This window comes from Glycine soja, chromosome 1 (assembly GCF_004193775.1).
Source record: "Glycine soja cultivar W05 chromosome 1, ASM419377v2, whole genome shotgun sequence".
Taxonomy (NCBI): Eukaryota; Viridiplantae; Streptophyta; class Magnoliopsida; order Fabales; family Fabaceae; genus Glycine; species Glycine soja.
Genome location: NC_041002.1, coordinates 10,178,958 through 10,251,046, shown reverse-complemented (window position 1 = coordinate 10,251,046; position 72,089 = coordinate 10,178,958). Strand labels below are relative to the sequence as shown.

The 72,089-nt window shown below is 35.5% G+C and overlaps 4 protein-coding genes, 1 long non-coding RNA gene and 1 pseudogene across 14 annotated transcripts in view; 2 read left to right on the top strand and 4 right to left on the bottom strand.

The window, feature by feature from the left end:
• Positions 1 to 7,803: 7,803 nt before the first annotated feature.
• On the bottom strand, positions 7,804 to 12,921 carry LOC114412449 (disease resistance protein RGA2-like). 9 transcript variants are annotated; one of them, XM_028376389.1, is made up of 6 exons: positions 10,113 to 12,921; positions 9,666 to 9,876; positions 9,237 to 9,550; positions 8,630 to 8,725; positions 8,369 to 8,497; positions 7,820 to 8,249 (listed from the first exon to the last, which is right to left on the bottom strand). In XM_028376389.1, exon 1 carries the CDS (start codon positions 12,797 to 12,799, stop codon positions 10,139 to 10,141), a length of 2,661 nt encoding a protein of 886 aa, XP_028232190.1. In that variant the 5' UTR covers positions 12,800 to 12,921; the 3' UTR covers positions 7,820 to 8,249; positions 8,369 to 8,497; positions 8,630 to 8,725; positions 9,237 to 9,550; positions 9,666 to 9,876; positions 10,113 to 10,138. The 9 variants fall into 9 exon arrangements, 8 of the variants coding, with proteins under 8 accessions (XP_028232190.1, XP_028232200.1, XP_028232160.1 ...); XM_028376399.1 differs by having other exon boundaries at positions 8,373 to 8,497; XM_028376359.1 differs by lacking the exon at positions 8,369 to 8,497 and having other exon boundaries at positions 9,237 to 9,333; positions 9,411 to 9,550.
• A 2,908-nt stretch (positions 12,922 to 15,829) lies between these two features.
• On the top strand, positions 15,830 to 16,144 carry LOC114406015. Its single transcript, XM_028368586.1, has one exon. It carries the CDS (start codon positions 15,830 to 15,832, stop codon positions 16,142 to 16,144), a length of 315 nt encoding a protein of 104 aa, XP_028224387.1.
• A 12,208-nt stretch (positions 16,145 to 28,352) lies between these two features.
• LOC114405921 lies at positions 28,353 to 28,970 on the bottom strand. Its single transcript, XM_028368480.1, has one exon. The coding sequence runs from the start codon at positions 28,968 to 28,970 to the stop codon at positions 28,353 to 28,355; it is 618 nt and encodes a 205-aa protein (XP_028224281.1).
• A 5,612-nt stretch (positions 28,971 to 34,582) lies between these two features.
• On the bottom strand, positions 34,583 to 36,823 carry LOC114412443. Its single transcript, XR_003666747.1, has 3 exons — positions 36,424 to 36,823; positions 34,961 to 36,341; positions 34,583 to 34,864 (listed from the first exon to the last, which is right to left on the bottom strand). It is a non-coding gene; the product is annotated as an uncharacterized LOC114412443 (long non-coding RNA).
• Positions 36,824 to 38,496: 1,673 nt separating this feature from the next.
• Positions 38,497 to 67,623, bottom strand: LOC114412434 (annotated as a pseudogene).
• Positions 67,624 to 71,928: 4,305 nt separating this feature from the next.
• The window catches only part of LOC114412415 (lysosomal Pro-X carboxypeptidase-like), a 5,601-nt gene continuing 5,440 nt past the window's right edge, over positions 71,929 to 72,089 (top strand). Inside the window, exon 1 of one of the 2 annotated variants that reach the window (XM_028376316.1) lies at positions 71,929 to 72,089. This exon is cut by the window's right edge and continues 330 nt beyond it. In XM_028376316.1, coding sequence (XP_028232117.1) covers positions 72,027 to 72,089 — 63 coding nt within the window. In that variant the 5' untranslated portion in view covers positions 71,929 to 72,026. The other variant, XM_028376311.1, reaches the window with a different exon arrangement.

Below are 72,089 nucleotides of genomic sequence, written 5' to 3'. Positions count from 1 at the left end.
ACTGAAATGACGTGCTTAGCATAGAGAACACATAAAATATCATTAAATAGATATACAAGTATTTACATCAAGTACCTACAAGGAAGAACCAACAGAGGATTTAGCTCTCCATAACTAGGAAGCTTCCTTTACAACAAAGAGAAGAGAAAAATGAAGGATTGAAGAAAGACAAGCGGTGAGGATGTCTCCTCCACCTCTAGAACCTCACAATCACTCACAAACTCATCTCCAGCTCTCAGGACGACTTCCTCTTCAAGCTCTATTCTCTGCAGGTCGTCGCACATCAAAATCTTTCAAAACTCTCTGGACTCGGACCCTTCTCTCTCTAGAATCTCTCACATACAGAAGCTCTTCGAGAAAATGGCCAAAATCCCTCTCCATTTTCTGATTTCAGGCTTAAATAGGTGGCCTTGTTGGTGCATGCGCACTTAGCGCAAAACTGGATCGCTTAGCGCGCATTAGTGAATTTCGGCTTAGCGTACGTCTTCTCGCTCAACGGATGGATTCAAGTGGTGCGCTTAGCAGGATGAGCCCTTGCTTAGCGAACATGCACAGCTCATCCTTCTTCCAGATTCTTCCTCACGCTCGGCCAAGGGAATGGTGTGCTCAGCAGGTGGCTCGCTAAGCTAGCAGATTGGCTTAGCGAGCGGATGAAAATCAGCACTTCACAAACTTGCTTAATTAACCTAAAATTGAGAGAAAATGATTATTAAATACACAAAATGGCAGTAGTAAATATTTATTACCTATCTTTAATCAAAAAGTAATTACAACACTACAAAATAATCATAAATTGGAGGAGTTTGATACACTTTACACAGGATTTATACACAAAAGTTAGTTGTATTCCTCGACTAACAATGACATCAGTCTTCGTAAAAACCGATGTCGTGTAATATATGTTAACATCGTTTTTTGAAAACCAATGTTAACATTGATAATGTTAACGTCGATGGTTTCAACATCAATTAAAAACTGATGTTGAAAGTAAAAAAATAACCAATGTTAAAAGTCTATTTTTAGTAGCGTACTCGACACATCCAAAAATTCATATTAGATACGTATATAATTTTAAAATTTAACATACGGAGGAATGCTTAATTACTCAGCAAATTGTTACAAGTCACTTTGTACTCAGTCAGCAGGACTTTAAAAGTGACTGAGTTAGGAACTTGGTGGTACATGGAGTTTCATTTAGGGTAAGCTTTTGGTTCAGAGCTGTTTTTGAAGATGGTGAGGAGGAAAACACTGTCCAAAGTGGGTCAAGGTCACCTAATGATTTGCAGTGAACCTATAAAACTCTCTGAGTTCTATCCATCCAGCTAGTAGAGCTAGGCTCACCAGATCTTGATTATATGTAACAGAAGGCATGTTGCCATTAGAGTGTAGCAAATGTCAAGTAGGCTCTAGTTCATCCTTCCATCTTACAACAAATGACCTACTAACTTCACCATAAGGCTACATTTAACAAGCAAAGTAATATAAGAAAATATGGTATATCATGACATGTTTATTTGAGAATAATGTTGAAATTTCTAACCTAATCCATAACATGAACAGTGTTAAACATTTCCTCGGCTTTTTGTTAATCTTCATCATTGTGTTAGTCATTTCCTTCCAACTCTGTTGATCTTCATCCATCATTTCTAAACTCCATTTACAATATAAACATGACATTAAGTAGATTTTTTCAAACCATCTGAATCCACTAACTGATCTATGCACAAACTAACTATGCACCATGCTTATCTAGGAGCTTATTCCATGCAACTAATATAATGAGGAGGAACCATAACCATGCAAAATACAACCTAAGTAAATTTGCAGCCAAAACATAACCTAAGTAAACCAGAACTTAAGTAAAATTTCATTGATTTCACTATCAAAAAAAGGCCTACATTGTCGAAAACAACCAGAAGTGAAACCAAAACCATGCAAAATAGAACCCAAGTAAATATGCAACCAAAACATAACCTAAGTAAACTAGAACTTAAGTAAAATTTCACTTATTTCACCAAAACAAGGCCACCATTATCGAAAACAACCAGAGCCATAAACAATCAAAACAATATCGAAAACACTGTCGAATCCAACCAAAACACTATCAAAAACAACTAAAAGAACCAAAATAACCAGAACCATGAACAACCAAAACAATATCAAAAATATTGTTGAAAACACTATCAAATCCAACCAAAACATTGTCGAAAACAATTAAAACAACCAAAATAACCAAAATCATGATTTTCACTATCGAAAAAAGCTTTGAGAGAAAAACATATCATGAGAGCGAGAGTGATAGTGACACCTACATCGTGAGTGAGAGTTAGACCGACAATGACAACATCGTGAGTGACACGACAGTGGTTTCACCATGAACGAAGGGTGGTTTTAGCACTGCGAGAGTGAGACTGAGACTGACAAAGGGTTCGTGAGGGAGACGAAACATGAGATAGACAAATGAACTTCTAGAAGCACAAAAAAATTATAAATAGGAAAATATATCGTCAATTTTTTTCCAAAAATCAATGTTAACCAACTCATGTTAACATCGGCTTCTGGAAAATCAATGTTAACCAACTCACGATAACATTGGTTTCTAGAAAACCAATTTAATACACTCACGTTAACATCAATTTTTTGGAGAACCAACGTTGACGAAGTCATGTTATTTACGATTATGTCACCGCATTTTGGTTTACAACGATTTTCTATCAAACCGATGTTATTCTAAAGATGTTAAAAGTAATTTTTGTAGTAATGACAACAAACAATCTTAGTGTTTAATCTTAGTTTTTATTCTCTCATCTCATTTATCAAAGTTAAAGTACATGGATTAACACCAACTTTTACCAAAAGTATAAGTACTAAAAAATATTTTATCCTTAGTATTAAATTTATAGATAATTTAATATTAATATTGAACTTTAAGTTATGATTTAACAAAGTTAAAAATTATGGCTGATTTAATAAAAAAAATTATATTAATCCTTTACTAATTAATTATATTTTTATAAAATAACAATGTCAACAGTTATCTTTATATATATGAATGAAAGTAGGTGAGGGTATTTTTGTAAATATCATTTTGTTGTTGCATAAATGGGGGTTAAATATGTAATTGAATGGAAAAATTAAACCTAATATTTTAATAACGTATTTGTAAATGTAATAAAAAATAATAATGTATGTGTAATTAATTTTTTCCTCTGAGATTAAACGTTTCGTTTTTTTACTCAAAACGGTTTTTTATTGATAGGTGCTCTTATTGATTTTTCCTCTATATATACTCTTTGTGGAAGATCAAATAGTAGTCTTCCATGTTCTCCATATTGATAGGTGCTGATAGTTTCTATTTTTCTCCCTCTTATTATTATATATATTAATTATTTTTTAATGCAATATATAATTTTTTTTAAAACTTCATTTTTTTTTATATGGTAGATATATTTGTTGAAGATCAATATATGATAGATAAAGCGTTGTTTGATGATGAACAAGAATCCACTACTGATATTAAAAGAACCTATTATTGCGAATAAGTTTCAGATAGGTGAGTGCTAAGTATTAAGTATGCTCTCACCGATATGCGAATTATTGGGTTGCCAAATTCTTTGATGTTTGTATTTTCAACAACTTTTACCTTCCGGTTTCTGTGATTTGGCTTTCTCAAAATCTTCCTTTGTTGTCGACTTGGTGGATGAATCTGAAAATGTATGACAGTGCAATTTAAACTGAGACTCTAAGTTACCTTCTGTTGCGAATTGTGTAATGGGTGGGAGAGTTGTTGCAAATTCAACAATTTGAATGAAAGAGCCTCTTCAAAGCTTGGTGTTTCCAAGGAGAATAATTTTTTTCTTTATTTAAAACTAAGTTGCATCATCAGTTTAATTCTAACAACATCAAAAATGTTCATGTGTGGTAAATGACATGATGTTTTGCCGTTTAATAGTTTATTGTAAACCACTCAAGAATTATGCTTAGTTTAGAAGAATATATTTTGAATAATAAGGACTTCTTATACATATCATTTTTTTTAAAAAAAAAATTATCATAATGAATTGTACATCATTTGACTCCCTTCATTGTTAACAAATATGTAAAATTAGGTTTACTAAAGTGGAATGAACAAATAAAATCAAGTCATTTGGAACATTTATCTTTTCAAGATTATTTTATAAATCAAAACAATGGAATTTTATAACAATTGTTTCAAAATTATTTTATTTTTAATTGAGATTTTTAAAATTCATAAATTTTTCAATTATTAACAAAGATCAAGGTTTAACTATCGTTTAAAATAAATGGTTTGCTGTTAATTAATCGTTAGTATTTTAAAATTTGAAAAAAAAAATGGTTAGTTATGAACAAAGATCAATATTACAACACTCCTCTTTTATATATAAAAAAATGGTTTATTGTCAACTGTTATATTTTTTAAAGTTGAAAATTTAAATTAATTATGCATCAACATTAATTGTTATTTTGTTAAAGCGATACCTAAAAGCATTCAGTAATTGTCAATAATTAACTGCACAATCAATTTTTTCATGTATTAATCTTTATCTTTATCTTTTTATATAAATAAGGAAGTAGGTGATTGTATTATTGGAAATAAATTTTGTAGCCTTTATGGGCATGTTTTGAAATATTTTGCAACCTTTGTGGGTATTTTTTAAAATATCTTGGCAGCCTTAAAAAAACAAATTGCATTAAATGAGTTTTAAAAAATTGACTATTAAAATTGAACTTTTTGAAAATATTTCGACAACATTTGATGAAATATTGAAGGGTGGAAATATTGAATGAAAAAAATGTGGACCGCATTAAATGAGTTTTAAAAAAATTAACTATTAATATTTAACCTCTATAATATAAGCAATTAACGTTTCAATAAAAATTTAAAAATCTACAATTAATAATCAATTATAATTTTTATTTCCAAATGTTAATGAATAAAAAATTAATGTTAATGAATATCTTTTTCATATACGATTATTTCTTAATATAAATATACCAACAATTCGTGATTTTTGTTGGCCAGTCGATTATAAAAGATAAAAAAAATATAATGATAGAACATCTGAAAACAAAAATTATACTAACTTTTACTTATATGTGTTTCTTGGATTAAACATTTAAGTGTTTAATCAATTTTTTTAAAACCTATTACTTTTTTACCGGGTTTATCCTAATCATTTAGTAAACATAAAATATAAAATAGTTTAATAATATATTTTCCACTTTAAAATGATACAGTAATATAATTAATATTAAGTAAAAGTTTACGATATTATTTGAATATGAATTAGATCAAAATATTGCCTTAAATTTTATTTAATCATATTGTAGAAGGTATGTCAAGGGGTGATTAAGCAGTGTGTGAGTATTATACATGTCTGATACTGTCTTCATCAATTCAATTCCTGCGTCTTAACAAAAATTTTGTACAAGGTATATTAATTTTTTATTCATTATAATTTTTTTTATAACTTTAACACTCGGTTTTTAATTTTGTGCATTATAATTTATGGTTATATATAATTAATACAATTAATTAATATCATTCATTAGTTAAAGACAATTTACAAATAAAATTTTAATTTAATAGCATTCTGAATAATCAATTTTAAAATAAATAATTTAACGGTTATGGAAACATGTTTAAGATGAATAAAATTATTAAATTTCCTTGATTATTTTTTAATCATACGTTAGTTTAAAATTTATGTTATTTATTCATTTACGTTAGATAACATTTATGAGTTAAATGAAATATTTATATGATTTATGTAGTTCTCTAAGTTATTAATAATAGAAACGTAACTATAACTTATCATTTTATTATCTTTCGTTAAAGTATTTATATAATGTTACCAAAGGACTTCTCTCCAAAAAAAAAATACTAAAGGACAAACATTTTATTAACTATTTAAATCATTAATTTTTAATAATTTTACTAACGTAACGGATTCATATATAAATTCAATAATTTTATTAATTACTAATTCATATATAAATCCAATAATTAATATGCAATAATTTATATCACATAAGTAACTAAAAACAAATTTATTTGTTTCTCTTACCTACTATTAAGTCTAATTTATTTTATGGTAAAAATTTCAGATAACTAACGTAGAAAATTATGTTATGAATAAATTCGGTTATGAAATTCATATTTCTTTTAAAATTTCGATAATATTTCATTTTATTTATTATTGTCTTTCAGCATAATAGCTCCAAATATTTCCTTCATTGGCACAATTGTTCCTGTAAACATTGAATGGAGACTGATAACAAACCAAACGATATTAAAAATATCAAAATGAATACTACTTGATGAAAATGTTATTAGTGTTTATTTGAATGAAAATGTTATTTTTCATGTTTTATTCAATAACGAACATACGATGACATACAAGCTAGTCATAAAAAAATTAAACCTATGGAGTTTTATCAATAACTTATAAATGTATTTTAAAAAGAAAGAAAATAGCTAGATGCTTAAAATCACTCATAAGAGACGATATTATCATAATAATTACATTTAATTTATATATTATAATTTTAATTATTTTGATCTTCCAATTTTTTTTCTCAAGCGCTGCCTTTGTCTCGGACAAAAATAATAATAATTTAATAGAAGAAATAAAGTATAATATAAGAAAAAATAGAAAAGGAAAAGAGAATATAAGTTTGGTAGAACTTATGGAACTAAAATGAAAGAGGCTATGAAAGAATGTTAATTTATTTGAGCTTAGCTTAATTTAAGTAGCTTATGCGGAATGTTTTAATTTATTCTAATAAGTTTGAACATAATCATTTTTTTAAACCACAATAATTAACATTTTTGACTTCTATAGAATCATGAAATATTCTTACAAGCTTTGACGATTTAGATAGATTATAAGATTAATTTTTAGTCCGATATTTAATCAAATTTAAAGCTTTCAAATTGGTTTCTTATTGTCTTTATTGTACACAAAAATATTATTAAGATATAAATTTATGATATAACCTCGCATGAAAACTTATTAAATAAGTATTTAATTAAATTTAGGGTTGGCCAACATTATTCCAATGCAAACTTTGGAGTGAGCTTTTACAAAAGTTTTATATTTTGATTTAGGCTTAAATGTAATTTTAATCATCTTATCTTATTTAATATGTAATCTTGATTCCTTTATTTTAAAATAGATATTTGGTCTCCTTATTTTAAAAAATAACTAATTTTAATCTCTCTATTCTAATATATAAACATTTGGTCCTCTTACTTTAAAATTTTTATAATTTTTGTCAAATCTTTAATTTTACATATATTTTATTTATTTTATTTTGATCCAATTAATTCTTAAACCTAACTTATTTACAATAAAGAAATGATTAAATTAATTACAATATAAGACATAAAACGGTAGGCAAAATAGAAGATTACACCAAAATTATAAATTTTTTAAAATAAAGAAACTAAAATTATAGATTTTTTAAAATACAGGAATCAAATGTCTCTTCATTAAAATAAAAGGATCAAATTTACATATTTTTTAAAATGAGAGGACCAAATATATCAATTTTAAAATAAAATAAAAAACTAAAATTACAAATTAATAAAATAAGAAACCAAAATTACATTTAAACATGATTAAAAAGGCAACACAAGCCATGATTAGACCAACCACTAAACACTAACCGATATTATGATAGGTTGGCATCATACCAGAGGATCACTTAATCATCCATTGCAAAGTGTTAATTGCCAAAAAGTACAAACACCCAAGAAAAATATTTCGTGTGCTTCACTTTTACCATGCTCATAGCTTCATGAAACTCTATTATTAACAATGAAACTCTTAAAATTAGTCTATAGGTACATACGATGTCATTTCACTTGAGACACAAGAATACTTGTTACCAAATACATAATAGAAGGTCGAAAAGTGCTAATTACTGGGTCACACTTGCTGGCAGTACCTTCACTTTCAGACTTCACTCTTAAAGTTTCAATTTCTGGCATCAAAATAAACCAGCTTCCATACACAATTATAGCGAACTACAAAGTCAACTTCCATTCCACAAGACCTCCTGCGTGCACGGGGAGGAAGATTCTGCAGAATGCATAACTAATAGGAAGCTTCTGCAGAAGAAATTTAAAATTTCAAATCATATTTTCATTTCCCAGTTGTTCAATTTCCTAATTCAACAGAGGATAAGCTTGCTAACTCGGCACGCATTGAATTGCCTTTTTTCTGTATATCAAGGAGAAGCCATGGAAAATATAACAAGAATCAATAAACAGTGAAGCAATTTAAAACATTGTGCAAATATTTACATTGAAAGAACGACACTGGAGAGCTCAGTCATATACCTACATATATAATAGATGCTCAAACAGGTATTGACTGTGAACTAGGAGGACATAATTTTTTTCCTTGAACCACATGAAAGTCTTCCACAGATATATAATTACCTTCCAACTTCTGACTTAATAAATTTACTAAATCATTTGAAATTCCAAAAGCTTTCATCAGACAACCATACTCATTATTTTAAAAAATGATCGTAGACAGGACAAGAAAAACAATACTGGACAAAAACACAAGTTACATGACAGTTCTTTTTATCGTACTTGTTTTCATGACGACAGTACGAGAACAACGAGTATGAGGGCAGGTACCATCTTGTACTTCTGCGACCCACTTAGCACCTTCCCAAACTCCAAGCCCTGAGTATCAATGTCAAATGCTAACATCAACATTTTTTAGAAGCAATTAAAACCAACCGCAGATACATTCTAGAGGTCAATTGCAAACTCCTAGCTGCAGGAAATGTCTAAGTAGTTCACAATCTATGCAAAAAGATCCATCCACCAAAGTTAATCTACCAGTTTGGAGTTGGAGTTGAACATTTACATAATGTTATGGTCTATTCTTGAAATGGGAAAATAAAAGGCACTGAAATCCACTATTGACATGTTCATGGTATAGTAGTGTATCTGTCATGACAACAGAATATTTTAATATCTAATGACTCGACTTGTAACACAAGTATAGACACACCAAAACACTAAAGAGCAATATAGATTCTGTTCTTAGGGCCATTTCAATTATAATCTTCTAAACGTATTTATATATTCATCAAATTACTAAATAAGATTAGTAACGGTATCACAACATGCACCCTGGAAGGAGTGTGTGTGTGCACGAAGGAATCATGAAAGGAAATGCAGCATTAACCTCTTTTGTGTTATCATACTGGAGTATCCTTTGTCTTTTATGTATTTCACCGGGCATATTCATCAGGATCAAATGGCTTAGATGCTGCAGAGGCAGACTAGAAGAAATATGGTGATGTAAACCTTTCAATTCAGTGGTAAACAACAAATGTTAATAAAATCGCAATTAATATACCTTGAAATAAATTTGCATAGGAAAGTTACGTTCAATGAGCATAGCAGAGGAAGACCTTTCTTATTGAAGAAAAGAACCAGATATCCATTAAAAATGTCCATATCACATAGGCTTGTATCTTTATCAGGAAGGATGATATTCTGAAGTGAGACATAAGCATAACAACGAGGGTTAGAGATGCAATAGCATTCACATACGCACACACAGATAATAGACAACTCAAAATCAAGGTGTATGACACTGATAAAAAAATACCTGCAATTTAGTTGACTACATTTTCAACTCAGCATCTAACCAGGTAATAACCTTGACCAGACCATTCAACTCACCATAAGAGGTGAAGTAGACAAAGGAGCAAACAATACAAAAACTGAAGATTGTACAGCTACTTGATGGTCAAAGCTTAAACTATACTTCATTGGAAACATATCTGAAAGGAAGAAGCACTGAAATCTTCAAACATGGCCTGCGGGAAGCATCAAATTTTACACCTCAGAGTCTAAATAGTTATGATCACAACGAAGATAATTTTCAGTCTCAATAAAACACATGGTGCAATATGGAAAAATAAGATGAAAATCTGAAATCTGCATAGAATGAAATATTCCCCACATCCCTCTCCATTCTTAATCACATTGGACACTTCAAACACCTCTAATATTATGCCATTATAGGAAGGAGGGAATAGGATCCATGTTATACCTGCACAGGCACACCAATCATTATATTCACTGCCAATTATAAAAGTCAATTTGGAGAATGTGAGCTATTTTTGGCCAGTCCTCTCCTATTTCCTTCTCACATCGCTTCTCTAACTCAGGGCAACCATAGATAGTCAAACTTTTCAGACTGCTAAGGCTTAGGCTCGTTGGAAGACACATCAACTTGGGACAATTTTTAATACTTAAATGACGAAGCAAGGTAAGGTTTCCAAAGCAATCAGGCAAGGATTCTAGTTTTGGAAGATTGTATAATTGTAACGAGTGCAGGGAAGTCATATGTTGTAAAACCTCCTGCAAACATTTCACTTCTCTGCATCTGCCAATCGCCAATTGCTTGAGAGAAGGACTAGACATCCATTGTGGGAAATGTGAACCTTTATATCGTACCACACCCAAACTTTGAAGTTGTTGGATATCAGGTTGAAGGACTTCAAGAATCTCCTCAACATTTTCTTGTAATTCACACACTTCATTTCTATCCCATGACAACCACAACTCGTTTAGTTTCTTACTTGACATATTGGCTTCTTTGGCATCGCTTACACTTTTTACTCTTTCTAGATGCTTGATGTGAAGATCTCCTTTAAGTTTTAGTGGTCCCAGCTCTTCTAAAAGGAATCCTCTTTCCTTGCCAACAATGCACATGCTTAGATTCCTTAGGGAAGTCAACTTCCCTATCTGAGGAGGCAAGCTTGATATTGAGAAGCAGTCATTCAAAGATAGCTGTTGTAGAGCTGTTAAGCTTGTCAAATTGTTGGGCAAATTTTGGAGATATACACAATAGTCTAACTTCAATATCTGTAAATTCCACAATTTACATAACGATTCTGGAAGAGTTTTGAAGCCACCCCTAGAAAGATTTAAGTATCTTAGATGTTTTAAATGACCAATTGATGACGACAATTTTCCTCTTCGTTCACAATGAAGCACACGCAAAGAATAACATTTCAATACATGAGGAGAAAGTTCATCAGTATAGGCCAGAGGCCAAGTTCGACGAATATCAAGCAAAGGTTGCAATATATAGGTCCTCAGAGATTTGACTTGATGCATCTGGATTGAATCGGCTCGCTCAGATGATAACCACCTATAATATGAGAGATGGTGACTTCTTTTGGACAAAGTTGTTACACCATTGTCATTTGTAATGCAACAAACCTCTTCCGCAACAAATTGAGCAAGATCATGAACAAGATCATGCATCTTGAAACTTGTAACTTTGTCAAATTCATCTTTCTCAATATCTTGAAAAAATGATCTCCAATATAATTCATTCCACACACCATCACCAACATCTTCAGCATCTAATATTTCATTAGATGAAATGAATCCATTAGCCATCCATAGTTCAATCAAATATTGCTTCTTTATTATTTCATCTTTGGGAAATATTGCACAATAAGCAAAACATTGTCTAAGTTTTATTGGCAAATTCAAGTAACTTAATCTCAACGCAGGCATTACAGAGTTCTCATTGTTTGGTAAACTCCATAGATTGCTTTCCTTAACATAGATCCACTCTTTTTCATCTCTTTTGAAGCGTAAAAGACCTCCTAGTGCTTTTGCTGCTAGAGGCACTCCCCTACACTTCTTTACTATCTCTTTCCCTATGATCACAAGCTCCACTTGTTCTACCTCATTTGGTCCAAAAGCTCGATGTTTAAACAATTCCCAGCAATCATTATCAGAGAGCATTGATAACTCATGAGGAGGCATTGTTCCCATGATTGCTGCAACCTTTGGAAGACGAGTGGTGACAAGAATAGAAGCACCCTTTGCCCCACAAGCCAATACAGATTTCAACCTCTGCCAATTCTCTTGCACTTCATCCCACACATCATCCAAAACAAGCAAATATCTTTTTCTTTGAAGCAGATCTTGAAGTCTTCTTTGCAGCGGCTCTAGATCCAAATCTTCAGAGGCATGCCCAGTTGTTGCTTCAATAATAGCTTTTGTCATTCTCTTCAAACTGAAGTCTTCCGAAACACATACCCAAATTCTTAGCTCAAAGTGGTTGACTACCCTCTCACAATTGAAGATGAGTTGGGCAAGTGTTGTCTTTCCAAGTCCGCTCAGACCTACAATTGGATAGACTGATAAATCCTCTAAATGAGAAGCATCACCAATCAAAAAGTCTACAATTTTATCCGTATCTTCTTCTCTTCCATAGACCTGTGGTTCAGTGATGAATGAGCTGGTTTGGCGCCACTCAATGATTCCACTTCTCTCTGAAACCATCTCAGTCAAATGAAACTTAATCCTTTCTTCAGCAATTCTTTCTAATCTCTCACTTATCCTTTTCATTTTCTTAGCAATTTTGTAACGGAAAACAACATGGTTGGGATGAAAAGCGGATAAGCAAGAACTTTGTACCTTGTTTGATAGACCACACTTGATTTCATGGTATTCCAACTTCAATGCTTCAGTGGCATACTCATCCAAGATTTCATCAAGGATGTGAGCTGCATCTTTCAGCTTTTGCAGCCAATCCTTTATGGCTCTGTCTGAGAATTGTTTCTCCTCGGCATCTTCAAGCGTAGCCTTAATGGTAGTGAGTAAGCTAGCAAGCCTTTCCAAGTCATGATCAAAACCCAGATAGAGTTCAAGCTCTTTTCCAATCAGAGAGCTCAAATTTCCAAGTGCAACTTCCAGTACAGCCTCAGCCATATTCCTCCAAATTGTAACTCAAAATGAAATGTATGGTTCAGAAATGGCAGTTCAATGAGAAAATTGGCTAGCAGACGAGATGGTTTGCATCGGCTTGGGAAGTCAACACCGAACCCGCCGCAAATAATTGAAATAAATATATTTTACAGTCAATGTCTTGTTTCCCACGGTTTGATTGTTGAAATTTCCAATGGAAGCAACGAGTAGATGGAATTCGAAGAACAATAAACAATAGCATACGTATGCTGTAATGACACGTTAAATTTTTTTTATATCGTTAGAAGTTACTTCCATCAATGATATTAAATCTAAATTTTTTGCCACTTAATTTTGTCTAAATTGCATTTAGAAGTAACGTAAAATTTCAATGATTCAGTGGTAAAAATAATGCTTAAATAATCTTTTCTCCCTATTTTTAAGGGAAGTGGGGTTCATCTTAAACTTTTAAAGATTTTTGTTTTAATTTTATTAGTTTCAAGTAAAAAAAAAATTGTTTTAATTCTGCTGTCAATAATAGATGTTGGAAGTAACATAGCTTAAAAAAAAATAAACGAGTCTATCCTATCAAATTTTTTATGATGTGAGATTGTTATACAACTAATATTGTTATTTGTTGATAAAAAAATTAAATTTTACAAAGACTAATTTTTTTTAAAAGATTAAAATAAAAAAATACCTTATTTTATAGGAATCAAAAGGTTATTTAAATCTAACCATAAACATGTTAATTTTTTTTGTAGTATTTAAGCATGTTAATTTAAACCAAAGAGATTTACCTCTCAATTAAATAGTGCATGTGAGTTGTTATAAATCTTATAATATTAAGTTGAATTTGAATGAAAAAAATGTTAATTTAAACCACTCCCTATGTTCACATTACTTTAATAAAGTCAACCATTTACATCTTAAAGAACTATATTAATTAAAGTGATCTTTTAATTTAAAATTATATTTTTAATCTCTTAAATAAATTCAACCCACCATTACTTCTTATATATATATAACAATAAAATATGATGATGTAGTGGCAAAGGTCCTTGCTATTTTATAACGGCTGAATTTTGATCTTTTAATTTTTTTTCACTCCATAATTTAGTTTTTATTAAAAAGAGATGTTTAGTTTATCAGTTTTTAAAAATCAAGTAACTTGGTCCTACCATTCTATTTACTTTTTTTATCGTTAAGTTTTTAACATTGACTTCCAACTGGCACAATTTTTGGTTATTAGTTTTTTTATGTTCACGATTTTATTAGTTTATTTTCGGTGATCATGAATTTTTTTAAATGTAAACAAGAAAAATAATAAAATTTTATATTTTTAAATGATTATTTTTTAAATTGAATTATCCATTCATCAATAAATAAATTCAAAAAAAAATAATTGTTATATTGAATTATCACAAATTATGAGTAGCGGAGTGTGAAATTAGAATTTCCTCATTTGAGTGTTAATGATGTGAAATCAACAGAAACGCACAACTTTCAAAGTAGTCCGCACAAGTGATAGACTTTCCATGTTTTTATACAATTTGAATGGGAACTATTTGGGCCAACTTTTTGTTGGTACATGCATTAGATTTCCTAAATACCGAAAATGTCCTTATGTATATTTTTTATTATAAATAGCAGATCAAGGTTTTTTTTTATTTCTGTAGCGTTTTTTTTCGTAAAATTACACTCCCTTAGTGTAACTTGCTTCCATGCGTTGATTTATGAGCGTTTGTTGTCTTCGATGATGTAAGTGTGTTGTTTACGAATATATGGTGAAGTTCGGTAATTTTTTCATTGCCGGAGAAGAAGAGGTGTGTGATTTTTTTTTCAAAACATACGGATTGGCAATCTGTATGTTTCATACAGATTAACAATATGGATTGGCAATCCATATGTTTTGAATTATTTTAAAATTATAATTTATTTAGAATTTTTTATACATTTAATTTATTTACAAAATTTGATAATTAAATAAATTTAATATTTAAATGAATGTTGCATTTAGATGTTTATTACAATAATTAATAGTTAAACAAATTTGGTATTTAAGTGAATGATGTATTTAGATGTTTATTACAACAATTGATAACTAAACAAATTTGGTATTTAATTGAATGATGTATTTAGATGTTTATTACAGCAATTGATAATTAGACAAATTTGATATTTAATTGAATGATGTATTTAGATGTTTATTACACTGATTGAAAATTAAACAAATTTGGTATTTAAGTGAATGATATATTTGATGTTTATTACAACAATTGATAATTAAAAAAATTTGATATTTAATTGAATAATTTATTTATTAGAATTTATATGATATTTATTAGTCATTTTTTTAATTATAATATTATTTTTTATTTTTTATAATTGAATATATTAATGAAGATATGTAGTGAAAACGTATTATGTGGATATATGATGTACAATACATTTTTTTTAATTTTATATAGAGCTATATTTGTGTCGATAACAAATGAAGTGATTTTATAATTTTTATAAGTCATTTTTTGTTTATCATTGAATTTGTTAAATGTTTTATTAAGATGGACGAAGAACAATGGAGGTATGATATCATCATGTCTGAAGAAGTTGATATGAATGTTGAAAATGAGGAAGATGCTAGCATGAAAGTAGAACATGTTGATTGCTCTGATGCCTTTAATACTTCTATGATGTTTGTCTAATTTGTTGTTGGTACAATAATTATATTACATAAATGTTCATTGATCTCAAACCTTCTTTGAATTGTGTTATAGTTGTTTGCTACCCATGATGAAGTTTTACATTGGGCTCGATCAGTGGCTCATGAAATTGAATTTGTTGTCATGATAATAAGGTTAGACACAAATACCGGTGTTAGAGGAAGGACCTCATTTCTGTTAATAGCTTGTGAAAGGAGTGGTGAGTATAGGCCAAGGAAGAAGGATTTGGTTAGAACATGCATTGGCAGTAGAAAATGTGGATGCCCGTTTAAGTTGCATGCAAAGCCAGTTTTGGGAGGTGAAGTTAATTTGTTGGACTCACAATCATGAAATGGCAAAATCATTTGTTGGGCATCCATATGCGGGTCGATTGAGTAAAGATGAGAAGATTCTTGTTGCTGATATGACGAAGTTCATGGTGAAGCCAAGAAATATTCTTTTGGAGTTGAAGGAGCGCAATGCCAACAGTTATACAACAATCAAACAAATTTACAATGCCAAAAATGCTTATTGTTCTTCCATAAGAAAGAGTAACACCAAAATGCAACAACTCACAATGCTGCTTGACCGAGATCAATATATTCACTGGCATATGATGAAGGATGAAAATGTTGTATGTGACTTGTGTGAATGTATGTATACATGATTTTGATGATGTCAAAAGAAGAATCAAACAAGGCTCATTTTGCTTCAAGATTAATACAAGATTGTTTCAACAAACAAAGCCTTGATTCAAGATTTCTTCAAGATCAAGCCTTGCCTCAAAATGTAGAGATTTCAAGTCATCCAAGGCACATGTAATCGATTACCAAGGCACATGAAAGTGTGTAATCGATTACACATCATATGTAATCGATTACCAGAGACTCTGAACATTGGGAATTCAAATTTTAAATGAAAAGTCACAACTGTTCAAGAAAAACAACTGTGTAATCGATTACACTAATTCTGTAATCGATTACCAGAGAGGATTTTCAAGGAATATCGCCAACATTCACATCTTATCATTTGGATTTTGAATGGCCATCAAAGGCCTATATATATGTGTGACTTGGGACGAAATTGAAGAGAGAGTTTTGCTTGGCAAAAATGTCTTATCCTCTCAAAAGACAATGAGAGAGATTCCAAAAGAACTTCATTGTCAAATGCTCTTTCAAAAGAAATCCTTGACCAAACACTTGCAAAATCCATAAGGATTCTTACATGATCTTCATTGTAATATTCTTCTCTTGAAGAGAGAATTCTTCTTCCATTCTTCTTACTCAATGAAATTAATTAAGGGACCGAGGGTCTCTTGAGTTGTAAGGATTCCTGAACACAAGGGATGGGTTGTCCCTGTGTGGTTCAGAAGTTATAAAGGATTTTACAAAGATAGTGGAAAACTCAAGTGGGTTGCTTGAGTACTGGACGTAGGCACGGGTTGTGGCTGAACCAGTATAAAACTGTGTTTGCATTCTCTCTTCCCTTATCTCATTTATGTTATTGCAATCAATTTTGCCTTGAATGTTTAAAGAACATTATTAAATTGATTGTTGCTGCTTCTTCTGCATTCTAAGCCTATCCCTCTTAAGATTATTGAGGCCACAAGGTCCAACAAGTGGTATCAGAGCGGGATTCTTGTATAAAGTTTAAAAACTTCAAGAATAGATATGGCCTCATCCAAATTTCCATTTTCTGAGGAAAATTCTATCAATAGGCTCTTATGTTCAATGGTGAGGGTTATCATTATTGGAAAACCCGAATGCAGATCTTTATAGAAGCCATAGATCTAAAGATATGGGAAGCCATTGAATTTGATTCATTTATTCCTACAATGGTAGAGAGAAATGCAACTACATAAAAAAAAAACTAGAGAAGAAAGAAGATGATGATGAAAGAAGAAAGAAGAAGGTTCCTCTTTAGCCCCAAAATGCTAAGTGCGATCAACTTGGGCACATGAGATTCAATTGTCCTGTGTTTAAAAGAAGAATGGAAAAATCCGACAAGATGAATTTTCAAATAGAAGAAAGAAAAGAAAGGATATATCACTTGGGAAGATAATGTCATAAATTATTCAAGTGAGTCAGAGAAGAAAATCATAAGTTTGGGTATCATGATGAAAGACTATGAAAATGGAGAAGAGCAAAGTCGATACATTGATAGCAATTTCTCCAAACACATGGCATGCATCAAAGTTTATTCATATTTCTCTCCAAGATAAATGAATATGTGATTTATGGAGACATCAAACGAAGGCCACATTACTCCCCAAGAAAAGTGAATATGTGATTTATGGAGACAACAAACAAAGGCCACTTGATCAACAACCCCAACAAGTAATATCAAATGATACCAACAGGTCACTTGTCTTTGATTGATTACTTTTGATGCTTGTTTTCTACTTGAGTTTAGACTGTTCTTGATGATTGTGATTGAATTTGATTGACTGTGTTTGATGATTGATTGATTGTATTTTTGATTGTGTGTTTGATTGTATTGTATTTGATGTTTGTTCCTGATTGAGTTTTTGATTGTTTTTAAAGAATCTATTAAACTTTTCAAATTAGTTTCATATTTTAAGAAAACTATTTCAAATTTAGAAAAGGAAATTTTGAAATTGAAATTTGAAATTTGAATTTGAAAATTGAAATTTGAAAAGTTAAATTTGAAAATTGAAAATTAAAATTTGAAATTAAAATTTGGATGTTGGAAGTTGGAAGTGGAAGTTACTGGAAGTTGGAAGTAGAAGTTATTGGAAGTTGAAAATTAAAAATGGAAGTTATTGGAAGTTGGAAGTTGGAAATGAAAGTTACTAAAAGTTGAAGTTGAAAGTTGGAATTTGAAATTTAAAATTTAAAAATTTAAAATTTGAAATTTGAAATTTGAAATTTGAATATTTTTTTAATAGAAATTATTGTGCATAGTTAGTTGATTGTAAATTTAATTAATTTGATTTGAAATGTTTGATTATTGATTGTATTTGATTGTGTTTGATTGATGTGCTATTGTACTTGTTTTTGCTTGATTAATATTGAATGATTGTTTTAATGCCTTTTGGTATCACTTGATTCTCATACATTGCAATCAACAAGATAAAAGATAAAATATATGTATGTAATCAACAAGTGGTAACATCTTTCTCCTCTCTATTCATGATTTGTTTTTGATGTTGACAAAGGGGAAGAGAAAGATAAAAGATAAAATAGTAAGAAAAAATATCTATTCTTTATGAGACAATTTGTTTACATATGAAAAATATGAAATCTTCAACTGTCTCATATAAGCAATCATTGCAAAACCAAGGGGGAGTAAACTATATGCAAATAGATATTTTTTCTTTGTTGTTGCTCCTAACCTACAGGTGTTTGTCATCATCAAAAAGGGGGGGAATGTAAATCATAAGATTTTGTTGATGTCAACAAGAATTAAGAATTTTCTTGAGAAAGGGGGAGAATGTAAATCATGTAAGCTTTGATAGTGTCAAGAAGAAATCACATGTTTGTCATCATCAATAAGGGGGAGAATGTGATTGTATGTATACATGATTTTGATGATGTCAAAAGAAGAATCAAACAAGGCTCATTTTGCTTCAAGATTAATACAAGATTGTTTCAACAAACAAAGCCTTGATTCAAGATTTCTTCAAGATCAAGCCTTGCCTCAAAATGTAGAGATTTCAAGTCATCCAAGGCACATGTAATCGATTACCAATACATGTAATCGATTACCAAGGCACATGAAAGTGTGTAATCGATTACACATCATATGTAATCGATTACTAGAGACTCTGAATGTTGGGAATTCAAATTTTAAATGAAGAGTCACAACTGTTCAAGAAAAACAACTGTGTAATCGATTACAATAATTCTGTAATCGATTACCAGAGAGGATTTTCAAGGAATATCGCCAACAGTCACATCTTATCATTTGGATTTTGAATGGCCATCAAAGTCCTATATATATGTGTGACTTGGGACGAAATTGAAGAGAGAGTTTTGCTTGGCAAAAATGTCTTATCCTCTCAAAAGACAATGAGAGAGATTTTCAAAAGAACTTCATTGTCAAATGCTCTTTCAAAAGAAATCCTTGACCAAACACTTGCAAAATCTATAAGGATTCTTACATGATCTTCATTGTAATATTCTTCTCTTGAAGAGAGAATTCTTCTTCTATTCTTCTTACTCAATGAAATTAATTAAGGGACCGAGAGTCTCTTGAGTTGTAAGGATTCCTGAACACAAGGGATGGGTTGTCCCTGTGTGGTTCAGAAGTTATAAAGGATTTTACAAAGATAGTGGAAAACTCAAGTGGGTTGCTTGAGTACTGGACGTAGGCACGGGTTATGGCCGAACCAGTATAAAACTGTGTTTGCATTCTCTCTTCCCTTATCTCATTTATGTTATTGCAATCAATTTTGCCTTGCATGTTTAAAGAACATTATTAAATTGATTGTTGCTGCTTCTTCTGCATTCTAAGCCTATCCCTCTTAAGATTATTGAGTCCACAAGGTCCAACAACTTGCTCTGGAGTCATCCTAATGCAGTCAAATTAACCAATTCTTGTAATTTGGTTTTATTGATTGATACTATCTACAAAACAAATAGGTACAAACTGTCGTTACTTGATATTGTTGGTGTTACACCAATAGGAATGAAATTTTCTGCTGCTTTTGCTTACTTGGAAAGAGAACGTCTTAATAATGTTGTTTGGGCTCTACAGCGGTTTCAGAGTCTTTCCATGAAAGTTGATGCACTCCCTGGGTTATTGTTACCGACAGAGATTTGTCTTTGATGAATGCAGTGAAAACTGTATTCTCGGATGCTACGAACTTGTTGTGTCGGTTTCACATTGACAAGAATGTTAGGCAAAGTGCAAAACCCTAGTGAGTCAAAAAAATGCATAGGATTGTGTGATGGAGGCTTGGAGGAGTTTGGTTGCCTATCTATGTGAGAGTTATTTTGATGAGTACCTTAAAAAATTTGAAATGGCTTGCTCTTTGTGGCCTATGTTTGTCGACTATGTGTGCCAAACATGGGTGATTTCGCACAAAGAAAAATTTGTTAAAGCATGGACTAACAAAGGGATGCTTCTAAAAAACACAACTAATAACAGGTATGAATATTTTTTTTTTGTTTGTGTTGATTTGTTTAAGTGTTTACTTAATTGAAAATGTTGTGGTTGTTTATACATTGTTGTATATTTCATTTGTATTGGTCATTAAAGAGACTTCTACAAAACACTTGGTGACATATGCAGTGTTTGGGAAGCAATGAACAACATGAGGACACTTCAACACACCCAAATTAAAGCATCTTTTGAGACAAGTACGCACGTGGTTGGGCATGTGTTTAAAGTTACCTTGTACAAAAAACTACTTGGCACGGTATCAGGGTACACTTTAAATAAAATTGTTGTTGAGTATGAGCATGTAGCTTATGCAGGCAAAAAACCTTCACGTTATGGATGTGTCATGAGGACTACCCACGGTCTTCCATGAACATGTGAGTTGTCTAAATATGTTGTTGGCTCCATACCACTAGACACAATCCACATTTTTTGGCGTAGACTTAGTTTTTCATATCAAGGATTATGCGAGGCTGAGGTGACCATAACTGAGGAGATGGAAACCATATCGAAACAATTTAAGCAACTCGATGTTTGTGGCAAAGTACATTTGAAAACAAAGCTTCAGGAAATTGCTTATCCTGATCTGAACTCTATGTGTCATCCTCCAGAAAAGGTGAATACCAAAGGTACTCCAAAAAAACTGTTGACCAAACAACAAAAGTCAACAAAATATGATCCGTCTTATTGAGAGTATGCTGATGTGTTACACTCTATGCAAAATAGTAATTTTTCAGTGAAATGTAATGCATCATTATTTGAGCAACCAATACAAAGATGGAATATTCCAATGTTGGATCAATTTCATCCATCCATCCAGTATTATATCAAAAACATTATTGATGTCAAAGTGTTTGGGAGTAATCCGTGATGCTAATCAGCAAGTGTACTGAGTCGCACAAGTAATATAAAACGGTAAGAACCGAGTATCAAATCATAGGGAACTTGTTTCATTCAGAAAATATATGTTCAATGAGAAAACATTTGTATAAAGCAAGTAAATATTGAATAGGATTTTTGTCTAAAAGTATAATTAACTACATATTAAAATATCTAAAAGTTGAGAAGTAAAACAGTCAAGTAACAAGCGTTGGGTCATTCTATTGAACTTACTTTGATGTTGTTAAACGTTTTTCTCTATTTAACGTTGTTTTAGTGTTCTTATGCTTAAAAACTACCCAAACCAAGATCCCTTGAGTGAATGAGCCTAACTCTATTTAAACCTCGTCCTTGATCCCTCAACAAACTTAATCTAAAAGAGTTGTATTACGATTACAGCATAATAAGGACTAGATTGTTGCACTCAGTCCCCAGACATAGAGTTTTCTAGCTTTCTCTATCAAGTTCTAAGGTTTTAAAGCCCTTCCCAGTACTAAAAATCCTAACTATGAATACAAATGGGTGATCAAGCCACAAGCATACAAAAATAAGCATAGATAGAAGCAATGAACACATAAAAACAACGTTAAATATATAGTAAGAGAATATTACATCAAAGGTTCAGCAGAACTCCCCAACAAGAGATTTAGCCTTCCATTACAAGTTAGCAACTTTCAGCATAAAGGATAGATTTTGAAGAACGACTAAGGCTACAAATGGTTGAGGATGCCTCCTCCAACCTCTAGAACCCTAAAGTCACTCCTATAACCTAAACTCTCTTGGAGGCTGAGGCTCTGTCGTTCTAGTTTCTTCTCTTGCTCCGTTTTTCGACTCTCTTCTTGCTCTACGCCCACTTCAATGTTTTAAAGGCTCCTTGACTTTTCAGATTCTAAAGGCCCGCTTAGCGAGCTTGGCTGCGAGTTAGTGAAATTTGGCTCAGTAGGCTGGGCGCGCTGAGCTCGAGAAGGGACAAACAACTCGTTGGGCGAGCTTGTGGCGTGATGGGTGCGGGCATCTGTGACTGATCCTCTTCTAGGGTTTCCCAATGCACTAAGCGAGCTGAGTGCCTCGCTTAGCGGATGTCACTCGCTAAGCACATATGCCTCGTTTTGCAAGACACCAGCTGCTACACCTTCTCTTCTTTTGGCCTGAAACTGTAGTGATATCAACATTAATTCACAAAATGGGAGTATCTACTAAGTAAAATCAAAATAAACATAAAAATATGTACGACTCCTACAAAAAGAACCATTAATCGGAGGAAAGATGCTAATTTAATGAAACTATTCACTACAAAAGTTAGTCGTAAATATCGACTAACAAACTCCCCCAAATTTACAGTTTTGCTTGTCCTCAAGCAAATAAATAACAGTTTACTTGTCCTCAAGTGATAGAATTCACAGTGGTTAATCAAAAGATGTGTTTGTTCCAAAGCATTCAATCACATGACATAAGTGGCACACAATGCTTCAACCAACAGCTTTTTACAAAGATATGCAGACTTTCAAAGATATGAACATGATCATTAAGCAGCACAAGTGAAATAAGCTAGCAAGCACGATAGATATCAAGGAAGTTTCATCAAGCTAAATCTTCACGATCATTGTTTCTCTCATAAGCACAAGTGTTTAAGGCAATTATCGAATTCAACAACCAACACAAGTCTCAACTTTTGCATTTCATCTCATGACATACAATCACAAACACACAAATTGAATCTGAAGGACTTTCTTGGCTTGTAATGAGGCTGGGATGCAAACAATTCATGGTTTTTCTAAGATGCAAAAACTTAGGTTCTAGGAGAGCATTCATCCTTAGATCAACTCTTTTCCTTTCATTCCCAGCTTCTATTGAAGTGCCACATACATTTAAGGCACTTAAGTTACGTAACAGCACACACATACTTTTATTCTTAAAATTTCTCTTCTTTTTATTATTTTTATTTTAGCAATTTTTACTTACTGCTTCTTGACACAATTTCTGTGTGGCTATCATTTGTCTTACCACAATTATCATCACCCAACACCTTCCCCCAAATTTGGGACAAATTTGCTTTGAACCATGATGCTCTCCTACAACCTAAGGAAAGGTAGATGGAGATTATAATTCAACAGGCTCAGGGTTCAATCAATAATAAATAAGCTCAACATGGGTGCAAGGGATTCATCATTCATGAACAAGGTAAGCTATTTGGCTAAGTGGCTAATTCAGTCAATCATGGCCTTCATCATTTCCAAAATCATGCATTCATTCAGTATTCAGAGATTCATGCAAAAATTGGTACTCAATGCTAGTTGTTCTCTCTCAATTAAGGTTCACACAACTCACTGGGTTATGGCTAATGATTGCCTTCACAATTTATCTGTCAAACAAACTAACAATTTCACTCTCGTCCCTAATTCATGTTCTTCCTCTTCTAATTACCACATATTTATTCAAAGCACATGATCTAACATCCCAATTCACTCAAATCATGCAATCAATCAATTTCAAAATCAATCACAAACACCAGAAATTTAAAACCAAACCAAACCACTGCATATATATAAATGTAAATTGTTCAAAGAGCTGTAAAATTTGCTGAAGATGTAAATAATCTAAGACTAAAACTGAAATTAAAAAGAAAACTATATCTAAAAAAACTGAAATATAAATAAAGTCTTGTCATCAATCCTGTGCTGGTGTAGGCTCATCATAAGGTGAGGAAGGAGCATCCTGGGCTGGCTGAGATGGCTCTAGTTCTGGAGTGGCATGAGTGGGAACTAGAGCTGTTGGAGCTGGTGTTGGAGGAGCGGAAGAAGAGGGAGCTGAAGTGGAAGCGTCTGATGGTCCTCGAGCCCTAGCTTTGCAGGTCCCCAGAAAGGTGATCATGGGATCATCAGGGTTCCAGCAGTTCTTCCTGAAGTATGCCAAATTAATGGCAGGGCTCAGGGACTCAAAGGTAAGGGAGTCAGATACTACTCCTCTGGCTACGCACAAGGCTGTAATAAGTGCAGGAAAGTCGAGCCGAGAGGAGTTGGACTGGGCCATCTGTGATATTTGGCCTAAAATGAGCGAGCCCATGTCCATATTCATCTTCATGACCAGTCCGTAGACTATCCTCGCTCTGTCCATATTAAGATCGGGCGTGTGAGAGGTGGAGGCGAGGTTAGAGTATGATAACATACTCCAGGTCAAGGTTAGGGTCATCATGTCCTTCCTAAGAAGCTTCCAAGGCGCGCCCTCAGCGTTCAGAACAAATCCTCGCCCAGAAATGCAAAGTCTGGAAGCCAGCTCCTGGGTATCTGGATGTGAATGACAGAATCTGGAGTAAGTGATGTAGTGCTCCCCAGTCTCCAAGACCACCTGGGTCTCTAGGAAGGTGTTGAGGGTCTCAGCATCAAACTTTATAAGCTTGCCTTGGACTCTGACTTGTCACGGGGACTTATCCTCTGGATCATAAAGATTAGCATAGAATTACTTGACCAGGGCCACATCAATGTGACCATCAGGCTGCCTGGTCAAGGCTCTATGCCATCTCTGCCTCTTGAGCTCCCGGTGGAACTCGTCGTACTCCGTGACGTATAAAATGATGTTCCTCTCTGGAAGGATGCTCCGAGAGTGAACATTCTGTGCATATCTCTCCCAGGCGCCCTCCAATATGAATTTAGTGTTGTCATAGGACTCCTGGGGTCTGGAGGAGGTAGATTTCCTCTTCCTAGAGGCCATCTGCATAAAAAAAAATCACAGTAATTGAAATTAGACAGGCTTTATTAAAAACTGAAAGCAGAAAAATAAAATAGAAAAACAGACTAGGCACTTAGCGAGACAGACTCGCTTAGCGCGCCTTCAGAAATTAATAGGATACGCTTAGCGCGACAACATAAAAACAAAGACTCTGGCTAAGCGAGACACGCTCACTTAGCTGACAAAGCACAATGGCTAAGCGAGCGTGGCTCGCTAAGCCTTATTCTCTAACAGAGAGCTAATTGCGCTTAGCGAGACAGGCTCGCTTAGCGCGACACACTACGCAGGCTTAGCACCAGCAGGCGCTTAGCCCAACTTAACCACTCGAACATAATTGGCTTAGTGAGCAGGCTCGCTAAGCCTTATTCTAAAATAGAGAAGAATTTGCGCTTAGCGAGCATAGCTGGCTTAGCGCATGAACAAAATTTCAGAAAATGAAATTGCATTGGGCTTACGAAGACTGACTCACTTAGCCTAGACTTATTCAATCATTAGAGGCATAGTGGCTTAGCGAGACTGACTTGCTTAGCCATCAATAGAATACCAACAGACTCATAGGCTCTGACTCAAGCAAACTAACTCGCTTAGTGCGGCATGCTGGCTTAGCGAGTTCATACGAACTCAGAATTAAAAACTGGAAATTTAAACACTCGCTAAGCCGAAGTGCAATGGCTTAGCGAGTTCATACAGAAAAGCGTAAATTTAAACAGAAATGATGAACACGCTTAATAGGACAGGGCCGGCTTAGCGAGTTCATTAGAAAACCCATAAAATCATCCAAAATTGATGAATTCGCTTAGCAAGCAGGCTCGCTTAGCAAGTACATCGAAATTTCCAAAAAATAATGGGGCTTCAAAGCCCCTAACTACAGGCCACTATTAGGCCTCACAAACCTAAGCAAAATGCATCAAATCAACCTACATTATACGCGGAATAAAATCCCTAAAATCATACATTCAAACAACTAACCAAACAACAGCAAAATCAACACTTTCAGCGAACATAACATGGCTTCTGTCCTAGGGTTCAAAAACATAAATTAAAAGGTAAAATCAAAAGTACTTATTTGGATTGCAGAGGTTGGTGAATACAAATGGAAGCACAAGAAGTAGAGAGTTCAAGATGAATGCAGTGTAGATGGTGAGTACGAAATGCCAATGATGGAAAAGAAGAGTAATGAGTTTTGCACAAAAAAGTAACTACCTAAGGCAGTAATGCTTATTTTTGGCAGTTTCGACTATCTTGCTTAGCGCGAGTGACTCGCTAAGCGAGCACTCTGTGACATTTGAATTTTTAGATTTTAAATTCACGCGCTAACCGGGATAGGCTAACTTAGCCCAATTCAAAAATTAGAAAACCCGAGAAGGATTTGGGCTTAGCGCAAAGATACACGCTTTGCGAGTTCTGCGGCTCTAATTGATCTACAACTTTCACTTAGCGGGATGCGGCCAGCTTAGCAAATTAAATGCCTTAAGATGCAGCAGTGGGGTCGCGCTTAGCAAGATGGGTTCGCTTAGCGCAATTCCATACCCGAGAAGGAATTGGGCTTAGTGATATGCCATTATTTTCTCCTATTTCTTAACCCTTTTTGCACCATTTTAAGTATTGATTAGTCTTAATTGTCAAATTAATTAGGCAGTTTTATTATTTGGGCCCATTCAACTAATTTGATGTTTTTAATCTAATTTCAGGAATTAATGAAGCATTGGGCTTGGGCTTGAATCCAGAATTGGGCTTGGACTTGAAGAGGGCATACTATTTTATTCTACAAAATTAGATCTTATCTTATCTTATCTTATCTAGATATTATTTAGATTTGATCTCATCTAGATATTATTTCATCTAGATCTTATCTTATCTTATCTTATCTTATCTAGATTTGATTTTATTTTATTTATGGGCTTGGATTTAAAACAGATTTGTAAGCTTTGGGGCTGGAAAACTATATAACAGCATCAAGGTTGTAGTTTAGGCCTTCTTCTCTCTCTCTCTCCTCTCCTCTCTTCTCTTTCTCCTTTATTTTTGTTTTTGCAATTCCAGTTCTGACTTTTCGTTTTAGCAATAAAATTTCGTTCTTCAATCTATAATTTCGTTCTCTATTGATTAATGGAAGGCTAAGTCCCCAGCATTGTTTTCTTTTGAGGATCAAGCACAGTTCTCTTTGAGGTTCTATTATTACTGTTAATTTCTGTTCAGTTTTTCCTCTTCACTAATTACTCTGAATTTTTTTGCTATTAATTCATGCATGCTTAGTGCTTGATTAATTGTCTCTGCGCTTAATTTACGTTCATGCTTAATGATCATTTATGAGTAATTGGTGTATGTGTTGCTTAATCACAGAATGAATGCATTATGTTAAATTTTGCTTAGTAATTTAATTTAGGGTTGAATTAAGTGGTTGAACTGAATAAGGATAAACTCTCGTAACCTAGGATAAAAGACTTGCTTGTAAATCAAGGGGAAACAACGTGTTTTAATTCTGATATTTTCTAATTCACATTTATTCGTTGTTTAATTTACAAAAGCAAATAACCCCTCCCCATTCGTTACTATTTTCCTACTATCTGTTATGAACATTTGGTATATCATTGCTCGTTGGGAAATGACCTAGGATCACTTCCTAGTTACAGCATTTTAATGTTTATTTGATTCGGGTACGGCCTCGATCACTTAGCCCAATTGGCATGAGGGTCCAAGTAGAGAAAGAATTGTGCTTAGCGAGATGATGTTGCGCCTTTAGCGAGATGACTCGCTCAGCTCAATTCCAATAAATGCAATTCCAAAGAGGTTTTTGGGCTCAGCGCAGTGGTCTCGCTTAGCGAGGCCCCTTCAGCCAATGGTTTGGGGTTGGCACGCTTAGCGCGAGTGACTACTCGCTCAGTGCAAGAAGAATGATTCGCTTAGCGCACGGGGCGCACTGAGCGAGTGGATGACTGAAAAATTTTCTAAGTTATTCCTCATCCACAGCTTCAGAGAAGCTTTAACAACCCCATTGATCATACAAAACAAGATGATGACTTACTCTAACAATCCCAAACAAGTTGAAACCTAACTATATGCAATGATTAATAAAATAAAAGAAAAAGAGAGTTAGGTTGCCTCTCAGTAAGCGCTTCTTTAACATCATTAGCTTGACACATATTACCTCAAGGGTCTGGAGCAAGCTTGGCTTTGGCCATCAGAACCATCTCATTCTCTACTTCATCCATCTTGCAACAAATATTCCAGTCAAGTGAGTGTTTCTCTGCATCAAACAAATCAAATGTGATCTTCCAATCATCTATTCCCATTTCTAGATTACCTTTCCCCATATCCACCACACAATTGGCAGTTAGCATGAAGGGACGACCCAAAATCAGAGGGATTTCAGCATCCTCTTCAATGTCCATGATCACAAAGTCTGTAGGGAAAGTGAACTGTCGCACCTTGACCAAAACATCTTCAACCACGCCATAAGGTCTTGTAATGGAATGATCTGCCAACAACAATGTCATTCTTGTTGGCATAATTTCCAGCTCTCCAATTCTTCTGCACATGGAGAGCGACATCAAATTAATGCTAGCTCCCAAATTAATGAAAGCTTTTCCAACTGACACTGCACCAATAGAGCAAGGGATTGTGACACTCCCTAGATCCTTGTATTTAGGTGGAAGGATTCTTTGAATCACAGCACTGCAGTTTCCTTCCACCACAATATTATCGTTGTGGATATATTTGCCCTTCTTGGTCAGCATATCTTTCAGAAACTTAGAGTAGAGTGGCATTTGTTGCAAGGCTTCTCCAAAAGGGATAGTTATCTCCAATTTATTGAAGATATCAAGAAAACGAGCAAAGTATCATTCCTTGTCTTTCTTGGACGACACCAAATGATATGGTATTTCCTTCCCTGAGAATGGGACAACCTCCTTCTTCTTTTCTCTAGCCAACTCACTCTTAGTCTTCTTTTCCTCCTCTTTTTCTTTCTTTTTTTCATTTTTTTTCTTCTTTTTCTTCTTCATTTATTTTCTTCTCTCTCAACTGATCTTCTTCTTTTTCTTTTTCTTCTTCAACTCCTAACTCTTGCTCATCACCATTCCTCCTTTCATCTTCCACTATGATCTCCTTCTTTCCTCGGATCATGACAGTTTTACATTCTTCCTTGGGATTTTTCTCGGTATTAGCTCCAAAATTTCCAGAAGAATTCTCAGCTATTTGCTTGGCTAGCTATCCCACTTGAATCTCGAGGTTCTTTATGGCGGACTCTGTGCTCTTGTGATTAGACATAGTAACTTGCATGAACTGAGCCAAAGTCTCTTCCAGCTTGGTTGTTCTCTCATAAAGACCAGGCCCTTGATTTTGAGGCTTGTTGGATGATCCTCCTTGGTCTTTATTGAACTGGTTTCCAGGATGAGACCTCCACTGCCCTTGATTTTGATTAAAATTGGAACCTTGCTGAAAACCTGCAAATCCACCTGCATTAAATCCTGGTCTGTGTTGATTCCCCATATAATTCACTTCTTGTGCAACTTCATCAAGAGGTATATAGCAACCAGATTCATAAGCTCCTCCAGATATGCTGCAACCTCCAACCTACAAAACTACTGAATGTGAAGGTTGAGTCACTTGTAATTGAGTTGGCAACTTACTAAGTGTTCCTGTCAATGTCTCAAGCTTCTTAGCTAGAAACTTGTACTGTGCCAATAGTGCATCTTGTGAGGAAAGCTCTAATAGGCTTCTCTTTGTAGGAATATGAGTCCGATCACGTAAAATAGCATGATCACTAACAACCATATTCTCAATAAGCTCCATAGCTTCTTTAGGGGTCTTCAATTTAATCTTCCCTCCAGTAGAAGCATCTAATAACTGCTTGGACTGTGGTCTCAAACCATCTATAAAAATATTTAGCTGAATTGGCTCAGAGAATCCATGAGTTGGTGTTTTCCTCAGTAAGCTATGGAATCTCTCAAGTGCTTTACTCAAAGATTCATCTGGAAATTGATGGAATTAGGAGATAGTTGCCTTGCCTTCAGCTGTCTTAAACTCAGGAAAATATTTCTTCAAAAATTTCTCTACAACCTCCTCCTAAGTCTTCAAGCTATTTCCATTAAATGAATGCAGCCACCTCTTGGCTTCTCCAGCCAAGGAAAATGAAAACAAGCTAAGTCTTACTGCACTTTCATCACATCTGCAATTTTCACAATGTTGCAAATCTCAATATAAGTAGCCAAGTGTGCATAAGGGTCTTCATTTGGCAAACCATGAAACAAATTTTCTTGAATCATCTGAATCAAGGAATGAGGATATGTGATGTTGTGAGCTTGGACTTCCGGCCGCCCAATGCTTGAGAAGAATTATGGCACGGTCGAGCTAGAATAATCTTCAAGAGTAACCCTTCGTGGTTGATCTTCATCCATAATTGGAACTTCGGATGCGCCTACTTCAGATTCTCTTAACTCTGGAAAGACTAAAGATGATTGAGCTTCCTCCAAACTTGGTTGTGTTGTCCTTTCCTGCAAAATTTTTCTCCTTCTCTCTATGTTGTTTCTCTTGCAAGTAGCTTCTATCTCCAAATCCAATGGAGCTAAATCACCTGCAGAAGAGTTACCTCGCATACAAGAAACACTAAACAGAGCAGCAATTAACCAAATCACGAGAAAATAATTTTTATCTAACTATTCACAAAATCAATCAAAAAATAAAGAATAAATGACTACAAACTGAACTCTACTTTCTAAATGGAAAGCAGTTCCCCGGCAACGGCGCCAAAAACTTGTTCAGGAGTAATCCACGATGCTAATCAACAAGTGTACTGAGTCGCACAAGTAATATAAAACGGTAAGAACCGAGTATCGAATCACAAGGAACTTGTTTCATTCAGAAAATATATGTTCAATGAGCAAACATTTGTATAAAGCAAGTAAATATTGAATAGGATTTTTGTCTAAAAGTCTAATTAACTACAGATGAAAATATCTAAAAGTTGAGAAGTAAAACAGTCAAGTAACAAGTGTTGGGTCATTCTATTGAACTTACTTTGATGTTGCTAAACGTTTTTCTCTATTTAATGTTGTTTAAGTGTTCTTATGCTGAAAAACTACCCTAACCAAGATCCTTCGAGTGAATGGGCCTAACTCTATTTAAATCTCGTCCTTGATCCCTCAACAAACTTAGTCTGAAAGAGTTGCATTACGATTACATCATAATAAGGACTAGATTGCTGCACTCTGTCCCCAGACATACAGTTTTCTAGCTTTCTCTATCAAGTTCTAAGGTTTTAAAGCACTTCCCAGTACTAAAAATCCTAACTATGCATACAAATGGGTGATCAAGCCACAAGCATACAGAAATAAGCATAGATAGAAGCAATGAACACATAAAAAAAACTTTAAATAGATAGTAAGAGAATATTACATCAAAGGTTCAGCAGAACTCCCCAACAAGAGATTTAGCCTTCCATTACAAGTTAGCAACTTTTAGCACAAAGGATAGATTTTGAAGAAAGACTAAGGCTACAAATGGTTGAGGATTTCTCCTTCAACCTCTAGAACCCTAAAATCACTCCTCTAACCTAAACTCTTTTGGAGACTGAGGCTCTGTCGTTCTAGCTTCTTCTCTTGCTCTATTTTTCGACTCTCTTCTTACTCTACGCCCACTTTAGTATTTTAAAGGCTCCTTGACGTTTCAGATTCTGAAGGCTCGCTTAGCGAGCTTGGCTCGCTAAGCGCGAGTTAGTGAAATCTGACTTAACGGGCTGGGCGCGCTGAGCGCGGGAAGGAACAAACGACTCGCTGGACGAGCTTGTGGCGTGCTGGGCGTGGGCATCTATGACTGATCCTCTTCTAGGGTTTCCAAATGCGTTAAGCGAGCTGAGTGCCTCGCTTAGTGAATGTCACTCGCTAAGCGCATATGCCTCGCTTACCAAGACACCAGCTGCTAGACCTTCTCTTCTTTTTTCCTAAAACTGAAGTGATATCAACATTAATTCACAAAATGGGAATATCTGCTGAGTAAAATCAAACTAAACAAAAAAATATGTACGACTCCTACAAAAAGAACCATAAATCAGAGGAAAGATGCTAATTTAATGAAACTTTTCAATACAAAAGTTAGTCGTAAATAATGACTAACACAAAGCGGATGGTAACTGTGGTTATCGTGCAATAGCTGCCTTATTGGGTATAGGTGAAGAATTATGGTCATTGGTGCACAACCATCTGCATAAAGAACTCACAAGTTGGTCGAAAGAGGATATCAATGTGCTTGGTGGCATAGAGAGATTTGAGGAATTAAAGCATTCCCTATTTGTTGATGGATTATCTATGGTGCGTAAGTTTATTGTTACATGACTTTTTCTTAAAATAACATTTAAGTAACCGCTATTTGTTGTTTGTTACATGTAGGTTACCATAGACAAGTGGATGAATATTACAGATACGGGATATGTCATTGCTTCACGATACAACATGATCGTTGTTTCTCTTTCATGACAACAAAGCATGACATTTTTTCCTCTTAAAAGTCAACCACCACTAGATTCTTTCGTGCATCACGTAGTATGCATTGGTCATGTGTATGAGAATCACTTTGTTCAGGTAATTGCCTAATTAGTATGTTAGTATAAATACTGACAATGTTGTTGGTTATCTTACATTGAATATGTTTGTCGTTATGTAACAAGTTTTTTATGAGACCATTGTCCTTTACCACCTTTGGCGTTGTTGTGGAATGCACATTGCCATTATCAGGAAAAGCAGTGGCCGACCCCATACATATGTAGAATGTAGTGTTACACAAATTTGTCCAGGCTGAAAATCGAATTTGTTGATTTAGGTGAAGAATGAACATAAAATTTGTTATTTCTACTGATTTTTCTGTAAATAATTATTTTGTTCACATTTTGTTACGCTATGCATATTATTTCCACTAATTGTGTTGCTTTGTTAAGATAACTTTAAAAAGTTAACACATATATAAGTACTTTGAAAATAATAAACATACGGTTTCATTAGCTAACAGACCAATTTAAACATTACATTAACTTACAAGAGAGTTGAAACAAATAGAAAATGCATAAAAAATGACAATTAAATAATACTAATTTTGCATTGAATCATGTTGCGATCGAGACATGTTGTCTTCCATTTTGGTTGCCGGTTTACTAAAAACAGCTAAAATTTCTATTGGGTCAAATCATTTCAAGTAGTTAGGCTGTACTAAGAACTTCAGCACGTCATCATCAGTTTTCAACTCAATTATTTCAAATTTGATAACTATTTTTTAATACTCAGAATGTTCCGACTGTCGAAAAAATAATTGTCTTACTATTTGTGATTCATGAATACCATAAGGGGGAATCCCTTGAGGTGCAACTTGCTTGATCACATCCTTGAGTCTGTCGATGCTACATCCCGAAGGAATGTCAAATCTTTTTGGATTTTTATTGTGAACGAGTAACCCACAAAGTCGTCTTGGCGTGGCATTTTCCACCTCTCGTTGTAATATAGCATGACATCTTGAGTAGGAGTCATAGTGGCTTGAAGTAAGTTTAATATACCATCTGGTGTTCTACCAATAATACATAATAACTCAATCGGGACAACGCATGAGTATTGATCATTACGCATTAACATTGTGTTAACATTATCATCATTTTTCAATTGTATAGATTGAAAGGCAAATTGGTTACCTGCATCTGTGAATTGTTGTCGGTAGTAAATTTCATCCAAATATTGATCGTTGGTTAGTTGAAGGGTATTGTGCATTCTGATTTTTAGTGTTTCAAAACCACAATCATTAGGTACTTGAATGAGTATTGGAGTGGAACTTTGGAAATAAACACCAGATTCGTTGTGAATAGTCGATCCATTTGAAAACATAAAAGCTAATCTGGAGTTGACAATGGTTTGACTGCTTGTTTCTCCCAAAAAGGTCATAGTTCCAAGACTACAATTTGGTTTCTAAAGGTAGATTAGGTGAAATTGTGTGATTGTTGAGAGTGTTTTTGTGGTATTTATAAATGTTGTTCAATTGGACTGCTTGTGTTATTTTAAAAAAAAAAATAGATGTGTGCCACTTCCTATGTGTTGTCAAGTACAACAATGTTGTTTCATGCTTTAATGTTGCATCAAGCAGGCATTGTTACTATCAAAACTAAAATAATTGAGTAGTCATTTCTATGTCACTATGTAGGTGTAGTATTCATTTTTTAAAATAAACGCATGCAATTCACAGTATGTTGTCAAGTTTGAAAATGATTTATGATGCATAAATGTTGCAAAAAACATACGTTTGTAATTTGTTAAGGACGAATTAATTTATTCCTCAAATCAACATTAACGGCTAATTAACGATAAACAAATAACAAAAATTTGTATAAAATAATTAAAAACGTGTAACACACCAAATTTATAAATTAATCAAATGTCAATGTCAATAAATAAATGTACCAAATAAAAAAATTATCCAAAAAATAAAAATTAACATATATAAGGCAAAAAAAACTCCAATGATCGTCTATACACCGCCTACGCCTTGATCTGTGACCTCTAGTTAGTTGACCAATGTAGCTTCTTATGATGCTTAGACATTCTTCAGCAACAGTATAGACTTTTGTTCCTTCGATCAGGATCCTCAGGTTCAGTAGTCTATCCAATTTATCAGCAATTGCTACATAACCATCCTACTAAGTGAAAGAAAACATAAAAATTGTTAGTAATAAAATAAAATAAAAAACAAAACAACAAACACAAAATATGAAAGAAAAAAAAAATATTACCACTAGATGTCCAGGAAGATGCACCTCAAAGTCTACTTCATCAGGTGTCACTACCGCCACCGATTGTTGAGACACATATGGTTCAACAAATGTGTCATATTGATAAACTGGCGGAACTCTAGGAGGATCCCCTGGTTGTGCCGGAGTCATAAACGGATGTGAAATCATGTAGAGCCACTCCATGTAATATGACGAACATTGGCCAAGCGCTACACAAATTTTCCCTACAGGTGCAATATAGTCACCGAACTGCATCCATCTAGCATCCATTTCTTCAATAGAAGCCGAAGGTGCAACAGGATGTGGCAGAATGGTCTAAATGTACCCAAACTGTCGTACAACCATCTCCGGTCGATGAATGACCTTTAAGGGACTCTATCTAAGATGACTGAAAAACAAGGAGATGACCTCAAATTTTCTAAATGAAAAATGGTCACCATATGGAATCCAGTACACAACATCAGGGGTCAATCTATCCAAACACCTACGATACGTCAACATGGGTCATGCCTTGCCAGAGGTCCATTGGCATGCACGTAGTCTCCGCTCGTCATATTCCCCGGTAGCTAGGGGGAACCAACAGACATGAAATGCTTGTAAATCCAACACTATAGATATTTTGCAATCATATTCATTAAAATAAGCAACAACATATAATAACCAACGCCAATGAAAAAATGTTTTATTAACATGTGAACTAACTTGTAACAAAGTGATATATCATGCAAGCTGCCTTGTCATGCTCTTTGATGCCTCATTTAAATTATCATACATATGCACAAGTGCAGCAGCGCCCCAAGCGTAAGTCCCACTCTGTGTCAAGTCACACAGTGCATCCAAGAATACCCTGTGCATCCAAGAATACCTCGTGCACGTGTGTGTCACTCTTGTTAGCAAAGCGTGTGCATCCAAGAAGATGCAACAAATACGCTCGTGCAGCTACGATCCAGTGACATACCTCGATTTTCATCTGATACACATCTTGCAGCCATGATAGTTGAACATACGAGCCATGACATTGAATCATCTCAGCTCTTGCCTCTGCAGCGCTAACCTTAAGTAATTCCACCAACATATTGATGGCATCGTCGACATGAAGTTGCTCGAAGCTATGGAATGCCCCTATGATAGGCACATGTAGCAACAACGCCATGTCATCCAAGGTGATAGCCATCTCTCCTATGGGAAAATGAAAACTACTAGTTTCCTTATGCCAGTGTTCCACAAAAGCAAACATTAGTCCTCAATCGCCCGTATCTAGGGAACATGCGATCAAAGGACTTAGTCCGTTGGCAGCCACAAGGCCTTCAATCTCTAGAGCAGGCCTACCGAACTTAGCCATCTGCCTTCCATGGGAAGATAGCTTCAGCTGAGGACGTTCCTACAAACAATAATATTGATCATGTAACAAAAAAAAAAAAAGTTCTAAGCTACATGCTTTATGTTTTTTAAGAATTACATACCTCTCCATTTCAGACTCTCAAAGCAATGTGATTTTCAAAATCTCTCAAAACTGATGTGTCATGGGGTCCGCATGAAAAACCCTCAACATTAGTAAAACCTTCTTCAACAGGTGGTTGTTGCTGCTCTTCGTTTAATTCCTCCGTGGCCATAAGAGGATCCTCAACAACACGCGTCTGTTGTCATTGCCTACGGACATATGCAATAGGCCTTTGGCGTTAGGGGGCATCATTATCATCATCACTAGCCTCTCTCCTCCCTAGGGCTCCTATTGCTCGGCCTAAAGCTCGTTCGAGACCTCTAGTTCTAACCATTATCTCCTCCCTAGGGTTTTTCCTATTACTCGACCTAAACTAACAATTTTAAAATATTTTAAATTTTGGTTTCAGTCACTTTTTAAAACTAACAATTTTAATATATTTCAAATTTTGGTTTTAATCATTTTTTAAATAACTAACAATTTTAATATATTTTTAATTTTGGTTTCAACAATTTTTTAAAACAAACTAACAATTTTAATATATTTTAAATTTTGGTTTCAACAATTTTTTAAAACTACCTAACAATTTTAATATTTTATATTTTGGTTTCAACAATTTTTTAAAACTAACTAACAATTTTAATATATTTTAAATTTTTGGTTTTAATCATTTTTTAAAAATAACTAACAATTTTAATATTTTAAATTTTAGTTTCAATCATTTTTTGAAACTAACTATCAATTTTAATATATTTTAAATTTTGGTTTCAACAATTTTTTAAAACTAACTAAGAATATTTAAATTATTTTAAATTTTGGTATCAATATTTTTTAAAACTAAAAAATTTAATATCTTTTTAATATTGGTTTGAATATTTTTTTTAAAGTAACAAATTTAAATTACTTTAAATTTTGGTTTCAATATTTTTATACCTAAAAAATTTAATATCTTTTAAATATTGATTTCAATATTTTTTAAAAGTTAAAAAAATTCGTTTATATTTATTATAATTTTTTTTAACCAATCTAATTACTTAACTAATTTTTTTTTTGTTTTATACCACTATAAAATAATATCACCAATCAATACTTATAAAACTACTGCTAATATAAAAAATACTAAAGCATAGCAAATAAAAAATAAATCAGAAAATAAATTTAGAATAAAAAAAAATCATACGGATTGCCAATCCGTATGACTTTTTGTTCATAAAAAAATGTCATTTTGACGCTACATCGTCAACAATCAACAATCATTCAAACAAAACAATGTCATCATTTAAACAAAACAATGCACAAACAATAAAAAAAATAACTTACCTCAAAGGAGAACGCAAATGCGTCAATGAACGGAGTGCAAATAGAAGCAATGAAGAACACGAACAAAGAAGAAGCAAGGAAGAAGAAGCAGGAACGAAGGAAGAAGAAGAACCACAAAGAAGAAGCAACAAGGAATGCGCACGAACTAAGGAAGAAGAATAACGAGGAAGAAGAAGCACCAAGGGCGGCAAAGAAATGACTTGTACGGACGAGTCACTTTTTTATTTTATAAAGAAAAGGTGAAGGGCATTTTAGCCCTTTCACCTTGGTCGCTGAGTGTCCCAGCAAAAAAATGCTGGGTGTCCAAAGCAACTCTCATTGACTGGACGATTCCATACTAATTCAATCTAATTTGATTTATGATCGATTTGATAATGTCAACATCAAATCATATACATATCGAATCTATAAAGTGGCTCAAACCAATAAGGAATCTGATTTCCTGTCCGATCGGACAGTCCACACATATCTTATATAATTTTAATTTACAAAATATATATAAAGTTCATAAATAAAAGTAATAAGCTCCTTTACATGGCACATCTATTCTTTTAAAAACTTATTCATAAAAAAAAAAATCAACAATGTGGTATCAAGTGCTATTTTCCAATACATGTGAAGATGAAAGCCGAAATAAGCATTTTACAAGTTTTTTCTTCCATCTTTGATGGATAGAGCTATGATCTTTGGACCTTGAGAATAAAGTCATACCTGGAGATTTTAGATCAATAGGAAGCCATGGAAGAGGATTTCAATGTTTCTTTGCTGCTAAATAATCCCATCATGACACAAATAAAAATCCACAAAGTGAAAAAATCAAGACAAAGGAAAAGCCATGCCTATTTACTATTATTTCTCAAATCATCTTCATGAAAGTCATCACTCTCAAAATAGAAAGAACAAGATTGCCTAAAAGAATACACGAGATGAAAGGATCTAAAGCATACAGGTCATAAATATATTGAAGGAATTTATAAAGAATGAGTTTGAGACAATCAAAGAATACTTGAATAAATATTTTAACATTTTTAGACCTTTCTTTTAAGTAATAGGTTATTGCATCTTGCACATTCATTATTGCATTTTGGAAAGTCCATTCTAGAATACACAATTTGTATTTTAGAATGAACTTTTCGGAATGCAATTAGAGGTACAAGATGCAATAGTGAGAGTGCAAGAAATAATTGTTTAAGTAATATTGTATCATTAGTCCCGATTGAAAAGGCAACATAAGCCATGATTAGACAAGCCAACCACATACACTAACAGATATTATGATAGACTGCCATGAAACCAGAGGGACACATAATCATCGCTTGCAAAATGCTAATTCCCCCCCCCCCCCCCCCAAAAAAATAAAACCCAAAAATCTTTCATGTGCTTCATCGTTACCAAACTCATGTTCATGAAACTCTAGTATTAACAACGAAACTTTTAAACCAAAAGGACTAAAAAATTAACTCCTCCATAGTATATAAGATGTCATTTCACTTGTGACACCAGAAGCCGGGTTTCTGTACCATGAGTCCATGACCTCAAGTGCTCAGAGCTAATTACTGGGTAACTCTTGCAGGCAGTACTTTCACTTTCAGACTTCACTCGAGAGCTTCAATTTCTGGCATCAAAATGAACCAGCTTCCATACAGAATTAGTGAACTACAAAGAAGATTCTGCAGAATGCATAATAAATAGGAAGCTTCTGCAGAACAGATTTCAAATCATATTTTAATTTCCCAGTTGTTAAATTTCCTAATTCGACAGAGGTTTCCAACTTGGCACACATTGAATTTCCTTTCTTCGGTATATTGTGCAGCAAATCCAACTATATATCAAGGAGAAGCCATGGGAAATATAACAAGAATCAATAAACAAGGATACTGGAGTGGACACTGGAGACTAGAGAGCTCAGTGATATTCCTACATAGATAATAGATGCTCAAACTTTTCTGTGTCTCTGGGGCCTAGGTATTGACAGTGCACTAAGAGGACAAAATTTTTTCCTTGACCCAAATGAAAGTCTTCCACTGATATAAAATAACCTTCCAACTGCTGACTTAATATATTTACTTATTCATTTAAAATTCCAAAAGCTTTCATGAGGAAAGCATACTCATAAGCTGCTTCGTCACATTGAGCATAGCGTCCACCTTCGCCAAAATGCCCTCCTATCATACTTGTTTTAATGATGACATTCTGAGAACAATTAGGCCAGGTACTATCTCGTACTTTAGCAACCCATTTAGCACCTTCCCAAACTCCAACCCTGAGAATGAATGTCAAATGCTACATCAACATTATTTAAGTGATTAGAAGTAGCACCTTCCTAAACTGACATTCACCTAGAGAGAGAATGAGAGAGAAACACCTTAGAGAGAGAGTACCTGTGAGAGGAAGACCTTACGAGAGAGAGAGGCGGAGAGATAGTCCGAGAGTTAGAGGGCGAGGTACAGAGCTTTCCAATGACTATGGAAGAGTCTGTAGTCATGGAAGGGAGGGGGGAGGAACAGCGATGCACATTCCTCATGTCGTGGGTGCAAAGTCAGTCACAGGAGCTATGGAGGTTTGCACAGCACGAGTCGCAGTGAATCTCTAAATAGAAGTTTAATATGCAGACGAAAGGAACATCAACGAAACGAAAAGATATGCCTCCACAACGAAGTGAAAACTGAAGAGTGGACAAAGGTGATCAGCAGAAGGGAAGCAAGGAAAAGGAAGAAGACGTCTTCAGAGAGTAGTGAACTTCACAAGAAGGACACGAGAGATAACCTGTCATCCAATCACCTCAACTGGAGACATAAGGAGGATATTACGTCCTATTATTTCTCTAACTTCACAGATGGGGTAAACGAAGTGAGGCTCTGGGAGAAGTTCAAGGCTTGGGGTGACGTGCGTGAGATATTTATCGCAAAACGTCTGAACAAGGTAGGCAGAAGGTTTGGGTTCGTGAGGTTCAAAGGTGTTTCGGATGCAAAGTTCCTGGAGACGCAGCTGGACAACATCTTCATAGACGATCTCAAGTTGTTCGTCAATCTTCCAAGGTTTGCTAGGTCAGCTACGAACCTTGAGAATAATACAAACACATAAAATGGAGGGAAGCATAGAGAAGCAACCACTAATGGTCCAGAACCCACTAGAGCTGCTCGGGTGAGATCATATGCAGAGGTGGTGACAAAGAGAGGAGGTTCGGGAGGAACCATGAGTGGTGTAGGAGACATTCCCCGTATTACCATCACACCCCACGAAGGTCACGACTTCTGGTGCAACGGGGCATGGGCTGGCAGACTGAAGAAGCATATGACTTTGGAGATGACGGAGAAGTGCGTATCGTGGGAGTTAGGGTACAACATATGTACCAGACTCCTTGGTGATGACATGGTTCTTCTCATTGGCCTCACAGAGGACAAAGCTAATCAGCTTATCAAATCGGAGACTGAAGGTGGTAGCTCCCTCTTCTACTCCCTCGAAAAATGGAGACCGGGCTGTAGACCTATTAATCGGGCTGTGTGGATTCAATTATGGGGGTTTCCGATCGAAGCTTGGGACGTTCAAAATATGAAACAAGCTATCTCCTTCATCGGAGACGTCATTGAAGCAGACGAAGACACGGAGGACCGGCGCCGGTTGGACCGCGCGCGACTGCTGGTTCGAACACCATTGCCGCCGGCGATTATGAAGGAGGTCATGGTCTGTTGTGGGGATGAGGAATACAGGGTGTGCCTAATAGAGGAGATCAGTGACGGTGGAGACGCCAGGAGAACCAGAAACCCTCTGGCCGGAGAATGGACGGACGAGATCACGTCGGAGGAGGACGGCGACGCCGGAGAAGACGAAGATGATGACACTTCCTTTTCCTACTCACCAGAACTGTCATCTGCCAAGAACCGGCTAACTCCCGACCATCAGGTCCATGTCTTACCCAATGGATCCTTCGACCAAGTTCCTAACCACCCACATCTGCTGGGTAATAACCCACAGGTCCAAAACTACACCGAGAAGTCAGCAGAGGCAGGGAACGCCAGTCAGGGGTTTTTTCGGCAAAGGTTGACCCTGGGTATCGGTGTGAAGAGAAGGCTCAGGGTATTGCTTCCTTAGAGGTGATAACCTCGGACTCTGATAGGCCTGCGCCTCGACAGTCTGACGCAGACCAAATTGGTAATTTTTTGAATCCTGTTCAGGATCCAGAAAAGGCAGATAACACTGTTGGGGTATTCTCGGCTTGTGCAATGGCTAAAGGTCTTCAAGAAGCAAATCCTTCGTTGCAGACTAAAAAACTTATCGGGCCAAGCCCCATTCCGGGCCCAATAAAAAATACAGAGGGGTGTAAAAATGAATTTCAACCAATCTTGGCCCAGTCAACAAATAGGGACTCTGGACTATTCCCTAAAGTGTATGTGAGGCAGAGACACGGCCTAGCTAAAGCTTGTCGCCTTGAGCTGGAACCTGAACAAGCTAATAGCTCCAAGGAGGATAAGATTATGGGTGGTTTATATGATGCTTCTTCTGAAGGCCCAAATACTACTAAGTTACAGGTTGTTGAGGGGACTATTAACAAAGAAGGAAATCAGTTTGAAGACTGCGAAGAGGCCAACCAGCAATGGGTTCTTGCGCAGTCCATGGGCCTGAACCATGTATCAGATTCTGAAGGTATACACTCTTTCTCAGCTATGGAGTCTCGGGACAGGAAAGAAGCTTTAAAGATGGGAAACAGATATATTCAGAGATGAATATCTTGTCCTATAACATTAGGGGGCTGGGTAGAGGCCTTAAATGGGCTTCTATCAGGAATTTGGTGGGTAAATATAACATAGATCTTCTGTGTCTGCAAGAAACTAAAAAGGATGTGTTAGACAAAGCTTCGTGTCATTTCTTATGGGGGCAATCTGATTTAGACTGGGAATGGCACCCTGCCCTAAATGTTGCAGGGGGTTTGCTATGTATTTGGGACAACAACAAATTCCAGGTTGATTTAAGGATTTCAGACAAAGATTTCATTATGTTGTGTGGAATATGGTTACCTCAAATGCAAAGAGTTGCAGTCATTAATATCTATGCCCCTTGTGATCATGCTGAGAAGAGACAGCTTTGGCAGAATCTTAGCTCTAGAAAATTACAATTCCAAGACTCCTGTTGGTGTTTGGTTGGGGACTTTAATTGTATTAGGCATCCTCTAGAAAGACAGGGATCTAACAACACTACTTCAGATTCTCAAATCATTCAAGACTTTAATGAATGGCTTGTTGATATGGAGGTGGAGGAAGTTCCTTGCCTGGGTAAGCCTTTTACTTGGGTGAGGCCTAATGGAACTTGTAAAAGCAAGCTTGATAGAGTGTTGATTTCAGATGGGTGGCTTGAATTATGGTCTGATAGCTCTCAACATAACCTTGAGAGGAACTATTCGGATCATTGCCCTATTATCCTCAAATCGAAGATCTCTAACTGGGGTCCAAAGCCTTTCAAGGTTTTTGATGGCTGGTTGCAGATAAAGGAGTACAATCAAGTAGTCAAAGAATGTTGGTCTACTTATCGACCCATGGGATGGGGGGGTCTCATTTTAAAAAACAAGCTTAAGAACCTTAAACAAAGGCTGAAATTGTGGAGTAAGGAGAACTCAGCAGACATATGCACTCAAATAAAGCAGCTCCAGCAACATATGAATGAGTTGGAAAACTCTATGCCACCTCAACCTTCGGAGCAACAAATCAAACAGTTGAGGGAAGTTCAATCTAAGCTTTGGGAGAAGGCTAATCTCCATGAGTCCATCTTGAGACAGAAAGCTAGAAGTAGATGGGTTAAAGAAGGGGACAGCAACAGCTCATTTTTCCACAAGTTAATCAATTACAACAGGAGGAGAAATGCAATTAGGGGTTTGATGATTGATTGTTCTTGGGTTGAAGACCCTCTCTTGGTCAAGGCTGAGATCTTACAGCACTTTCAAAACAGATTCCAGGAACCCCAACTACAAAGACCTAACTTAGATGGAGTTCAATTCAGTGTTTTGAATGCTTATCAAAGGGACAGAATGGTAGAGCCTTTTTCTGAAGAGGAGATTACGCGAGCTGTGTGGAGCTGTGGCAATGATAAAAGCCCTGGGCCTGATGGGTTTAATTTCACTTTTATCAAGCAGTTTTGGCAACAGCTCAAACCTGACTTTCTTAGGTTTCTTGATGAGTTCTTTGTTAATGCCTCCTTCCCCAAAGGCAGCAATTCCTCCTTTATCGCTCTCATTCCTAAACTGAAAGATCCCCAAGCTATCAATGATTTCAGACCTATATCTCTCATAGGCTGCATCTATAAAATTCTAGCTAAAGTGTTGGCTAATCGGCTGAGAAAGGTCATGCCTTGTCTTGTAGATGAAAGGCAGACAACATTTATAAAAGGCAGACATTTGCTTCATGGAGTATTGGTGGCTAATGAGGTGATTGAGGAGGCTCGAAGATCCAAGAAGTCTTGTATGGTTTTTAAGGGTCCCCTCAGCTGTTATTAATAGGATCTCTGCCATTCAAAGGCAATTCCTTTGGGGAGGTAATCCAGAAGGGAGGATGATTGCTTGGATTTCTTGGAGTCTTTGCTGCACTCCTAAAGATAAGGGAGGTCTGGGGATTAAAGATATTAAAACCCTCAATAAAGCTCTTCTTTTCAAATGGAAATGGTTGTTGTTCCACCAAGCTGATCAACTCTGGAACAGTATTCTGGTATCTAAATACAATGGCTGGAGGGGATTGGGCCGGGGACCTCCAAAGCATTCCTTTTCTACTTGGTGGGCTGACTTAAGGGCCATTACTCAACACCAGAGTATGTCTGTTGCTGCTAATCAAATCTGTTGGAAGTTGGGTAGAGGTGATCAATTTCTCTTTTGGGAAGATCCTTGGGGTGACGAGGGAATCCCTCTCAAAGATCAATTTCCTGAGTTATTTAGAGTTTCTTCCCAAAGTAATTTCAGGGTGGCTGAGATGGGATCTTGGACTGAGAATGGTTGGGTCTGGAACATGTCTTGGAGAAGAAATCTCTTTGATAATGAGCTGCAGTTAGCATCTAAATTCATTGATCAAATCCATGCTTGTAGTCTAAATATCAACCTGAAGGACACATGGATTTGGAGAGCTTAAGCTAATGGAGAGTTCACAACTAAATCTACTTACCAACTTCTTCAATCTCAGCTGGATGATCAAGGTCAGTTCGAGGAGTTCCAGCAACTCTGGAAGCTAAAAACTCCTCCTAGGGCCCTTTCTTTCGCCTGGAGGTTGCTTTGGGATAGACTTCCTACCAAGGATAACCTGGTCAAGAGACAAATTTAGGTTGAAAATGACCTTTGCCCTTTCTGCCACAGTCAACCAGAAACTGCACCTCACCTTTTTTTCAAATGTGATAAGATTATGCCTATATGGTGGGAATTCTTCTCTTGGGTCAAGGAAGACAAGGTTATCCACTGCAGGCCATTGGACAATTTCCTCCAACACTATTCTGCAGCAGCTTCAAAGGCCTCTAACAAAAGATGGAAAATGTGGTGGGTAGCAGCTACAAACTCAATTTGGAGACTCAGGAACGACATGATATTTCATAACCTATCCTTTGACATCTCTAAGTTGACAGATAGCATCTTATTCCTTTTATGGACTTGGCTGAGGGGTTTGGAAAAAGATTTCAAGACTCCTTTCCATTGCTGGTCTTCAGAAATGTCTATAGCTTTTAGCTAGTGTGACACCTAGTAGGGTGCTGTTTTTGTAGGGTGGTTTTTATTTCCTGTTTTACAGGTCTATTATGTATCTTGTAGTACCTCTGGTACTTTTTTAATCAATATATATATATATATATATATATATATATATATATATATATATATTTGCTTTCCAAAAAAAAAAAAAAAAGAAGTAGCTAAATTCATAATTAGGATGTAAAGAATGCATGTGTGTATATATATATATATATATAGATGATAAGCAAGAGTAAGATTGCCTTGAATCATTAACTGCTGCCGTAACCAAAACTGAAGGAAAACAACTGCCTTGAGGAATGTTGTCGTACGGAGAATAACTAAAAATAGAATCAAAATTTGACAGTATTTGAGGATTTCCAAATTCTTCATAATCCAAAATTGTGAGGGGCAGACTGGGATCCAGCAATGTGTTGCATACATCAAGAAATGGTACCTTCAGATGGGGCAAATTTTTTAAAAAAAAATTAAGAAAATGTGAAAGATTCATAAAACCCACTCTCAGTCTCAACTAAAAATCAAAATGAGTGAAATTATTTAATTAACTAAATATCCCACTTTTTCCTTTTAAATTGATGTAAGAAAAGCAAAGCAAAGATCATTAGCACAAATATACATGATAGATGAGCATGACAGCAAATGGCAAAGAAATTGTACTTTATGGACATCTAAATACAAGTTCACACGAGAGAGAGAGTGTTAGGAAAGAAGGTCAGGGTCAGTTTCAAGCTGAACCTAGACCTTTGTTAGTGTATAAAAGGAGGAATAAAGCTCAGTAAGGATCTAACAGTATTCTGTTAGATCAGTTAGAAGCAGTTAGTCGGTTAAGAAAGTTAGTTAGAGGAAGGATATATACATATATATCCTTCAGAAGGTAGTGGGGGCAGTTTTTTGGAGTTTTGTTTGTTAAACAAGGAAGTGTCCTTGTGTGAGAGTAGAGGGCTTCTCTGTATTCCATTGTAATTCTGCAAATCAATAAACAACTCTTTCTGGTCTTCTTCCCAAAACCTTTCTGTCAAATCTCTTTCTCTCTTCTTAGCTAAGATTCTAATTTGGCAGAGGGTTCCTAACAGAGAGAGAAAGAAAAGGTAAACAGATTCAAACAGCTATATAATATATATCCAGGCTCACTCGGGAAATATGTTTTCAGGGTATCAAAAGCTAATTTTGTCCCTCCAAAGGTCATTTTACAGAGTAGGTTATTCATTAAAGAAGCATTTGAAAGTAATTCTCCAGACCCCAAAGTTCGGCCTTTCCAGTTTCAACTAACAATGTACAGTATAAGAATCTAATGTACTACATCTTTCATTAAAGGTTTAAAAGAGAATAGTTTAGTCTTCAAAATTCTGACAAAAACATTGCAATACACGAATTTCAGCCAAACAGTAGAGACATGGTGCTAATAAAGAGCTTAAATTTTAAATATCCAAAATCTTTTCATGCTCATCATCTCGGAAAAGATCAAAAGCTATCATTGACATTAATGTAACAATCACAACTATATAATACTTACTTTTAATATGGCAGCACGAAAGAGCTGCGGATGCATATTCACAGCTGCACCAACAAGAAGGCAGCCTGCGCTCCATCCAATAGCACTAAGCAGATCACTCTGAACATAACCCTCATTAACCAGGTAGTTGCCACAGGATACAAAATCAAATATTGAATTGAGTTTGTTTAATCCACTCCCAGATTTATGCCATGAAGGACCTCCACCACCTCTGGTGCAATACAGGTTGCCACATAAAATTTAAAAACATTCACAGAAATTTGAAAAATCATAATAAAATCATATCCCATTTGTCATGCTCAACAGGGCAATAACGTGTAAAACATTGAATTTAATTAATCAAATTGCACGCATATATAAGAAACAAACCAGTGTCATATATGAAAGAACAAAAAGCAAACTAACAGAACTATGGAGGTAAATGTCAGGCAACCAACCTTACATCAGCGAATGCCACTACCCAACCACGGTCCAGTAAACTCAGGCGATCTGAACACCAGCTCTTATCCAGATCTTCTCCATATGCTCCATAGCCTACCAAGAGTCCTGGGGATTGACCCTTCTTCCAGGATTCTCTAGAGTACGCAATGGTTAGTGGAACCCTTTCACCATCATGGGAAATAACTTCCGCCCTCTGACAACAGTATACATGAGAAAAGTCCTTCCACCTCTGTGAATTAAAGTTAGTGGCACACTCCTTGTTATCACTGTGTGCCTCTTGAATTTTACTCTTGTTCTTATTTAGCACAAAAGTTGGGATGCATGACTGACCAACAGAATGACAGTTCACTTCCTCTTGATGCACAATTGAACATGTATGTCTTGACATGTCATAGTCAACAATTAAATCCGGCATCTGTGTGCAGTCACCCAAACCCGACAAAAGTAAAGAAGTTTAATATATAAGTTTCAAAGTTAAAGCAGCAAGATATAATACTTCAACGATCATAAACATTAAATGATAACATTCAAGGTAGCAATACACATTTAATGAATTTAAAGTACTATTAGTAATTATGTATGCTCACTGAGTAGATTTGAGATGTGCCTATATGCAACAATTGATTCAATAACTGATGCCTTAAAATTACAAAATCTGAAGCTAAACTATCATCACAAGTCACAGTACTATGAACTATCGAATACATCAAAGGCTCATCTCCCACAATTATAAATGAATAGCATTTATAGTGTCTCCAAAATATAGATTATAAAGGGTAACGGCAAAACAGGATGTATAGATTGGAGTTGACCAGTGAAAATTACAACCAAATTTTTCTTTTCAAATCTTCTAGTTTTGTACATAATTTAATGAAGCAACATAGGACAAACTCTTGAAATTATTATACAGATTACAATGTCAAAAGATCTGGAAGGGCAGGTACGCAACAATGCAATTGCAATAAATTCCTCCGTTGTGCGGCTGTTCTTGCAAATAAGTTGTAGCATACCAGGAAAGTCTTATTTTTTAGTATATTAACATATAGCTAAAGAAGAAACTAATCATCACATAGAGTACTGCATGGAAACTTAAGTCATATAATGTGCTTTTTTATGTCTAAATTTCATTTTTCAAAATCACTTGACAGCAACAGAACCATGTTACCACATACCATACTACAATTATTGTGCGTGTTTTATTAGGCAAGACCAAGGCTAAGGAAAAATAAAAAACTATAACATCAACAGGAAATATATATCATAAATTGTTCACTAAAACAAAAAATTATAAAGTAAAAAAAAAAAACTCTTTCTGCAAACATTGGGGGACGACAATTTTAAAAGCAGTTTGACTTAATATTAGCAATTGGAAGAATAGTCACTATATATTTACACATTACAAAGCAGGCTAAACTAAGTATTACATTGAAAAAGGAACTTTGTATATAAATCAAAATTAAATTTCAAATCATACTACTAAATGGGGCATAGTGAATTATGCAAAGCAAAGTAATAAACAGACATTCAAATATGTTGAGATCGTGCCTTTGAGATGCTGCCAAAGTAGTTTTAGTTTGAATAAGTCAAATTTGTTATTTTGCTGTTATGGATAAGTTAGTTTCTGATTTTGTTTCACCCATTATCAGTAGCAGGCTCCTAAAATCATGGAACCTGATTACTCTATGCTTGGATGGGGTATTTAAATAAGGAAATTTATTTTTTTAGTGAATTTGAAATATCCTTATCATAATTTAGTTGTTTGGACACAGGATTTCAAGAATTTAAATTTATGCTCAAATTTTAAAAGAATTTTAACAATCTAAAATTGTAGGAATTGAAATTTCACCTAATTGGTAAGAATTTCAAATTCTCTCCTCTCACACAACAGGCCCTTTGTTCTCTCACACCCCATCTTTGATTACGAAAGCCACAAGAGTGAGGCTCAGCAGTGTCATCAAATACACCTCCACGCTAGAGGTAATTGCATGAACGAGGATACGAATCCACGACGGTGAAGTGCACGTTGTGGCGGCGAGGACCCGTGGCATGGGGGCGAAGGCCATGAGGATGACGTAGACGAAGACCACGGTGACGGCGGGGCGCTTCCAATTGCTATCGCAGCGGAGGGTGACGGAATTTCCCTGGACGATAGAGGTGGTGTGTAACAATGAAAGGAAGGGCAGAAAGGACATTGGACAAGGAAGAGGGTGAAGAGCACATGATGGAAGAAGCAAGGAAATTAAGGAAAAGGGCCCGGCCCAAAATACCAAATTCCAAACAGAAGGATTTCTATTGGCATAAGGAGTAGTATTTATATTAGGCAGTTATAGCAGAGTGGGGGGGGGGGGGAGAATTATCGTATGATCCCATTCTCTCTCTGGATCTTCCTTCTTTTTAGCATTTTGTTCCCTTTTGGTGCGGTTACTGTTTTTTTCTTTTGGTGGCTGTAAACCGTGGTTTCTTATTTTAATGGAGGATAATTCCTAATTATCTCTTGCATTTGTTTTCCACTGCTACTAAATTCCTTCCATTCTTGCCTTCATTAATTTCCTCCAATGTGCTTTCATTGCTTCATGGCGGACAACACACGCATGAAGGAGCTTACAGGGGATGTCAAAAGGATCCTGGAAATGATGGAAAACCGCAATAAAGAATATGCTGCTCGGTTTGAGACCTTAGAAACAACACTGGAGATGACACTCAAGGATAAAACTGGAGATCCTGGGAGTACATCACTGGCTATGAACAATCACCCTTTTCAGGTTAGGAATGTTAAGATTGATTTTTCCAAATTTGATGGATCAGATGTTTTACAATGGATATTCAAGGCTGAACAGTTTTTTAACTATTATAAAACACCGGATGAACAACAATTGATTATTGCTTCAATTCACTTGGATAAAGAGGTTGTGCCTTGGTACCAAATGATGACTCATGAAAATTCATTGAAAACATGGATTGCTTTTACGCGAGCCTTAGAGACAGAATTTGGCCCCTCACCGTATGAATGTCCAAGATCTCAGTTGTTTAAACTCACTCAAATTGGTTCAGTTCAGTCATATTACGTGCAGTTCACAGCTTTAGCTAATCGAGTATAAGGAATTACACAAGAAGCTCTATTGGATTGCTTTGTGGGAGGATTAAAACCTGATATCAGAAGGGATGTCATTGCGCAATCACCTACATCACTCCTCAGAACAGTTTCGTTGGCCAAACTCTATGAAGAGAAATATACACCTAAACCCAAACCAAAACAGCCCTTAATCCCTAAAATCCACAAGCTTACCCTCACTATTACCCACACCACCCACCAAACCTATCAATGTTAAGAAAATGACATCGGCAGAAATGCAGTTGAGAAGAGAAAGAGGCCTATGCTTTACTTGTGATGACAAGTTTTCCCCTAGCCATCATTGTCCTAATAAGCAATATTTTGTTCTACAGTGGGAAGAAGAGGATGAACCTACATTACAACCAGATCCACCAGACAAGGTTGAGACAGCTGGTGACCCCAATTTGCAAGATCATCATTTGTCTTATAATGCTTTAAAAGGCTCAATAAATGGAGTGGGAGTGCAGATTCTACTAGATAGTGGGAGTTCAGATAACTTCCTCCAGCCTAGACTAGCTCAATGCCTGAAGTTACCTGTAGAACCAATTCCTAATTTGCTGGTTTTGGTTGGAAATGGAAATGCCTTGACTGCTGAAGGATTAATTCAAGACTTGGAGGTGAAAATCCAAGGTCATACACTGAAGCTACCAGTGTACCTACTTCCAGTTTCTAGTGCTGATCTAGTGCTTGGGGCTACATGGTTGGCAACAATTGGGCCTCATCTTTCTAATTATAGTACTCTGACATTGAAGTTTTACTTGGGTAATCAATTTATCACCTTACATGGCGAGAGACCCTCCCTACCACAACAGGCTCAATTTAATCACATGAGAAGAATGCAGCATACGCATGCCATTGCAGAACTGTTTACTTTACAATACTCAAGGTTGGATGGTCCACAGGATCAGTTATTAGATATACTGGTTGATATGGAACCAGAACTGGTCATGATACTTTACACTTATAGAACAGTCTTTGATGTGCCATCAGGATTACCCCCTAGCAGAACTCACAATCATTCAATCCCATTGGTTGAAGGTGCTGGACCAATAAAAGTCAAGCCATATAGGTATCCTCACAGCTGGAAGGATCAGATTGAAGTAATGATAGCTGACATGCTCAAGGAAGGGATTATTGCCCCTAGCACAAGCCCTTTTTCATCTCCAATCATTCTTGTCAAGAAGAAGGATGGCACTTGGAGATTTTGCACAGATTACAGGGCCTTGAATGCCATCACAATCAAAGATAGCTTTCTTATTCCCACTGTTGATGAACTAATTGATGAACTACATGGGGCAGTATATTTCTCAAAGCTTGATTTGAGATCTGGTTATCACCAAATACTAGTAAATGAGGACAGGCATAAAACAGCTTTCAGGACACATCAAGGGCATTATGAATGGCTTGTCATGCCATTTGGGCTCACTAATGCCCCTGCTACATTTCAGTCTCTCATGAATGAGGTATTTCAGTGCTATTTAAGGAAATTAGTACTAGTTTTTTTTTATGACATACTTATATACAGTCCAAACTCGTCAGCTCATTTACAACATTTGGAAACAGTGCTGAAAGTGTTACAACAACATAAGTTGTATGCCAAATTATCCAAATGTTCATTTGGGTTACAAGAGGTGGATTACTTGGGCCACACAGTATCAGGCAAGGGAGTAACAATGGATCAAGAAAAGGTTCAAGCAGTCCTGAATTGGCCATATCCTACAAATCTGAAGCAATTGAGAGGCTTCCTCGGTCTGACTGGATACTACAGGAAATTTATCAAAGGTTATGCGTCAATCGCAGCTCCTTTATCCAATCTGTTGAAGAAGGAAAACTTCCATTGGAATGACCACACTTCCATGGCTTTTGACATTTTGAAAGCCGCAATTACCAAGGCACCAGTACTGGCATTGCCTGATTTTTCCAAAGCCTTTACATTGGAAATTGATGCCTTTGGTATAGGCATTGGGGCTGTATTGAGTCAGGAACAACACCCAATAGCTTTTTTCTCTAAGAAGCTCACACCTAGGATGCAAAGACAGTCAGCTTATATAAGGGAGTTCTATGCCATCAGAGAAGCAGTTGCAAAATTCAGACATTATTTACTTGGGCACCGATTTGTGATCAAAACTGACCAAAGAAGCCTCAAGTCACTCACTGAGCAAGCAATCCAAACACCAGAACAACAGAAATGGCTACATAAATTGCTAGGATATGACTTCTCTATTGAATACAAACCGGACAAAGAGAATTTAGCTGCAGATTCCTTGTCTAGATCATTTTTCATGGCATGGTCTAAACCAAAACTCAAGTTAATTCAGTTGTTGAAAGAGGCAATACAAGTTGATTCTCAGTTGCAGGCCTTAAGGGAGCTATGCTTATAGAACAAAGCATCTGATCCTCACTATTCAGTTTAGGATCAACTACTGTATTGGAAGGGCAGGTTGGTGATTCCTAGTAATCATGAGTTGGTGAAGCGAATTTTGCATGAATTTAACACTTCTTTGATTGGTGGACATGCTGGAGTGGCCAGGACCTTGTCTAGAATAGCCTTGCAATTCTATTGGAAAGGTATGCATAAAGATGTAAAGGAATTTGTGCAACAATGTTTAACTTGTCAACAAGCTAAAAGTGACACTATGCTGCCATTGGGGTTATTACAACCTCTCCCTATTCCTATGCAAATTTGGGAAGACCTAGCAATGGATTTCATCACCGGACTTCCTCCTTCCAATGGCTTCACAGTGATATTAGTGGTGATAGATAGACTATCTAAGTATGCCCATTTTTTCACTCTTAAGTTTGATTATAATAGTAAACAAGTTGCTGAAGTGTTTGTCAAAAACATAGTCAAATTGCATGATTTTCCCAAGTCAATTGTATCAGACAGAGACAAGGCTTTCACTAGTCAGTTTTGGCAGCAAATGTTCAAACTCAATGGCACTACAATCAACTTAACAACTACTTACCACCCCCAGTTGGATGGTCAATCTGAAGCCTTAAACAAATGCCTTGAAATGTACCTGAGATGCTTTACCCACGACTCCCCTAAGGAGTGGCCAAATTACTGCAGTTGAAGCTGTGACTAGAGTGAGGAAGAACTATTCTCTCACTTGCTTACTTTATTTCATTCAAAATAACATATATATATACATCAAGGAAGAAAGGGACAGCTTGACAAGACAAGCCATACTGCTGTCTTCTACAACAAGCTAAGCAGGAAAACTAAGAAAGCTAAACAACAGAAAATCTCTCAATAGATACACATAATTATAACACTCCCCCTCAAGCTGGAGCATATAAATCATATGCACCAAGCTTGGAACATATAAACTGAATCCTAGGCCCCCTTAAGGACTTAGTCAAAATATCAGCTGGCTGATCATTAGAGTTAATGAACTCAGTGGCAATCTCTTTGGACAATAGCTTCTCCCGAATAAAGTGACAGTCAATCTCTATGTGCTTGGTCCTCTCATGGAAGACTGGGTTTGAAGCAATGTGAAGAGCAGCCTGATTATCACAATATAACTTCATTTGCATCACTTTGCAGAATTTCAACTCTTCAAGAATTTGTTTGACCCACATAAGTTCACATGTAACCATAGCCATAGATCTGTACTCAGCTTCTGCACTAGATCGAGCAACAACAGCTTGCTTCTTACTTTTCCAAGAGATAACATTTCCCCCAATGGAGACACAGTATCCTGATGTGGATCTCCTATCCATGGGACATCCAGCCCAGTCCGCATCACAATATCCAGATATTTGTGTGTTACCTTTGTCTTCATAAAGCAATCCTTGTCCAGGAGCTCTCTTTATGTATCTAAGAATACGTGTAACAGCATTCCAATGATCAGCACGAGGATTTTGCATAAATTGACTCACCACTCCAACAGCAAAGGAAATATCAGGTCTTGTAATGGTGAGATAAATTAGTTTTCCCACAAGTCTCCTATATCTTTCGGGATCATGATAGATTTCACTTTGATCTGCCATGAGCTTCAGATTCGGATCCATAGGACTATCAACAGGTCTACAATTCTGCATGCCTGTCTCCTCCAAAATGTCAAGAGCATACTTTCTCTGTGAGATCACAACACCATCTCCTGATTGAGCTACCTCAATACCAAGGAAGTACTTCAAATACCCTAGGTCTTTGGTTTGGAAATGACTGAATAAGTGCTCCTTTAGCTGAACAATCTTAGTAGCATCATTCCCTGTAATCACTATATCATCAACATATACTATCAAATAAACACATTTCCCAGGGGATGAATAACAATAAAAAACAGAATGATCAGCTTCACTTCGTTTCAACCCAAAGAGTTTAACAATATGACTGAATTTACCAAACCAAGCCCGAGGGGATTGCTTCAACCCATAGAGAGATCGACGCAGCTTACACACAAGATCATACTCCCCCTGAGCAACAAACCCAGGAGGTTGCTCCATATAGATCTCTTCCTCAAGGTCACCATGAAGGAATGCATTTTTAATATCAAGCTGATGGAGGGGCCAATGACGCATGGCAGCCATAGCAAGAAACAAACGGACAGTAGTGATCTTAGCGACTGGAGAGAAAGTGTCACAATAATCAAGGCCATATACCTGAGTATAACCTTTAGCCACTAAGCGAGCCTTAAGTCGATCAATCTCACCATTAGGCCCAACCTTAACTGTATAAACCCATCTGCAACCCACAGCCTTCTTACCAGGAGGAAGGGGAACAAGTTCCCAAGTACCACTATGTTCAAGAGCCTGCATTTCATCAATCATAGCCTGTCGCCATCCAGGATGACTCAGTGCCTCATGAATATTAGAAGGAACATAATGTGAAGATAGAGAGAAAACAAAGGAAGAATATGAAGGAGACAAACGATGATAGCTTAGAAAGTTATAGATAGGATGAGGATTACGAGAGGATCTAGTACCTTTGCGGATGGCAATGGGCCAGTCTGAATCAGACGGATGAGAAGTAGCAGGATCCATGGCCTGAGGATTGATTGAGGAAGGATGAGAATCAGGAGGATCTTCAGATACTATAGAACCAACTGGCTGTATCCTGCGTTGATATGTAAGAAGTGGTGGAGGAGCAACTTCAGGTGGATGTGCTGGAGAGGATGGAACTTCACTGACATCTTGGTGTGAGGTACCTAGAGGACATGGAGAGGGAATCGGAAGAACATCCTGGATGGAAGAAGAATGGTTCGTAGATGATGGAAAGAAGGGTGTGTCTTCAAAGAAGGTTACATCTGCAGACATATAGTATCTCCTGGTAGATGGAGAGTAGCATTTGTAACCCTTTTGAAGACGTGAATAACCTAAAAATACACACTTGATTGCTCGGGCAGAAAGTTTATCTAAACCAGGGGAGAGATCATGGACAAAACAAGTACAGCCAAACACTTTAGGTGGAACATGGAATAAATGGTCATGAGGAAAAATGATTGAGTGAGGAATTTGATTATCAAGGAAGGAGGAAGGCATTCTGTTAATTAAGAAACAAGCAGTAAGCACCGCATCCCCCCAATGGTGTGTAGGAACATGAGAAGCTAACATGAGTGATCGTGCGGTGTCAAGGAGATGACGATTTTTCCTTTCTGCTATACCATTTTGTTGTGGTGTATGGGGACATGTAGATTGATGTAGAATGCCTTTTGAAGATAAAAAAGAAGAGAAATCATGAGAGAAATACTCTTTGGCATTATCACTTCTGAAAATCTTAATTGTTTTTTCAAATTGGTTTTCAATTTCATTGAGGAAAGACATGAAGATAGGCAAAAGTTCAGATCTGTCTTTCATTAAATAGACCCAAGTACATCTAGAAAATTCATCAATGAAAGTTACAAAATATCGAAAACCAAAAGATGTAACACGGCTTGGTCCCCAAATATCAGAATGAATGGTGGAGAAAGCTGAATTACATCTTTGAACAGTTTGTGGAAAAGATGACCTAACATGTTTTCCTAATTGACAAGATTCACATTCTAAGACTCGAAGATTCTTCAAACTAGGGACCATCAATTTTAGTTTTGGTAGACTTGGGTGTCCTAGACGATCATGCAAAAGCTTGGGATTTGAAGTTGCTGAACAGGAGACAGAAAAGTTGGACTTCAAGTAGTAAAGTCCTCGTGATTCACGTCCTTCTCCAATCAGTCGACCCGTGCCATGTTCCTGGATAACAAAAGAATTAGCGGTAAAGGTTACTGAACAATTTAATGAACGAGTTAACTGACTCAATGAAATTAAATTATAGGGACACTGTGGAATAAACAAAACAGAATCCAGCTTCAGTGAGGAAGATAAAGATACTTGACCACTCCCTTGAGCTGCAACTTTGGAGCCATTAGCAACAGTAACAAGATGAGGAATTTTTGGAAAAGAAATGGATGTAAAGGAGGACCTGTTACCAGAAATATGATCAGAGGCACCTGAATCAAGTATCCAAGGACTGGGACCGTCAACAGATTGAGAAATACATGCTGTTGAATAACATGGTACAGAGGAAGATGGAACATGGCTGCTGGATTTCTCGGATTTTAGCTTCAGATACTCCTGATACTCTTTATCAGAGAACTTAGACTCTGATTTTTCTGTCTGAGTTACCTGAGCTACTTTGTCAGGGAAGCCATGCAGGGAGTAACAATTCTCTTGAGTGTGGCCCATCCTCTTGCAATATGTGCATTGAGGACGTCCACCTCTTCCACTGCGACCTCCTCTACTGTTCCGACCTCCCCCTCTCCCCCGAGATGCAACCATGGCTGATGTTTCCATTACCTCAGCTGGATTTTCTTCTTTCAGTGCATGAGGCACACGAAGCAGCCTAGTGATGAGAGAGTCCATCGATGGAACTTGGTCTCCAGCTAGGACTTGATCACGCACATGATCAAAGTCTGAATGTAGACTCCTCAAGATAAGAACCATATAGTACTTATCCAGCTTTCTGTTCACTTCCTCCAGCGAGTCAGCCACAAGGAACCTCTTCAACTCTTCCACTGCAGCCCGAGCTTTACCTATGTGTGCAATCATATCGTGGTTGGTTTGCTTGAGAGCTGTAACCTTCATGGTTGCATCAAACAGACTCTGAATATCATTGGCAAAGATTTCTCGAGCCTTCTTCCAGAAAGAACAACATGTTTTGAATGATCTAAGGATCTCCAAAACGTCTGGCTCAACTGATTGCCATAAAACTGCACAAAGCTGATAATCCAGCTTCTCCCATTCAGGTCTTTTATCGATTGGAACCTCCTCAGCAGCTTTCTCCAAGTGATCATGGTGACCTTGGCCGAGAAACCACAGCTCCACTGAAGCGGACCAAGATAGATAATTTTTCCAGTTGAGTTTAGCTGTTGTGATGGTTGGAGTTCCGGAGAAGGAGAGAACTGGACCAGACGAAGCCATTTCTACTCAAGAGCACAAAACCCTAAGAGAAAACGGAGAGATGAGCAAGGTCGACACGTTCCGAGTGTCGAAACCAAAAACTGTGGGCTGGAATGGCCTCAGGACGCGCCGACGAGACGTTTGGCACTGGTCTGGCCGGATTCCGGCGCCGGGAAGACGGCGCGTGGCGGCCACGCGCCGGTGAGGGCAACGAACGGCGAGGGCGCGTGACGGCGCGTGAGTGACCTGATGGTCACGCGACTTGTGGGGTTGGGTTGCGCTTTTCGAGGCGCACCAAACCCTGCTTGTCGCCGGAAAAAAATGGCGACGACGGCGGCGGCGCGGCGGCGGACGACGGCGGCGCGGCGGCGGACGGCGGCGGACGGCGGCGGCGGACGAACTTAGCTCTGATGCCAAGTTGAAGCTGTGACTAGAGTGAGGAAGAACTATTCTCTCACTTGCTTACTTTATTTCATTCAAAATAACATATATATATACATCAAGGAAGAAAGGGACAGCTTGACAAGACAAGCCATACTGCTGTCTTCTACAACAAGCTAAGCAGGAAAACTAAGAAAGCTAAACAACAGAAAATCTCTCAATAGATACACATAATTATAACAACTGCCTTGGGCAGAATTTTGGTACAACACTGCCTACCATAATAGCAGTGGCATGACACCTTTTAAAGCAATGTACGGAAGAGATCCGCCAAAGTTGACAAGGGATACAGCTGATCAGTCATGTTCAATGTCAGTAAAAGAGCAACTTATGTTAAGGGACCTCACACTGAGTAAACTCAAACAGAATCTGATCAAAGCTCAGGCACACATGAAAAAATATGCAGATATGAAAAGGAGACAGGTGGAGTTCAACGTGGGTGATTTAGTTTTGGTAAAGTTACAGCCTTACAGACAACACTCAGTTGCTTTAAGGAAGAATCAAAAGCTCAGCCTGAGGTATTTTGGTCCTTTTCCAGTTATTGAAATGGGCTAGTTGCGTACAAACTCTTACTTCCTCCTACAACCAAGATACACCCAGTGTTTCATGCTTCTCAACTTAAGCCATGTAAAGGAGACCATCCTCAGCCGTATATTCCGTTGCCAATTAAAAATGATGAGGTAGATTCAGTCATCCAACCAGCAAGGTTTTTGAAAGAAAGAGTGATAATTAAAGGACAACAACAGGTGCAGCAGAAGTTGGTGCAATGGCAAGGATTTGAAGAGAATCAAGCAACTTGGGAGGATAATGCAGCTCTACAGCAAGCTTTTCGTGATCTTAACCTTGAGGACAAGGTTCATTTTAAAGGGGGAGGCATTGTAACAATGAAAGGAAGGGCAGAAAGGACATTGGACAAGGAAGAGGGTGAAGAGCACGTGATGGAAGAAGAAAGGGAATTAAGGAGAGGGGCCCGACCCAAAATACCAAATTCCAAATTGAAGGATTTCTATTGGTATAAGGAGTAGTATTTATATTAGGCAGTTATAGCAGAGTGGGGGGAAAGAATTATCGTGTGATCCCATTCTCTCTCTGGATCTTCCTTCTTTTTAGCATTATGTTCTCTTTTGGTGCGGTTACTGTTTTTTTCTTTTGGTGGCTGTAAACCGTGGTTTCTTATTTTAATGGAGGATAATTCCTAACTATCTCTTGCATTTGTTTTCCACTGCTACTAAATTCCTTCCATTCTTGCCTTCATTAATTTCCTCCATTACATGGTGGCGTGGATGGCGGAGACGACGGCAACAAGGGAGAGGGCGAAGAGGGCACACGTGCAGAGGAGCGAGACGGCGGTGTCACGGGACTCGTATCAGGCGTGTCGCGCCTCGAGGCGCATGACGGTGATGGGCGCGACAGCCTCGATGTGGAGGATGCAGGATTGGACGGGGAAGGTGGAGATTGTGAGGATGAAGGTTAGGAAGAAAGGGAGCATCGTGAAACAAAGGATGGAAATTAAAAATTTTCTTGTATTTTAACTTTTTCTGCTACCTCCGTAATGATTGCTGACCAACAAGTAAGCCAAAACAACTTACTTTTTTATTATTAAATATTGTCTAGCATTAAAATTATTTTGAATATTTAAATATTTAAAAAGTGATTAATATTTATTTTTATTTAATATTAAAATTTTAATTTTTAAATAAATATTTAAAAATGAAAATTTTGAATTTCATTGAAATTGAATTACTTTATCTAAATAAGAAAATTAAAATACAATAAATTAAATTGATTCATCCAAAAAAAATATAATAAATTGAATTGCTTCATTCAAATAAAATATTTGTAAAATAAAAGAAATTTAAATCAAGACAATTAAAATGTATATTTGAATTTCCTAAAAATTTTCAAATATTTCATCCGAACACAAGGTTAAGTTATTTTGGTATTCTTAAATAGAAGTCAGATTCAATAAAATTAAAAAAGCTCCCAAAATACACTCTTACATTGTCTTTTCTACTACTTTCTTTGTCTATGTTTTCTTTCTCCTACAAGAAAAACCAAGAACTGGTATCAGAGCCCTTTTTCTTACCTTTGTCTTACGAGACCTGTAGAATGGAATGTGAATCAAGTTTCTCCCAAGTCACTCTTCCAATCTTTGTTGGGGAGGTTATGACCTATAGGCAGTAAGAATGGAATTTTATCTAGAGGGACTGGATTTATGGGAAGCTTTGAAAGAGGATTGTATTGTTCATCCGCTGTCTGAAAATCCCACCCAAGGTTATCAAATTCGAGAGTTTACAAAAACTCGTAAGAGTTTCATAGACTCGACTCGTAAACTCAACTCATAGACTCGTAAGAGTCTACTTCATATAAAAATAATAACAAAATATCTATAAATAACATACTAATTAAACATTTCAACCATATAATAAAGCAAAATAGTAAATCATAAAGTTCAGAATATTTAAATAATCAAGTCTAGTAATAATACATGACTACTAAACAATAACTTGTAAAGGTTATAGTAGTGGTAGATCATTCTCATTGAGGGTTTGATGTTATTAGAGAACAAGAGTTTGATATTATTAGAGGTAAGAATTTTATATTTGAGAATAACACGCTAAATGAAGGTATGTTGAATGCTAAACACAGAAAACAATAAAAAGTGACTTACATTTTGGTCTAATTTTTTTAACTTGCTAACTCGTTGACTCGGCGGTAAACTCGAGAGTCTACCAAGTTTACTTAGAGTTTATAGAGTTTACCCAGAGTCTACTGAAAAAAGAGTTAACCCAAGAGTCAACTCCCAGAGGACAAGTGGACTTGTAAACTCGTAAGAATTAGCGAGTTAACTCGAGAGTTTGATAACCATGATCCCACCATAGCCCAAATTAAAAATCACAAGGAAAGAAAAACGAAGAAGGCAAATGCAAGGTCATGTTTGTTTGCTAGTGTTTCACAAATGAACCTCACCAGAATCATGACTCTCAAGACACCCAAAGAAATTTGGGACTATTTGAAGGAAGAATATGAAGGGGACGAGAGGATTCGAGACATGCAAGTGTTAAACTTGATGAGTGAATTTGAGCTGCAAAAAATGAAAGATTCTTAGCCAATTAAAGGTTACTCGAATAGATTGCTTAGCATCGCCAACAAGGTTAGGCACTACATTTGCAGATTTCATAATTGTTGAAAAAATTCTGGTTACAGTGCCTGAGAGATATGAAGCATCAATAATCACTTTGGAGAATACAAATTTGTCCAAGATCTCTTTGGCGGAGGTGATCCAAGCCTTGCAGGCCTAGGAACAAAGAAGATTGATGAGGGAGGAATCAACGGTCGAAGAGCTTAGTAGCGAAGCAGCAAAATGTGACCAAATACAAGAACTTTGATGGATCAGGATCAAGTTCAAAATCAACCAATGCAAAAGGAAATTGAAAGAAATTTTATTCGTCTTGCCAACACTGCAGAAAGAAAGGTTATCCTCCATTTAGATGTTGAAGAAGACCTGATGCTAAGTGCAGTGAGTGTAATCAAATGGGGCATGAAGCAATTATTTGCAGAAACAAGAATAAACCAGATGGTGAAGTTGCAAGGGCTGCTCATCAAGAGGAGGAGGAGTACCTGTTTTTTGCTACATGTTTCTTTAGCATTGAATCAAGTCAAAATTGGCTTATTAACAAACAAGGATCTACTCAAGGAACTAAGAAATTCATGCACATTGAAGATTCATGTTGGAGATGGCAAGTACATCACTGTGAATGAAAAAGGAACTGTAGCAATATCAACCAACAGAGATACAAAGTTAATTTTTGATGTGTTGTATGTTCTTGAAATTGATCATAATTTGTTGAGTGTTGGACAACTAGTTGAAAAAGGTTATAAAGTGTTGTTCGAGAACAAAATCTTCTTGATTAAAGACGTTGGTGACAAAGATATTCTCAAAGTAAAAATGAAAGGAAAAAGCTTTATTTTAAATCCATTGGAAATTGCTTTTCCAGTAAAAGAGAATAACACTGAATTATGGCACAAGAAGCAAAAAGTTGTTGAAGATCAAGCTAGTTCTGAAATAGCAGCTCTCACATCTTGGAATGGTGCTGCTGAAGCAAGGTTGGCAGCTGCAACGGGACAAGAAAAATCTACTTTAGAGAAAGTAGGTATTGTGCAGGAGCATACAAACAAGAAGATACAATTGAGAGAGAAAGCTGCAAAAATTGAACATAATGTCACAAGAAGATAGGAGTTTGCAGTCTCCGAGGCAAGGAGGAGTGTTGAGATCGTGCCTTTGAGTCGCTGCCAAAGTAGTTTTAGTTTGAATAAGTCATATTTGTTATTTTGCTGTTATGGATAAGTTAGTTTCTGATTTTGTTTTGCCCATTATCAATAGCAGCTCCTAAAATCATGGAGCATGATTTTTACTCAGTTATTTTAGTGTTTTTAAATAGAAGTCAGATTCAATAAAATTAAAAAAGCTCCTACAGTTCCAAAATACACTCTTACGTTACCTTTTCTATTACTTTCTTTTTCTACATTTTCTTTCTCCTAAAACAAAAACCAATAAAATACATATATAGATTAATTTTAAGAATAATCAAGAATGTGAATTCTGACACGTATTCAGTGCCACCCTCAAAACACCCACAAAGTTCAATATTAGTAGACTATTACCTATAAAATCCTTACAAGAACATTCATATTTAATGATCAGATGAATTAAGAAAATCATCACTGAATCTACAAATGTGAATTGCATTCCTAATTATTAGTAGCCATACCACAGGTGATGAAAGCACCACACGGTAAACCATGTTGAGGAAATCGAGATTTGAACCAGGACTGACACTGCATGTATTTGATGGCAGAGGAAAGTACCATGGTTTCAGGTCTTGAATATATACTTGATGCTACAAAGAAATTCAAGGTCAAACATATGTTACTGCATGCAGGTTTTAAATTGAAAATTTGGAATAAAATAGTTTAGTTATGAATGAAGCTTTATATATATATATTCTAGGGGTCAATTGCAAACTACCAGCTGCAGGAAATGTCTGAATCGTGCACAATCTCTGTAAAAAGATCCCACCCAACAAGAACATTCATATTCACATAATGTTATGGTCCTTTAGGAAATGGGAAAATAAGAGGCACTGAGTCCACTATTGAGTATCGATAGGACCAGGGATGAGGGTTTGGACTTAGAAGGGAGGCCCAAGGTTTGGAGAGTGTATAGTAAGGGTGAGGTGGCATAAAATGTTGATAAAATTGCAATTCATTTACCTTGAAATCAATTTGCATAGGTAAGTTCAATGAGCATGGCAGAGGAAGACCTTTCTTAGTGAAGAAAAGAACCAGATATCCATTAAAAATGTCCTTATCACATAGGCTCGTATCTTTATCAGGAAGGATGATACTCTGAAGTTGAAACATAAGCACAACAGAGAAGTTAGAGACACAATAGTATTCACACACGCACAGATAATAGAGAACTCAAAATCAAGATGTATGAAACTGATCACAAAACCTGAAACTTAGCTGACTCTACATCTTCAACTCGGCATCTAACCAGGTAATAACCTTGACCAGACCATTCAGCATCAGGAATAGGAGCATTGGTAAGAATATAAAATAAACCAGAGTGATGTTCCACAAAGTACTGTACACCAGAAGTACGATTACATATTTTTTGTAAACCATTTGATGGATTGACCGAATCTATAACATAAACCTGTGATAAGCATCAAGATCAACATATCACTAGAAAATAATAATTTCATAATGTATTCATATAATAAGACCAATAAATTCCTTCCTCGGATGAAGTTCTTGAGTTTGAATTCACAGTTATGAATTTTCCGTCTTTTGTGCTTGTTATGTCCACACAAAAACTGGAATTGTTTTCAGTAAATAATGGGAGATCATCCTCATGATCATATCCAAGTCTTCTGCAGAGAACCCTGTCATAATATCATATGACAGTTAGGATGGCATCTTATGCTAAAACTCATTCCTTTTCCCAGCCTCGAAAAAGTGACAAAAAGAAAATCCAATCATAAGATTTTGCCTTTAAGGTCGTTGATTTTCATCTGAGAGAGTATAGAATAGATAACTTGCGTCTTGAGCCCATGCCAAGCTAACAGCACCATCAACTTCCAATTGTGGATCTATTAATCCACTTCTGAGGTCTTTTATCTGGAGAGTGAATCGTTCACCACCGGAAATATCAAGTGTGTATGCAAGGTAGTTGTTGTCAGGTGAAACTCTGCATGATCCAACGTTGACATACCCTGTAATGTTGACTACATTGTCAGCAATCACCAATAGGAGAGAAAAAAATGAACTTAAAGAAGAATTTAACATTTAAACAATTTGAGAACAAACTATCCCATGAAGGCTGGTCAAAGGCTCAAATTGCGAACCTTTAAAACCTAAGAGAAACAAGATTAATAACTAAACATGTCATGTTTGCATTCTGTTTCAATTAATTACAATACATTTTATCAACAACACTAGATGCAGTAAACTGGTATTTAACTATTTCCATTAGAAATTGAGTAAAGACGTCATGTTTCTGTCAGATATGCATGATTCTATTGATATCAGCTCCCATTAACAATTGAAAAATCAGAAGTTCAGACTCCAGAGCTTCCACTCTTACCAATTTTGAAAGCGAATGGAAATTCAAAACGAAAATGGTGAAGCTAGAATAAACATACCATATTTCTCTGCGAGTTCATTCCAGTCAAGTAAAATCTCCTCCCTTTTTGATCTTGTCATTCCATAGCGAAGAACAGCATTCTTCAGCCAACCAGTCTCTGTTTCCAGACTCCTACACAGCACAGGATACTCCTTTCCCTCTGGAATATACTGGTAATACAGCCTGATCAAGAGAAGGAGAAAAATGTAATCGACTATACTCAAAAAGAGCCTATGTGTAGAGAAATGGTGCATTGCAATAGTTAGTTTCTCAACTTCTCACTCCATCAACAACAATTCTATAGTATAGTTGCATTTATATTAGTTCTACATTATCTATTCAGCAATTGCCATAATACACAAAAATATCAGCACGTGGAACCCAATTCTTTGCACCTCAAGCAATATATGTGCATCCATAATGAGGTGAAAGAAACCAATCTCGACAATGATGAATGAGAGCATACATCAATATGCAATAGTCAAGATTAGATTCAAGTAAAATCAATTCCACTTGTCCATGTATGGTTATATGGTCAAAATTAGTTCTTCTCACCTCTCACATGCAAGACTTTTATTCCTAACAAACAGCAGTGTTATACCATTTAATAATCTGACACTAACAAAATCGAGATATGAATGGTCTTATATCCAAAGCAACTTAGTAAATAAAACCAATCATAAGCTAAATTTCTTCCAGAAATATCTTCTGACTCGCCATCACTAATCTGCTTAATTTTTTATTTTCAGATAATTCATTAATTTGGTCTCTAAAATTATGAACAGCAGTACCATATTTAGTCTAAAATTATATATAAAAAAAAATCTAGACTTTAATTTCTCTGTGAGTGTAAAAACTTTTGAAGAGTGTTAATCACACACTCTATAACTCACTCTTATTAACACATTCCCTCATATTAGTTAAAAGTTATTGAAATCTACAAAATAAAATGTGGGACCTACAAAATTTTATGATTTCTAATAAATTTCAACCATGTGGGTTCAAAAGAGGGTCAAGCATTTCTCAAAACTTTTATACCCTCAATCATTCAGAAATCATGATAGATATGACTATTAAGCCAAGCTAATTAGTCTAAAAGCCAACCAACTTACTATACTATATCACAATTTGTGATCTTTTTTTATAAAGATTGGGGAGTGAAGCCAAGACGACTAAGGTGGGCATCCCAACTACGTTGGCACCCCACCAAAGGCGATCAAAAAGGCCACTCCACCTGAATATATTGATGCTCAAAAAGGAACAAAACACTTGGGGGAAAAAACCAAACCCAAGGAAACAACTATGTGAATTTGTAAAAGGGAAGGTCCTGTCTGTACCTAAGAAGCTCCCTAGAAATAAGATCAAGAGGATAATTCCACCAAGAATAATCAAAAGACTGGGCAGCAAAAGACAACTTTGTGATTAGATGACATTTCAATTTTTAAACGTAAGTGCATAAATTATTATTCAATAAGTATATGGGTAAATCACTACTTCCGTCTCCAAAAGCGTAAGGCAATGACAACTTAGTCCTTGAAAGAACAAAAGTTTTTAGTTAGTCTTGTGGAAACAGTAGGACAATTATGTCCTACTTCCTCTGACTCATATATAAACAAAAAAGTTACTTTGCACCTTTGATTCAAATATAAAAGTAAATCTAATTAATTTCACCCTTTATATAATAATAACATTCCTAAATCATCCTACATTTAATTGCAACTTTACTTTCAATGACTCTATTTTGTTAATGATAACAAGTTCCAATGAAGGATATTTTAAAAATAATCTTATTTTTTACTTGAAATTAGTAAAATTAAATGACTTAAGTAATTTTAGTTATTTTTGCTTATATAATGAGTCATGAGGGAATATCATACAACTTAATGTCAAATTGATCACTTAAATGACACTTTTTACATATTTAGGAACTAAATAAATCAGAATTTTCTAGAAACTTTTTGGACTAAAATGACATCATTATAATTTCACAGACTAAACTAACCTATCTTGGTAATTTTAGACATTAACATGGTGGTGCATTACTCTTTATTTTTACAAGGTACACGGAGAATTTATTAAAACCAAAAAGAAAAAAGGAGAAAGGTGAAACCAACCAGGGTCCCCAACGCTCAGGGGGAGTGGAAACGGAGGGTGGCAATCGCGCTTTCATCTCTGACGACAGAACGGAACGGAGTTTGACGGTGTCGGCCATGAACGCATCGGCGTAGCCGTTTTCGCGGTTGAGATGGTCCAACAGATTCGGGTCGTCGGTGTTGGACATCCAGTGATAGGGGTCCTGCCAAGTCTTCCCGTGAACCGAAACTGTGAACGGCACCTTCTTTGGTGACGGCGGAGATTGCGGCGGTGCCGGAGAGTTGCTCCGCCGCCGGCACACGGAAGAGGGGGTGAATGTGATGACGGTATGGCATGACCTGGTGAGTGACAGTGTGCTGTTTTTGGAGTGAGCAAGTGCGCGGAATAATGCCATGGGAAAAAAGTTTCTCAAATTCGAATAAGTTATTTATTTGTATGTATGTAGTAGTCATCACTTTGGGGAATTCATTAGATGTCAAGACAAAATACTTTTGAGTAACAATGAGTGATTTTGGTTTAAACCACACGAATCGTTGCATACTCAAACAATTTCATATCCACCTTGAATGGTAACAAAGATGAGTGACTTTGGATTTGTAACACTACATTCGTAAAATAAATAAGTAAAATTCTAAAAAAAATTGTAATTAAATAAATGCATGTTCTTAGAAAAAAAATATTTTATTTACTTATTTGATAAGTAGTAAAATAGAGTTTTTTTATAAGATGATAAAATAAATAAAGTAAATAATAGGTTCAAAGGTCATTTTAGAATATCAATTTTATTTTCCTTTCTTTCTCTCTCAAAATTTTCTTTTTTCTTGCATATATTTAAACTTATCTTGGTAAAACAATGATCTTGAACTCTTTAACCGTTGGATCATCATGAAATTTGAACACCGGGTTTAGAACTCATTTTCGCACATATCCACCGTTGGGATTTACGAAATAATATCTGTGGTGAGTGGAATGCCCCTCACACGTAACTCTTTGTTTTTTCTGCATACACCCAAACTTATCCCAGTAAACTTATGATCCCGGAATCGTTAATCGTTGGATCGTCGTAAAATTATGACACCATGTTCGGATTGCATTTTCGCAAATCCCCACCGTTGGGATCTATTAAATAATGTTTGTGGTGAGAGAAATTTTCCTCGCACGTGGACAATGGAATGAAGTCTTCAATCCTTTCTTCTCTTTAACGCTTGAAAACCCTAATAGAGAAACCAAAGGAAAAGCTTAAAAAATCTCAGGGAACCACTAGAGATGTTGTTATTCCTGTCGGGCTACACACGTGAACCCGCTTATAGGTAAGATATGAGTTTATCATAATTGAGGTTAGAATGAACATGTGTAGAGATCCTTAGGGGATAGAATTATGATTTATTTGGAATGTTTATTGTATTGTAATTCTTCATGTATGATTATAATTGTGATATTGTTATATTGAAATCATGAAATTATGATTGAAATTGTGTGTAAGTGATAAATTGAATATGTGATCAATTGTGAGATAACATGTTGCTTTGAGATCATAACATTGTTATTGAGATTGAGTATAAGTACAAAGTTGAACATGTGTTAATTTGTGAGATAAACGTAAACATGTGATAGTGGATTGTGACATTATGAGATGTTAAATTGTGAACATGAGAGATGGTTGTGGATAAATGTATGGTTAATACTTGATGTGATAATACTTATATTATGAGTTGTGAATTATACAATAATCCGACCTCGAGAAAAGTGTTTATGTGCAAAGTGTTAAAGGAAAAGTGTAAGGTTTCAAGTTAGGAACCTAAAGTATTAAATTCTAACACAATGTGTTAAACGTGTTTGAAACACGAGTATGAGGTCGTGGGTATTATATAATTCATGAGTAGCTGCATGCAAAAGTTGTTTTAAGGGTTGGACCTGAATCAAAAGGTGAGGCTCTAACAAATTTTTTGGAATTTAGGCCTTCAGGGTAAAGACACTCAGTTTGAGTACTCCGTTAAGCCTATGTTGATCCCATATGGTTGGAGCCTTCTCGCAAAATAGAGTGACCCTGACTGGTCACCTTATGATTTTACTTAGTGAGAATGACCTAATATACTCATTGTGTGATATGTCTTGTTATGTACTCCTAAGCGCCCCAGTGTGATTTTTCACTGGCATGGTACCACATTGCATATAAGCTTGAATCTTAGTATAATTGTTGCACAACGTTTGTGAATTATTTATTATAAAATTGGTGAGTTTTGTTATATCTTGACTCGAGTGTGTGATTCATGTATAATGTGTTTGGTGATTTCTATGATGAATTTTAAATGATAAAGTGGTGAAGTGACGTAGATTTTAGTAAGTTGAGTTATGTTATAAATAATTCTATAATGTATTTTGATTATGTCTTTGTTTATCTGTATCTTATTTAGAAATGTGATAATTTCTTCCTTGTGTGTTGTTTGTGTTTGAATCCTATGATGATCTTGAACCTTGTGTTCGAGGGAGCAAATGATTAAATGAATGACTTTAAAAAACCTCGTGCTATAAGACGTTGGGACACATTGTGGTATGAATATATAGATACCCAGCAAGTAGCCCGTAAACCTGAGTTGATCTAATTAGTTTGGTTTATATTTTTTTTTTTAGAATTTGGGTTAAATTTGACCTAATTCATTCAAACCTTACCAATAAAGTGTTGGTTATATTTTTTCATGTTAATACAATATTTTATTTTTATCTAAAATATAAAACATTGTATTAGCATTGAAACTATTAATTTTATTAGTCAAATATTATCACAATTTAGTCTCTTTTGAATGTATTTAGTCATTATATACTTAAAAAAATTTTAAAAAAAATTATTATTCTGAAAATTTTAATTTTTACAAAATAAAAAATAATTTCTAATCTTTAGATATGATTAACTCAATATGACCTAACCCATTTATGATCAGGTTGGTCTATATTAAGTTTTCCAATAAAAAAAACATAAACCTGATCAAATCCACAAAATTTTAATCAAATTGAATAACAAGTTTAGTAAAACCAATTCAATATGATCCGTTAACATTCCTAAACTATTTATTCATTATTCGAAAAATTCAAAATCCCCTTTAACTATTTGGCCTCCTTTTCGTAAATTAAATAGCTACCTTTAAAAAATAAAAGATTGGCTTGTGTGTCTCCATCCAACACATTCTTTGGAAAGGAAATTTATGTGCTGATATTTTATAGCAAAGAAAGGAGTAATACAAGCCTCTTTTTGGCGTAATTGCGGCAACAAGGTTAGAGCTTAAGATTTTATGGGAGCTAACCAAACTTTTCACCAATAAATCAACTCTACTAGTTCGCAATATACGCTTATGAATTTGTCTATGGAAATTTCTTCCTTTGTTTTCTTTTATTTTTATATAAGCATTTATTTTCTTTTATTCTTCATTCCGTATAAAAAAAAAGCTATTAAATCAATAGGAGATAAATAATTAATTTTAACAGTTTTCAAAATGTATTTTGTTTATTCTGAATTCATTGAATTTGTTAACAGCATGAAAAATTATAGTATTTTGTATTTAACTTTAATTCATTTAGTTCCATAGCATTTTTCAATTGTATATATAATTTGGACATTTCTTTATATTAATATGTTGTTGATATATAATCTGATTCAACAAGAGCTTTAAGTGTTGTTTATTAATGAATTCTAAACATGAGAGTCAAATTTTCAATTACGTAAGATTGATATAAACCGAATAAATTAAAACATGATATAGCTTTAGCAACTATTTTATAGCATTATAAAGCAAATAAAGATTAGGACGAAACTTGTGAATGAAAAGTTCATTAATAGAAAAATGGTTCTTTATGAGTGCTTTAAATATATTTGTTAAAGAATAAAGTAGATATTAAATTTTGAACCTTAGAAGCACGAAAACAAAATATAGACAAAATTTTACACATAATTAAATATTGTAATTCTGATTGGTGTAAATAGCTTGTGTTTCTTTATCGTTTTTATTTTGGCCTTGTAAAATTGTTCCGTTTTTTATATAGGCATGTGATTATAAAGAATATGTTCGATCGTTGATCCAGATTAATCTGTTTCAAAAATACGAAGGCAGTCAAAGGTGGAATACCCCTCTCAATCATGATTTATTTATACAGAGTTAAGATTCAAATTCTTTTTATTTTTATTTTTGTCAACTGATCAATAGATCCACCTTGTGCTATGAACTGGTCTTAATAATACTTATTTGTTAGCCTTTAATAAAAAAAACTGCTCCATATATCAAAACAAGGAACTTAGACCTATCATTACTTGCATCAATTAGTTGTTAGTAAACTGTTATTTTGAGAGTACCCTTAATACTTTTTTTCTTATAAAAAAAATATATTTATGCTTACATAAAAGTTAAGACTTAACTAATAATGGTGTTTTAAAAAAAACTTAATTAATACAATAAACCATCAATAAATTAGTAATGTGAGTGATAATAAATTCGATCTCCTTAAATACGATATTGAGTTTGAATCTTATGAATTAAAAAATATAATTAAAATGAAAGAATCTTACTAATGATTAATCAAGTTCTTTGATGAAGATTAATTACCGATAAAGTGGATAGATATTTGATACCATGATAAAAAAAATACTAAATACAAGAAAAAAGAAGGCTATTTAGAAGAAAAAGAGAGAAGCTAAAATTACATAAGAAAAAAGTAGAATTTATCTTAATTTTGTTTAAGGCTTCCCACATGTGCGCAACTTATGATTGAAATTGGAAACTACATACATGCTTTGAGAGGATCACAATTTATAAAACCCAAAAGCATGCTTTGAGGATCACGCGCTAGATATAGATATATAAGAACGTTTTGATTTATATCTTCGAATGAAATAAACCAACATCAAACCAAGCCATTTTTTCTTCTCCCTTGTAGCAATGAAACACCACTCCTTGTCATTTAAATGGCTTCTTCTGATTTTCCTCACACACTCAACCCTT

Bases quoted from the DNA above. Each gene is read 5' to 3' on its own strand.
- LOC114412449 (XM_028376367.1), bottom strand. From the start codon at position 12,799: ATGGCTGAGGCTGTACTGGAAGTTGCACTTGGAAATTTGAGCTCTCTG.
- LOC114406015 (XM_028368586.1), top strand. From the start codon at position 15,830: ATGGCAAAATCATTTGTTGGGCATCCATATGCGGGTCGATTGAGTAAA.
- LOC114405921 (XM_028368480.1), bottom strand. From the start codon at position 28,970: ATGCCACTCTACTCTAAGTTTCTGAAAGATATGCTGACCAAGAAGGGC.